The sequence below is a fragment of the Melanostigma gelatinosum genome (assembly GCF_949748355.1).
Source record: "Melanostigma gelatinosum genome assembly, chromosome: 19".
NCBI classification, from domain to species: domain Eukaryota; kingdom Metazoa; phylum Chordata; class Actinopteri; order Perciformes; family Zoarcidae; genus Melanostigma; species Melanostigma gelatinosum.
The window spans coordinates 10,423,093-10,495,181 of record NC_136652.1 but is presented as its reverse complement, the minus strand read 5'-3'; the positions used below and the strand labels follow the sequence as shown (position 1 = coordinate 10,495,181).

The 72,089-nt window shown below is 42.9% G+C and overlaps 2 protein-coding genes across 4 annotated transcripts in view; both read right to left on the bottom strand.

The window, feature by feature from the left end:
* The window catches only part of LOC306793574 (regulator of G-protein signaling 6-like), a gene marked incomplete at its 5' end in the record, with an annotated part of 55,992 nt that extends 33,322 nt beyond the window's left edge, over window positions 1-22,670 (bottom strand). Inside the window, one exon of the mRNA XM_079291230.1 lies at window positions 22,446-22,670. Coding sequence (XP_079147356.1) covers window positions 22,446-22,670 — 225 coding nt within the window. The remainder of the gene's footprint in view (window positions 1-22,445) is intronic.
* A 19,982-nt stretch (window positions 22,671-42,652) lies between these two features.
* On the bottom strand, window positions 42,653-71,795 carry sipa1l1 (signal-induced proliferation-associated 1 like 1; the record flags this gene model as incomplete). 3 transcript variants are annotated; one of them, XM_079290884.1, is made up of 22 exons in its annotated part: window positions 42,653-46,554; window positions 47,495-47,573; window positions 47,667-47,778; window positions 48,093-48,263; window positions 48,654-48,888; window positions 49,311-49,479; window positions 50,113-50,310; window positions 51,141-51,649; window positions 51,899-51,996; window positions 54,911-55,044; window positions 55,548-55,697; window positions 55,935-56,225; window positions 56,682-56,857; window positions 57,122-57,220; window positions 59,316-59,895; window positions 64,682-64,839; window positions 65,168-65,271; window positions 66,406-66,580; window positions 67,291-67,479; window positions 69,390-69,520; window positions 69,947-70,169; window positions 70,368-71,795. In XM_079290884.1, 22 exons carry the CDS (start codon window positions 71,793-71,795, stop codon window positions 46,411-46,413), a joined length of 5,553 nt encoding a protein of 1,850 aa, XP_079147010.1. In that variant the 3' UTR covers window positions 42,653-46,410. The 3 variants fall into 3 exon arrangements, with proteins under 3 accessions (XP_079147010.1, XP_079147011.1, XP_079147012.1); XM_079290885.1 differs by having other exon boundaries at window positions 51,141-51,646; XM_079290886.1 differs by having other exon boundaries at window positions 51,141-51,646; window positions 69,947-70,166.
* Between the last annotated feature and the right edge of the window lie 294 nt (window positions 71,796-72,089).

Here is a 72,089-nt window from a genome sequence, read left to right as displayed (position 1 = left end):
ACGTGACAAAAAAGGGATCCATATAGCCTTTTAACCAAAACGGAGAGCAGACAGCTTTATCTGCCAGGGATGACAGAAAAGATGGAACGAATTACCAAAAGACAATTAATTTGTTGGTGTTAGTATTCAAGGCGCAACAACCACAGCACAGGTGTCCCCCAGCTCTGTGGAGAGACGCTGAGTGTCATCGATTGCTGTGATGGCCCCCCGGGAGCTGCTGGCCAGGAAGATAGTGGGGGAGCCATATATGGCTCTTTCAACCTCCTGTATCCTCCCAGGGCCCAGGACAGGCCTATTCATCCTGGCCCCATCTCAGAGCCAGATCCTTTTTTTCAGTCATACCTCAGAAATGAATGTTTCCATTGTGAAGATTGTCAGGTCCCGAGCTGCCACTGCTTTTATGCCATTCTTGAGAGCCCTTAGGCAGGGGAGCATACAAGTGCATGCTTTGACAAAGAATGATGGAGAAAGCCCTCTGCAAATGAACATGTGAGTGGAGCTCGGGGATGCGCAACACAGCCAGTAAGTGTATATCAGGGAGAGAAAGAGCTCATCGTGACAGTTCATTTTGACTTGAAAGCACAAGAGGACACTGACATTTTTGAAACCTCTCATGGTCCAATGAAGCAGCAGTTCAGACTGCAGTATCACTTTAGCTGAGCTTCCCTAAGGGCCAGTCAAGCCCCTGGCCACTCATAAGCAAGCTGTGCTGAAATTAACTGTGGTTAAGCGATAATGTAGTCATTATGCCACACTCAAACTGGACTAGAAAACCGGCTACACTCATCAAATTTGAAAAGTCGTTACGAAAAAGAGCTGGGAAGTTTAGGGCAGAAGGGCTGAAAAATTAAAGTCTGTGATTTACATATTTACAGAGTGAGGGTTGTCTCGTGAAATCAGCATGTACACTACCGTTTACATTTTTTGTTGCTCTCCCAAAAGAAGCCAAAATGCCATAAAAAAGTCACTCAATGACAATATAAATTGGCTGGAATGTCAAGTGTCGTAGATGAGGCTCCATTTATTTCTCCTGAATCCGGCTTGAGCAGTCAAGGAAAGCCATAATGTTGGAAAGTAATTTCTTTTCACCGCAGCGTGGAGGGAGATAGCAGCATGCCATTACCAAGCACTAGGAACTCAGGACAGTTATTCCTCAGGGCAGCCAGGAGAGAGATAACACGCACACACACACACACACTTTCAATCTCTCTGACGCGAACGTACACACACATCGTCCATTTGTTGCTGTGTAAAGCATTTTCTGACAGTGTCCAAATAAAGGCATGAATGAAAATGTACAGAAGGACTGGGAAGTGAAGTGTGGAGAAAGGAAGAATGACAAAAAAGAGAGACTTGGTAATGTTGCCAGCAAGCAGCAAAACTCCTCTTCATCTCAGTTCCAAGGATCCGGAATTGAACGCAATATTGAACTCATCTCAGCAGATGGATGAGAGTAATTTCACTCACTTGCCAAACTATCAATCCTTTACTCTTGGGTGCAAAGACTTGCGTGCTCGGGGAGAAAGCATGCATACTGCATATGCGCAGACATGCATACAGTTTCTCATACAGCTGCAGTCATCTCAATTCTGTTTCAACGCGTGTCCTGACAATATGACCGATCGTAATTCCAAAAAACATGATATTGCTAAACAAATCCGACTTTTTAAGCTCCGGTAAGTCCTTTAACCTTTCATAAGATGCATGCATGCACACAACACGTACACACTCACAGCCATCGTTTCGCAACTGAGCAGAGGGCCCATTAGTCTGTGATGATATTTAAAGGTGTTAAGTGATGAAGCAGAGCCGTGGGAGACCTCTAGTCACTTCTTATGACTGTTAAAGGCCATGATGATTCAGCTAATGTCAGAAAAGTGAACCTTTGGCCCTGTTAACGAGGTGATGAACCACATACAGGGTAGTGACATCAACATGAAATCGCACTCTGTTGAGAGCACTGCTGGTACAGCTTGTTTGGAGTCACTGAAATGCCTCGCATGGAAAGCAACGTGTTGAGGCAGAGCTTCTATGTAATGTAATGTCTGCCGACCACCCCAGTCCCAGAGTACAAAACAGCATTTCATCATGATTGATGAGGGTAAAAATGTTAAGATGTCTCACATGACTAGCTTGGGAAAATCTTTTTCTAGATAAAACTTTTCAATGTTTCATTCCCCCCAGCCGATTTTACACAAAGACCAGATCAGTGGATGTGACCCAGCCTGTTCGGCTGAAAAACGGACTTGAGTTACAGAACCCATCGATTTGCTGCCATGGTTGTTGCTGTACTGAATTGTGAGGAGTCAATTTTTGCGGTGTGTTCAAGCCTATTTAATACCCCTTAGTGGGAGCTTTGTGTTTTCTTGAATAAGCTCACAAAAACAAGCTCAATCCTTTTCCCCCTGTTACTTGACAGCATGTCATATTAGGTAGAAGACGGAGAATCCAGCCAAAGAAACTGATCTGTGACCCCTGCTATGTTTGTCCCGTCACAGTTTTCTACAGCGGTAGATTGGCTGAGCATACAAGGCCTTTCAAAAGGTGTATTTATCAATTATGCATAGAGAAGACAAGATTATTCATGCTGGACAGGACAGAGCCCAAAATGTATCCCTGCTGCCAATGGTTAGTTGCCAGCAGGAATCTTGCAGGTGTTTTACTTTTCTACTTGTTTATTAAATAGCCTGTAATGTAGCGATTTGACCGTTTGTCGATGGTGGGTGTGTGATTTACTTGCTGGCAGTTTGGCTGTGCATTTACATTGTGATGAAGTGTTTTTTTTAATGATAATCTGACTTGATATTGTATGGTGATGTGACCGTCTTTGTATATTATATGAATATAATATTTAAATAAAGACTCAGGCAATCACCAGGAAAAAGACAATTTGGCGCCTATAGCCGTCGAAGCCGTCTACCAATGCCGACAGCTATCTCTCCACCTTCATCCCGTGGGTCCATGTGAGACCATTTACAAATCCTCTGAAGGCCATGTGCATCAAAGTGTCATGCCAGTTCGGCCGATACCTTTCTAGTAATAAAAATGAGTGGCGTACTCTAAACGATTTTACCAGACCACTGATTAGTAAGCAAATATTACAGCCAGTGTGGTGTGAAGCACGACAGATCACAAGGCCGTGAAGTCTGAAGGTGTTGTTTGGTTATTTGGGTTAATTAGACCGCTGTCAACCTCAGAAGTAGCCTTTTTGAAAAATGGCCCTGTCTCTACGGATTAGGAGTCTCACACACACACACACACACACACACACACACACACACAGTGTGTATTTGCGGGGGTTGGTATTCATACAGTAAGCATTACAGCAGCATGCACACACACAAGAAGCAATTGAACTAGGATGACGGTGTCCATTAGAGGACTGATGCATCAATAGATCCAAAGGAAAGCGGAGTTCTAGATAACCACGATAACCCGATGGCAGAAATATAATTATGTTTGCACATTACAACCCTCTACACACGCTCAGCCAGGATGCTGGCTTGCTCTGTAATTTGATCCTAAACATGCCAGGAAGCATTTGACAGATGGGGAAGTGAGGGAAGAGGTCAAGTTCAGGGTGGAACATCTTCAAATGCATGCCAGTTTTGCCAGTCTGCTGAAACTGTCAGCTCATTGAGTTGGGGCTTCAAACATTACCGTTGACTGTGGCATTCCTATAAATTAGACACAACATATCTTTTTATTCTGGAACTTTTTATTTGTTTGCGTTTACTTTTATTACAACTTAGATGTATTGATTCAACTCATTTGACTCATTGTGTGCCAATTAGCATGTGCAGATACAGACTTCCTTTGGTCTTCTTGACATAATTTTAGTCCAATGTATCAGACTCATTTTAACACACTATTATGATGACTGTGCATCAATGTAAATCCAAATATATAAACCAATTACTTGCCAACATTTCAAGCATCTAAAACTTTGCTATGAACAGGGTTCACATGAGAGTGACCTCCCTTTTCTCTTCTCACATCTTCTCCGTCTTTCATTTATGCTTTGAGAAATTCACAGCATTTGAGTGTGTGCAGATTGAAGTCAAGGACTGTGGTAATGTGAGCCGCGGAGTGCAAAACCGTAACCATGCGAGACCCTGGTACCTATTGGGACCTTCTTCTTTAAGAGCCCCAAAATTCAGACGGCGGCTGGCGTTATCACAATGAGAGAATTGGCTTTCAGGTAAAAAAGAAATAACAGGAAATAGCATATTAATGCCAAAGGCTTTGTCTCGAGCCAGTCTTAGGTCCGTCAGGTCTGGGGTAATTAAAAAACCTGGCGGTTCAACACAGCGGACTCCGTGAAGAGGACCTGCTATCGATGTAGATATGAATGGCTTATTCTGAGCTGATGAAAAACACCGCTATGCTTAGCTTCAGCTGATTATACACCAATGAAAACATAGTTCTGAATATATTATTACATTTATGCTGCTAGAGTCCCCAAAATCCTCCACACTGGACATTCAAGTGAAGCTGTAACAATTTGACTATCAGGGGGTCAGGAGCATTATGCAAAAATGAATCACACCTGCAGGTGCCACATCCCTCTCTGCACACTATGTATTCTGCACACCCGCACAGTCAAGCTGTGATAAACTGCAAACCACCATTGGTTGTGGTCCAACACATAGTCTGCCATGACTCTTGGCAAGTACCTAATCGGAAGCAGTGACCCAATTAAAATATCAAAAAACAGTGTGCACTCTGATCACACATTACCATGTGTATGATTGATTATAAATTGAAAGGCATTGGGTTTATGTCTGTACATGGTTAAAAAGACATTCAGGCACTGATGATCTTTTTTGTCCTCTGAGTGATCTGAAAGATGTATAGTGAATTGTAACTATATTTACACAATCAATTAGAATTATGTGTTGAAAAGAAAGCAAAGTACATCACCATGAGTAATACTGCAATTTAAATTGTGCCCAATCAGTTCCTTTGGCCGACCGACAAGGCTTTTCAGCTTCCAGTGATGAAATATGATCTCCAGCACTGTAGGTGACTTGGCTGTGGGGAATTTTCTCCACCCTATCAACACCCTGCCAGAAAGGAATTATGGTCATTATGGGGCAATGGAAACCTTATATATTTGTACTTTAATTCGGCCTCCCATTGAAGTGCCACCTGTTTCATCATTGACTGATCTCTGCTGCTGCTTCTCACTGGGCCGACCGCAGCCAGAGGTCTTCGGTCTTGATTGATTGCCCTTAATGGCCCAGTGACACAGAACACTTTTCTCATCGTCCCCAGCACACCCACAATCTGACATAATTGCTTTGCTTTGAAAAGGACTGACGGCAGTGAAAGCCATCTGTGAAGCCTCGATAAAATAAATGACAAAACCTCGGAATGCATTAACTGAATATATCGTTTCTCACAAACCCAACCTGCTGTGCAAATAACCATCAGACTCAATGACTTCATATATTTGCTTTGAACAAAAGCCTTGCCAAACATGTAGCCTCTCGCTGCAGCAGCTTGATTTATGTCATATAAAGAGTAATGGAATGCTACATTTTCAGTTGCCAACCTACAGAAAAGAAACAATAATGCAGACTCTATCTTCACCGCTCAGAGTGGGCGAATAAGGAGCTAAAATAATCAAGACTCAAAGAGAATAGACATCAATGTCAAAGTATCATGATATATATATATATTATATATATATCATCAACAGAGGAGTGATGGTGCATCTCAGGTAGGATGCAGCTCAGGTAAGATCACCTTTCTTACTGCATAAACGCTTCTCTGCTGTTGTGGCCATGTGCTAAGAGAAGTATATGTATCACAATATGAGATTAGCCTCTCTATTACTTCATGCTGTACCAAAAGAAAAATGTGTATTGTTCACCCCCACTGAATCCTACAAATATAGAACTTATAGAGAATGAAAGACAAAGTGTTTTCTGTCCAAGTTCTAACCTTTACAGCAACTTACCTCATTAAAACAAACACAAAATAAGAATTTGTCAAATCTCACAACCGCTATTTAACTTGGAGAAAGTAAAAGCTCATCGATATATACAGTGTGAAAAACCAAAATCAAGCCCAGTGTGTGAATTGCTTTCTGACTCACGGGAATTAAATCAGCAATGATTTTCACCAAATCCAATAAAATGTACAAATATACCAAAATTGCTTGACCAAGCAATTCAGGTAATGGAGGTCGTTCTCGCAAATATCCCTCCAAGGCAGAAACACGTACAGTCTCCTACACAACTGCAATTTCCTCAGAAAGGCCAGAGCTCAGGGCTGCCTACGATGCATCGCCCCTGGAGCAGATTGAGGATAATTGCTTGAGGTCAATGGCACTTAAGCAAGGTTAGGTGGAAGTGAAGGTGTAACACCCTCCAGCAAAGCAACCAGCAGCTAAACATCATCATCATCATCAAGGTCTTGCAGTGAACATCAACCACTGTTGGTTGCATTTTTTTTCCCAAAGAGCTTCCAAACTTCCAAACTTCCAAAGAGCTTTCCATCCAAAAAAAATAACATTGAAGTCTCAAGGGAAATTCACAAGTTATTTCAGACCCAAATTCGTTTTGAACAAATTGACACCAAAATAGCTGCAAATATCCCCTCTATTAGAGTTCAAGAGCCCCATGCATTCTCGCTCCTTCCTCCTTTCATTTTTTCACGCTGTGCCTGTGAGTTTACCGTGACTCAGAGTCATTTGTGTATAAAAATAATAATAATGATGTACGTATGTAGGAGTAAGAGCTGCGATTATTTAAACAGCTCTCTGGAGCGCTTTCCAAGCCACGAGATGTGACGTAAGTGCATCTCCACCTGAGGCAATTAAAGCCAATTATCGGATGTTGTCAAATATTATGAATATCTATTTCTGCCATTTTTTCACCAGATTTGGTCTGACCATGCCTGGATCCAGATAACGCAGGACAGATTTTGATTTTGTGTGTCATTAAAACATAAATTCTGTGACATCTTTAAGTTATTAGTTTGGGGAGAATATCTGAGGACAATTGATTTGACTACAGTACAGTCTGAGTCACTTACACCCACTGTATCAGCCACATTTCTTTTTTGCAGTTCTTCTTTTTCTATATTTTGTAGGTGTTTTCAGGCTGGGTTTGAAGTTATTGGTACATAATTATGTTCATGTAAAATCAGTTCAATAAAAAAGGGTAAATTCCCTCTCAAACACCAGGGCAACTGACTGCAAGTGATTTACAACAGCTCCCTCTCTGCTCTTTAAGGCGTTGCCATCACCTCGCCTAAATGGCAACATTCATTGAATCAACTCCCCCATCTTCTGCAGAGTAAAATGTCTCATCTCCTGCTTCCAACCTATTCACCTGCCATGCGCATTGTATTCGACTCCCTCGGGCGTGTCTCCTCACCTCTCCGACAACCAGCATTTCTTCTGGACTTGAAAGAATTCTCTCTCCGAGGGAGAGGAATGACTGCGACAAGGGAGGTGGTTTTAAAAATGAGGCAGGTGGGTGGACATGAGCTTGTGGTTCTCAAATGTTATCAGTCACAATGAACCAGACCTTCTTATTGGGATGTTAATGCGTCTTTCTCTGGCGGTGGCTCGGAGCAGGATGGGAGGGCGCAACTCTGGTGGGCAACAGGGAAATGACAGTCTCACTACAGCAAGACATTCAGGCCGTGCTTAAAAGAAAATGACAAGTGTATCATTGCCACAAGAAAAGGCATTTTAAAGCATGCACACACGCACACAGTCACACTCCCATCCAAACACCTATATATGCATGCCATCTTCACAAGCATGCAACCTTTTCCCCACACGCAAGCGATGTTGGAAGGTGTAACAATCTGATACGGTTAATTTGTCAAGAACATGTGTCAATTGTGGTGAAAAGCTGAACGGATTCACCCTTTATTCACCATTGATTCTCTCCGAGCTAATTCCCCAGATGAGTCTGCTTACCGCGGACCCTGCCATGCCTTGCAGGGGTTTGAAGAGCACGAAGCCATGTCTGCAATGGTTCCTCTTTAGTTAATGTCTCAAGGAATAGACGCATGATGAATTCATCACGGGAGGAGAGATGATGAGATTGAATGTAATGAGGGCAACTCTTCCTATGGATAATAAGGTGGTGGGTGGTGGATGATGTGACATGTTAATTAAGAGCAAAGTGTACTACAGAGCTTTTTCAGACTAAGCCAAAAATGAAAAAAAATACATGACAATTCATTATGCTTTAAAGAACGCACGTTTCAGACACTTCCGCATTGGCTTCACTTTTCAGAACCGGAAGTTTCCGCGTGGGCGGGACTTAGTGTTGGTCAATTGCAGGGTGGAATATCTGCAGAGCGATAAAGCTTCCAGGTTTATAAATAAAGAGGGAACAAAAAAAGTGTCCTTGTGCTTTCCTGCTATACCTGGGATGCTTTGGTGATGTATACCTATATGCCACACTTTCCTTCGGCACTGTTCTCTGCTCCCAGCCTCGAGAGAGCCAAAGACATTGAAGCGTCTCCACTAATCACGTCCTACTGATTGCATCTATCAGCTCTCTCCACCCAACACTCTTGATTACAGCTCATCCCGGATGGATATTGATCACTCTGTATGTCAGTCTAACCATCTAAAGCCCTGCATCACCTCAACCTTATGAAATATTAACACCTACTGGCACAGGCCAATCTCCCGGATCAATGCATCCTAGAGAGCGAGCTGCTCAAAACTTTGAAGAGAGAAGATCTGGAAGCCACTGAAGGCAGGAGGAAGAAAGGCTCAGCAGGAAAGAAACAACACTGAAATGTTTCGGTTTCGGGACAAAGAGCAGGTACTCGCATTCATGTGATTGTTTTACAAAATGTTGCCTTTAAGCAGGAACTTCCTCAAAGGACGAATACAAAGCAACAGCAGTTTGCCTGAAGGCTTCGAGGGAAAGAAGACGAAGAACAAAAGATTACACAGGTGGTGAATTAAGGAAATTGTTGCGTCATCTGTGTGTGTGTATGTGATTTGTAAGGGAAAAAGAGAGAGGGATGGATCTGTAAAGAGAAAAATTATTGAAATGGAGAGAAAGAGAGAGAGAGAGAGAGAGACATAAAGAGAGACTGGGTTCATATAACTGAACAAGCGTCACGTCATAACAGATCAGCCCGATGGTCTGATAGAGCAGGAAACTTCTTTGATGGATGGCTGGATGTCTTCGTCTTAATGGGCTCTATTGATAGACGAGGCAAAGAAGCAGGGATCTATGAAATCTATACTCATCTGGATTGTGTAAACACCTCCTTCATCTTCTCTTTTTGGCATTAACGGGAATGCCATGTGGGGAAAAAAGCTGTTGTCTACTTATCCTGACAGATTTATCTGGATCCCGGTCTTTCGATTCATCATCAGACTCAGTTGTCGCTGAGCTGTTCTCCAAACGCTCCCTCGTCACGTCTGTTATTCTGGCACCATGACGTGATACCACAGCTTCTTTGTGATTGCCCATTCAGCTGACTGTGACAAATAGGTTCACACTGTCCTCTTCTCATTTCATTCATTTCTGTCAATTTATTTTGTCCCACCCTTCTCTTTCTCTTGTCCTCCATTCTAATCATTGCATTATGTTCCCAAACTACTGCAGCACACATTTTGACTGAATTTCCAGACAATTGGAAAAAATAAAATGCTAATTCATGAAACCATAGCGGAAAAAGACGGCACAACAAAATGACAAAAGAGCTCCAGTCAAACCTCAAACAGTGGAAAACAATGTATAATATAAATATTTCATGTATTGATTTGAGGAACATGACACTCTCCTCATCGCTCCACACCGGCCCCCCCATCACGCACCCTTCAACTCCCCAAAATAAATAATCAAGTACAATAGAGAGATAATAATTACGCTGATAACAGTTGCTGCATGAGTGAAAAGTAATTGAGGAAAGTTTTCACTGACCACAGTTGATTGATGCGTCGTGTCTATAAAGGCACAGCTGGTCCTGAGGAGATTCTACATGAGAAATGTCAGAGGAAGGAGGGGTGCTGAGGTTGCTGCAGCAACCTCCCCATCCACAGGTGGGTGAGCTATATATTATGTGTATTGGTCTTATTGTTTTTCTGTCAAGTTGCACCCCGCCTCTCTCGGTCTCTGTCATCCGTGATATCTTCTATTTAACTACTGCAAGCACGGCGAGCTATCCAGATGGTTTGCGATCATATTTTGTAGAGTGTCTCGTCTTCTCTGTGAACCTATTGATCTGTTATGGCACGAAGGTTTGGACTGGATTCAGACAGCCTGAACAAAGTACAGTTCAAATGCAGCTTTCAACCAACAGCAGCACTTCAAACAGTTGGTCGTGTTGTCAGTGTTTCACCTAAAGCAGTGTACATTTCTTAACAGTGCTGCTTTGAATACTCATTATTTCGCTGACAAGATGTCACATTGTGCTGCTGTCAAGATGTGATTTACAATGTTATAAAGGCATTATCAAAACATATTTTGCAACTGTAATACTCTATTATTATTATTAGCTAAATTACAAATAGAATTAAAAAGATATATGAAATAAAATGTAAATCAACAATATATATAACAATATATAAGGTTTTAAAGATGAATGAATGCTTAAAAAAGGGGGAGAAAATGAGAGGCCCGTCGAAGAAGTTTCCTCTGGCTTTGGGAAACACATCTATGATTATGATCAGTCTGTATGATAAGGTCTGTTGCATTTTATTTATACTCCAACTTTTCCATCTCAGCCAATACATCTCAAATTTCTGGCATTTCTTTTCATTTGCAAATAAAAAATGCAAATCAAACTGAATGGAAATGAGCTTACTGACAAACAAGTTGTCACATTGCAGCAGTTAGAAGATTCAGCGGGGTACATCCTCGTAGCATTCATACGCATTTGAAAACAAACAACGCATGCTGTTTAATAATTTGATACCAGACTATTGGGGGGGGGGGGGGGGGGAGGAAACTGGGGTGACCAACTTGTTAAAATTTTAAAAACAAAACAAGATGGAGAAGATTAAAAACGTGGCTTGTGGGGATGCTGTATTGAACACACCTTACAGCCCAAACAGCTGATTACATCATCTGACTCCCATCACTAAACACACTGCAATTTGACTCATCACTAAGACCCAGTGCAAGCCATTACAGACCTATGTCTGTTTTTTTTCACATTTATTGAACGATATCCCCGAAGCCAAATATTTCGTCTAAAATCATCGACCGGTTTCATCTCTTACTGACATGTGGCTGAACAGCTGCAAAGTCATTGTGAGGACATCCTCCGAAATAAGATGAATAAATGAGATCCACCCTTGCTGTATCACCCCACCGTGTCCCTGCTCTGCTGACTCACTGTGGTGGGCACGACGCAGCCTGAAGCACTAAGCTGACGTGTGGAGGCTTGAAGAGATACTGGTGCGACGACAGGAGGAGATAAAGACGAGGAGAGGAGGAGGAGAGCTCCGTTTGCATGACAGTTAAAATAATCTCACTTCCATTTAAGTACATTAAAATGTTGACTGACAGTATTATGACAAAGATAATCAACTGGGTAAAGCTTTCTCTGCACTGCGTTCTTATTCAGACAGTTTATAGTGTGTGTACATGAGGATTCTGGAGGTTCTTACTCTCACTCACCAGCTCTTTATTAGCCTCGACTTTTTTTATTCGCTTGAGGAAATTTGGAAAACTGTCAAAGGACCAATCTTTTTTCGGTGTTTTTCTGCAGAGCCAGTTCCGTTTGAGGCTACATTGAAATTCAGTTTTGTTAGAAAGGAGTTGGCCAGTTTGGATAAATGAATGGCATTAATCACTGCAAACTTTGCTGTGAGCTGCTCTGAAGTAACCTTTGACAAGCCTCAAAATATGATTTTGCACCTCAAATAAATGTTGCATGTTTTCATTTCATTGCTCATTTCAGTTTAGCATAAACAGGAAGTTGTTGCTTTACTTGCATAATGGCCTTTTCTAAATGTATGAAGTTAAAATAATACATTTTCCGCACTGTCGCATCACTGAACTGAGAGAATAATAGAATTACTCTTAACCAGAGAAGCAGGCATGCGACAGCTCGGATTGGAACATTGTTCAAATGGACCGTGAAGATAACACTTTGTTATCGTGTGTGATTATCTAATAGTGTCGAGAAAATTGTGTTGAGTAGTGTATAGTGCCAGTGCCAGTTGTGTCGAGAATAGTGTCGAGAAAAATATTAATGTGAACATTGTCAGGTGTGAATCCAGGACAATTGAATGTAGACTGGAGGACAAGGATTGAAAAAATAGTTTTTAAATTAAGCCTGCCATACAGAGAGTGATCCCCCCCCCCCCCATCTCAGGTAACGCAAGCAATCTCACCACGACTTGAGCAGAAGGTCAGCATCGCAATCCAACCGAGGGGAACGAAATGAAATGAAAGCCATCAAACACACTATAACCTTCCGTCGCTGAGTGAGAGAGGGTTGGCGTCGGTCTCTGCCAATGCGTTCATCAACCAACAGAGCTTGTGGAGAGAGGATTGTGGCAGCTTGTGTGTGTGTGTGTGTGTGTTAGGAAGTAAAACAAATAGAACAGCATGTATAAAAACTTAACCTGCACTGTTTCACATGAACTCAAATACACAGGAGCTCAGAGAGAATAACTAACATGCCTCTTCAGGCTGATGTTGGCCTTTATTTTCAACGTTATTGACAGCCAGTTCTGGTTTTCCAATTTAGGCATCATTCACATTCTTCTCTTCTGTGTTAAATCATACATATCATTTATTTAAATATCTCATACAGGCCAACAGAAAAAACTATTTTCAAAGATGGTGGACTTTTTGCAAAGCAGACTCCCAACTTGTGTGATGGACAAAGGTGATCAGAAAAGAAGTAAAGAGGCGATGTCACTCACAAGTTGCAGTACTTGCTTGTACAAACATACTTTGTTGCATACAACGACGCAGGAGTATTCGGCTTTGATGCTCTGCTACGGACGTGAGGGCTCCCAACATTAAGACAAATACTTTATGACTGGTTCACCACAAACCATGCAGCTTCTCTTATAAACCTCCTTCATCATTCGTTTTCATCAGAGAGGTCACAGGGACCTCGGCTGCTTGATTGTATCAGGTCAGGTTAGGCCAGTCAAGCTTCACAACCCGATGCCACCTCCTCTACACGCACTTCAACTGCCACGACAGGAATATTACAATGTAATGTGACTGCAGCAGGCGGCAACCTCCTGATCTGAAAAGTTAATTGAAACGTTTTGGTCGCATTTGGTAAAAAAATATTTTATCCCACGTTTTTATTTAGCTCCACCCACTCGTGTCACTTTTGGTTCCAAAAACAAGATGGTGACGGCCAAAAAAGCCTAAGTCGAGGTTTCAAAACTGTAGTCCACAAATCAATAGTAGTCACATTGACCATGTACGATTCCCATTGGAGGGACTATTTGCCATGCCCGTTGCTATTTAAGTGGATATTCTGTTTTTCCTCAGCAGGGAGCAGTAAGAACAGAATAATACCATTACCATTTGATGTAACAAGTTCATTCACACATACAGTATATCCCCTTTAACCCTCCCCGTCTTTATCTAGCTCGGTCACATTTGAGATGAGGCTAGAGATCTGTTTTAACCCCAATACCTCCACGTGCACTGAGCTGCTGAGTTTCTTTTGGCTCTGTTCCCAGTGGAGCTGAGGCAAAGTCTGGCCTACTTCTCACTTCACTGAGGTATTATTCTCTGCCAACACCGAGACACAATTGTACAATAAGAGACAAATGCAGTAGAGAGAGATGGGGGGGGGGGGATATTATGTTTCCTACACAAACTGTTCACTGCCATCGGAATATATATGACGTATCTGTAAAAATGCTCAATGTCAACATATCCCGTATCATCCATCAGTTAAGTGTGTTTCTTTTCTGTGCGTCCCTCCAAGGTCTCTAATGGACCTGGGCTACATGGGCGTGCCTAACAAAAGTTCACATTCATTAGTCATAACCTGCTTCTTGGCGCCGCAAACCTCTGCTATACCTCATCTCCTGCTGTTCCCCGAGCTCTCTCAGACACTTGAGTAAAGCCCCAATATATCTCACACACTTCACCCAACACAAAACACTGGCCTGGATCCATTCAGCGTTAGCTTCATGTTGGGTCCGTCTGCAGCAGCACACAGCCTCGTGCTGCAAGTAGCATTCTGGTAACTTGTGCGGCTGCCAATGTAGCCTACTAACCGTGGGCCACTGACTTGTGAGTATTCTGCATTAGCATTAGTTCACTTGTTCGTAAAAAAAACAGGGGGCATATTTAAGATACTATGACTCTGTTCTGGGGGTTTTGCATACAGTACAACTACTGGAGGCCAAGCAATCTGCTGACACAACTGGCACTATACACTACTCAACACAAACTTTATGTTGCAGAGAAATCCAGCAGATTTCCCTCGAAATAAGAAGTTGAAGTGTAAAAATAGGCAGGAAGAGGTTTTTATCACTATTTGTTTCGAATATTTCTAACAATGCCTCAGAATGAATGTGGGGATGATCAATTGATGTTCAGCGACTGCATGTAAAGCTTTCATCATTTATTTGAAACATATTTAATATTTCGGCGCCTCTGTCAGGACCACCCCGTCCCAGCTGGAGGACGATGAGAGAGAATAGCTTTGTGCTGCCTCTTTATTTTGGTGCTGTCTGCTTGGTGGGCTGCTTCGAATGAACAGAGCAGGTGTCACCACATTGGGCTGAAGCAGCTCTACAGTGCATTAGCACAATAATGGCTGCAGGTGTATTTATTTACTGCTGAGCTCGAACTACCATCAAAATATTAACACCTCTCTGAATATATTCGCCTCCACTTTGTAGAATTCTGCTGCTTCTCTTTCTCACGCTCCCCGTTTGGTAGTTGTGTCCGAGTGTGGGGAGGATGTGTGCGCTGTGTGTGAATGTGTGTTCAAGCTGAAATGTTCTTTGTGCAGTTGTAGTCCTTTGATGTGCAGTCCTTTTGTAATTTCTGCCACGATTTGACAAGCAGGAGGAGGTTGCACTACGTCTGATTACAACCCAGGAAACGCCAGCGTGATTGTTTCCCGAACAAAACAAATGGTAATCCCTATTACACCATGAATATCGGTGAGATTAATTAGGGATAAACAATTTGCTCTCGGGCCAAGACCACTGTGTAGAAAGCAGGAAAAAAATCATGCTGCTACAAAACAACGAAACTGCTCACTTATTCAGTTATTTTTGCACATGCGCATTATTTGCTGTGAGTCACCATCTGCATCATGAATATATCTCACATACAAGAAAACACAATCACACAGGGGGACTGTTTGAAACTGTAAATATAGCACCAATATAAAACTTAACATGACATTTTTCTGTGAAATAGTAAAAAGGGTTGGAGTTCAAATATATATGGTATCATAGTATGCAAAATGCTACTGTCACATCGTGAAAACATTGTGCCAAAGGTGTATGACATAGTAGTATTTTCGGGAGCAGTTGAATAAGTACCGAGATCTTTCCTACGCAGTACCCACTGGTGAAAAAATACATTAAAAGTCCTGCATTCAACATCCTGTTCAAGCTAAATTGTAGAAGTATTATTTACAAAATATATGTCGTGTATTGTAATCAAAAGTACTCCCTATGCAGAAACATTACCTGTGCAGATTGCTTATACTAATGCAACAATGTTTAGTTGCTTATTGATGTAGTTTGATGAACTTAAAAAAAAGGTATTTTGGACATTTCACCAATATTTGTTTTTCTGATGAAATATTCAACATTAGATGATATTCAGTAATTTGATGAGCTCAGCATTAAGGTCGTTGCCATCCATCTTGGCTTTGGACAAGACATTTTTAGGCGAGCAAAAGGGTTACAATGAACTTTCACAAACAGGAAACACTGTGAAAGGGTTAAAAAGTTGCCAGACAAAAACACAGACAACTCCTTAAACGGACAGCGCTGTGGTATCGACCTGTCAATCAAAACATAACCACGTCCTAAAGCACACCCCTGCTTTATCGGTTATATCACTCTAAATAAGACCATCATTTACTTAAATTAACATCATGCTGTGTTGAGGAAGACTTGAAACTAGTTGACCTTAACACAAAAAAACCTCTAGAGCCAGTGTTTGGTTTGTCCGTTCTGGGCTACTGTAGAAAACTGCCGATGCAACATGGCGGATTCCGTTAAGAGGACCAAGGGCTCACAGAAACATGATTCTTAGTTTAAGGATCAATGAAAATAATATCTTCCATTTCTGCTCATAGATCCCCTAAATCCTACACACTGGCCCTTTAAGTTAATGTACTCGGGTACGGTCCACCTTCATCCATCCCAGAAATATTTATCAACTTGTAGTGCATATTATCAGTGTCAATCTACAAACAGCCAAGATAATTTACCAGTCTGCTGTCAGACACACTACTGTGTGTGTGTGTGTGTGCGCGCGTGCGTGTGTGTGTGTGTTACACGCTTGCAAATTGGGAAACGCAGATTGGTTGCAGTCACTTTAGATTCATATGAACATCTGAAGTGTTGACAGAGAAGCATGGCCAGGTGGGTTCCTCTGACACCTGCTGTCTGACACAACCAGAGCATGACACATACATTGATGCCTCAATAGACCTCAAGAGACCAAGTGGCTGTTTGCTGTCAGATAGGGGTAAACAAGTGAAAGAGCTTACAAGGAACTCTGAAAACCGCTTCAGATCAGACTCAAGTGCATCTGCTTGTAAAGTTGCTCATGTTCCCTTTTGGCCTCTGGTGCTTTGATATTTGGACATAAACCGACAACAGCAGCTCTCAGCAGCTTGCATTTATCACTAAAACCACTGGTATTCTAATGCTTAGCCTCTGTCTTATTCTCTAATCCATTTCTTTAATCACTGGCAAGCAACGAAGGACCAAGTCCCATCGGTTTAAATCTGACTTTACCAAGGATTAAACAACATGCTGTGTCTTGGATTTGTTAAAACATCAAACATTGTGCCAGTTACTCATTCAGAATCAGAATTACCACATTGAATGAGTGCAGCTGTAAGGGTACACTGAGGAGGATTAGTTTGGATTAGAACCGAGTGATACGGGAACTCAGTGGGGACTCAGGATGTCATTATTTCTGCAGGCCCGGGGAATACTCCCCCAAAGAAGGACTGCTGACACTTTTTCACTGCCATCAACAAATTCTGCAGTAAACACTGGCCAGACCCTCTCTGTGTCCTTAACTCATGCATTACTTTTAATGAACTACCAAGAATTCAATCTCTGGGGATTAATTATACAAAAATGTGGTGGATTCTAATTGTCTCTGTTAAGAGAGATTCAAACTCTCTGTAAACAGAATGTTAAGGTGCTCATGAGCTCAAGAACAACCGTGTTTAAGTCCAAGTTCTCACAATGTTGCTTGCACACTGCTGCCAGGTTTGAGTTTATAACAGTCAGCATAACAGACGCAAGTCTCAGCATATGAATGCACCAGAGGACAAGCAGAAATGAATGTAAACAGCATTATTGAAGAAGCTTTGATTCATTGAACAATTCATATAGAATGCTTTATGACTGGTCACTAGAAACAAACCTCCAAATGAATCTTGATGCTCATGCTCCAAAATGTATGTGAACGTGTAAACAGGGAACTGTTGGTCCACACTTTCTACTGTCCGCATGCCGAAGTGCCCTCGAGCAAGACCGTGAACACCCAAGTTACTCCTCGGGCACTTTACAGCAGCCCATTGCTCCTTAACTGCCTCGGATGGGTTAAATGCAGAGGTGCAATTGCATGTATGTACCCGTATGTATATAGAAGATGTTTCCAATAAAGTTGACCTTTTTTAAAGGTTATGTTCACACGATGTTAAAATTATGATTTTTTTTTGCATTTAAATGCAAACAGTAAACCTATTTGGATGACTTGTTGTAACAAGTTCACTTAAAACCATCAGTTCCTAAAGCAGTCACCATTGCCCAACAATGTATGTTCATATTTCAGGAAGACATCACCAAATTTAGAGCAAAGATCTGCGTGAAAAACAGCAAGATAAAAGAGCGTGTGATCATCCTCCCCCAATTAGCGTCTCCCCATCACCTTGATTTGATTAGCCTGCTGCTCTACCTGCTCTGTTGTGATGAGCTCTCCTCAGATATCTGCAGGCGGCTGCACTGTGATTAGATTCACTTAGTCATTCACTAAGTGACAAGCAGCATCCACACCACACACACACACACACACACACATATCACATATCTTATAATATGTGTAAAAGTACAAAAAAACAACTGTCAGGGCCCGTTCACAGCAGCCTTGTTAAGTCTGCTTGAACCAAAACCCTGGAGTCTTTACCCGTGTTTAGTTTGTTTAGGTTGGTGTGAACGCCGGACTCCAACTTTGGTGCGGACCAAACCAAAAGGGTTTGCTGCAAAGTGAACTATGCAGTGGTTCATTTCTTGTATGAACACCATTCCAACCAATCACAGGAAGCCTACCATTTATGTGTCACTTCATTGGTCAAAACGACATTTGCTTTTCCCGTTTTAGTGACTTTGAACTTGTGGCCCGTTTGCTACCGCTGAATTTGATGAATTAACTTTTTTATCAGAACACAAATGAGACGATGAGCTAGCGCACCTCGTGGTACCTCCGCCTCCCTCCCTGCTGCTGTGAGACCAGTTAGGAGAGCGATCGGCAGCTCAGTCGTCTCCTACTGTCAGGGAGTGACCACTTAGACCCAGCCCGCCGCTGTTTGACTCATTTTCTGAAGCATGAAAGCATTGTGAAATTGGCAAACTGGGTAGCTGACCAGCCAGCCACTAAATGACAACTCTGCTTCATCCACACACTCTTATCACAGCGTAGATATAAGTACACCACACGGCAACAGCTGAGTCGTACAAGGAGTCAACTGTATGACCAATAATAAAACATTTCCACCTTTATTTAAGGTAATGCGCACACACTGTGCTTTATAGTTGCCACATTATAAGAGTGTGGGAGATTTCACTTCCAAGTGTCATTGAATTCATTCATGTATTTCTTTTTTATGCAGCTCCACATCATTTTTACTGAAAATCAACTGCACACCAGACATTTTTTTTGAAAGAAAAATCTCCAGCAGGCAATGAAGCAAGCTCCAAGAATGAAAATCTGTTCATCCATTTCCTGCTAAAAATAAAGATATTCCTCCGTGATCAAATTAGCAATCTTGAACCGCAGTATCTGCTTGGATACTGATGCCATCAGAGTTCAGCAGAAAGCTGTGTAGGGAGTTCAGCGAGCTATGATTCATGTTCTTGCTTGCCAATGAATATCTTTGCCACGTGAAATTGCCTAATAAATATGCGCCGGATCGCAGTGATGAGACATGACTGGAATTTTATGGTTCGTAAAGGGGATGAGAAGCTCAAAGGCATACAATAAGTCATCACCTTGTGCAGCCTGCGTTTCATGTTAACACTGAACAATACAAGTATTAAATAAAGTCTAAATTGTAACATTAAATCACACTGAATTGTTTCCAATGCTGCACAGAGCACTTACGAAATATCCTTTATACAATTTATGTTTTCTCATGTAGTTTGTCCTTTATATTGGGATTCTTATTCGCAGGTATGTTTCACATCAGAAGTTACTTTTGCTCTGAAAGGGATCCCTTCAAAGTCACTCTGTAGACTTCAGAGGACGGGCAGCGGACATGAAAAACAATATGTACCTGAAAATACGCATTCATACATAGAGCTTCCCTTTTGTTCCTTCGGACTACTTTGAAGGGTTCTTGACATTTGTCGGGGCATTTTGCAACATGAAAACGACAAAAACAAATGAGCGCACACACACACTGCACACAGCCGGTGGGAATTGAGGATCCAACAACAAGAAATATAGTACTTAAGCTCGGTTTCTCTTCAAAGATCGGTGAGAAAAGAGTATTTTTCACAGACGTTAGTTTGCTAAAAGCTCTGCTGAGAATGTTCTTTAAGGCACTCAGGTTTGTGCAGCATTGAACCCCCCCGCTGCAAGGGCAGCATCCAACAACAAGTCTCGCCGTGGTCTGAGCTCCCTTTGCGGTCACGTTCCAGCAGCTCAGAGGAATATGGGAACAGGTGTATAAACAGCTTGCTAAGTAAACAGGCCTGCAGTTCAACAGCTACTATTATCATACTGGTGAGACCAGAGGATAATGAAAAAAGATGCAATAGGGCTGTACACACACACACACACACACACACAATTTCTGAGCAGATGCTGGCTGACAGGTTTGAACACATGCTGGTGAAAAGGTTAGATTGGATGCTGACAATTAAAAATATAAACTGGTGGCGAGAGTGTGATAAACACAAACCTGTACTGTATGCAGCTCGGCTGTGTAGATGTATGACTCACTCCGAGTTCTCCCTTATCTCAGATAAACAAGATAGAATAGAACTCGACAGAATAGAATGACGAAGAATAGAATAAGACAAAATGAAAAAAAATGAATAAGACAGAGGAATAGAAACAGAATAAGATGAAAAAAATTGTAAAACAGAATAGAGTACTATATAATAGAATAGGACAAAATGATACAGAATGATACAGAGAGGAATGGAAACAGTCTATAGTCCATTATATTTTGTGTAATTCTGAGACAAAACAGACAGACATATTCATTAAAAATAATAAATGGAAGGAAGAAGAGGAGGAGGAAGAAAGGGTAAAGTTGTACATCATCTTTCCAGCAGATTGGCGGTCGGATTGCCAGAGGCATCACTTCTCATCCTAATTACTCTTCAAGCACCGACTATCAGCTCTCATGTTCCGCCTTAATGTATCCCTCAAAGCACTAAAACTGATCCTGCAGCAGCTTAAAGTTGAGCTTGAAACTTTGCGTCCCAGAGGTTCGTAAACGGGGGCACGATTTGCATTTTTCCTCCCCCCCCCCGTGCTTGTGGCTCATTGATTACTCGTCCAGAAAGACGAATGCAAATGCAGTCCAGGACATACATATTTCATCAGAAAGTAACCTTTCGTGTAATAACAAATGTTGTGAATCAGTCGGTCGGTTTACGACCAATAGTATTACATTATGTGGAGAGGCTGAATGTTTAATTATTTCATGGGAAATGCATTCGTGGAATAAGTAAAACTAAATGTTAATATGGACTCACAATGGTCTGTGTTTAAAGGCTTTATTATAAGTATAAGTGGCTAAGTGGAGAGCAGGGCCGTTCTTCAAATCAGATGATCGGCGGTTCGATCCCCGGCTCCGGCTCCACTAGACGATTTATTGACGCTGAAACCCGACACGAAGCGAAACAGATGCGATGCTTTCAACATCGTAAATCGTGACCCCACAACCGCTTTCTCCTGAGGGGACTGAACTGTAACACACGCGAGTGATATCGCATCACATCTCAGCTGCGGTTATTCTTCTGAAGTAGCCTTTCACTGCATGTAGTAGCCATGTGCTTGCAGATACGCTGAGATCTCTGCCTGTGTAATGTGGTAAAAATGTAATCTACTAGTCAGTAGACTAGATTACCGATTCAGACTTTCATCTCTCTTTACATTTTTTACACAATTCTCTTTTTTCTCTTCCTTGTTCTTCTCCGAGTTTATTGCATTTGCTCTCAACCCATTGTTTCTTTGTACACTCCTCCTTTTGCTCCATAACAACCCTTACTTTTACACAATGAGGTTCGAGGTCAGACACAAAACAGCCTCTCAGCAGGCTGGATGCTTACAAAAACAGGAACAGAATACCAGGTCCATTAGTTCTGTGTGGCATTTCTAAACACTCATTCATCATTGCCAAATTAACTGTGATGTGAAAAGAAGCCACAGATCTGGCGCGGAGGAGCTGGTGTCTTGTAGTTTTTTTTCCTTCTGGTAGGCAATAAGCCAGAAATGTTGCGTGCCTGAGCCCGGCTCAGGTCGAGTCTTGCGAACCGCTGCTATTGTTCATTATCTCTAAATAAACCCTGCTTTCCCAAAAAATGTAATACGTTGCCCTTTGCTGACCAAGAGAACATGTTAGCTTTGTTTTGAAATCTGTTTTTCACTCCATACTATATCTAGAAACCCTTTAAAAGTTTCACCTCAGTTTAATCCAGAACAACAACAACAACAAAATCAGTTTGTATTCATTGTTCTCGTTTAAGTTGTGTGTTTATCTGCAGCACCATGACACAACTGACTCAACTCAGAGTGAGAATAGATTTGTATCATCCCATTTAATATTGATATTAGTTCGCTCTTCAAAAAGGAAAACCTTGCACTCAAATGTATCATTATAGCTACCAAAGTTTGATTCACATTTGGTTCAAAAATAAAGTGAGAGTGACCGTGAACAGGTCGGTGAGGCCAAAAATATTCCAGACTCAAACTCTCAGCAGGACCACGGAATCCCAAACTATACAGATTCATCAATAAGAACAAAAAACTCTTTAAAACAAAAACAGCGTTCGTATATTTTGCTCTTACCTTTCTGTAGACGATCATGTTGGGGGAGTCGTCGTCCGGGTCCACGATGCTCATGGACCTCATGGACAGTAGAGGTCGGGTCGGGGTCTTGTGGACACTCTTCTGCGGCTCCTCAGACCCTTCATCAGTCTCGCTCGCCTCCACAGGGCTCTGTTGCTCCTCCTCCTCCTGCTCCTCTTCCTCCTCCGGCTGCTGCTGCTGCTGCTGCTGCTGTGCCTCAGCCATCACTAAAGTCTCGCTTTCAGTCTTCTGTGTCGAGTTATCCTCTCTTCTTTATCAGCGTGAGTCTTTCTCTTCCTCCTTTATGTCTTTGATGCTCTCTCAGTGTCTTGAAGCTGCTGTATGGTGAGAGAGAGAGAGAGGGAGAGAGAGAGAGAGAGAGAGAGAGAGAGAGAGAGAGAGAGAGGAATTACAACTCAACGCTGGTCTGCCATCCCTCATCTTTTTTTTCTCATCTTCTGTCAGCAGGCACAGGATGGATAATATGAGAGGCATCATATATTGTCCTGGTTTTCTGTGTTATCTGTACCCTGATACTCCTCCCGCTTTGCTGTCACATGAGATTGAAGTTACAGGACAATAGATGTCATCATGTTGAACTTTTGTTCAACATGATGACATCGTGAAGACATCATCTTGTCCCTGCGGCTTCTTTCTTGATCCTAACAATCTCTGAGACGTAAGAGGAACATGACGAGCTTATTTTCCATTATAGATAGTGACTCATGAATAACTGTGCATTTTAACTTAACTTTTACAAGTTTTCTAAATTTATACTTAAATGACAAATAATTCAATACATGATAGAGTTAAAAAAGGAGATCTCAGATACATGGATCATGGCTTGTTGAGGCGCTCGCAACGTCGAGAAACAAAACTGTGGATTTACATTTCTGATTAAGGAAGCACAAAAATGTCTATCTCACTTCATTATAACAATACAGAATAACAATCAACAGAAACACCAGTACAACAACATGGCCCCCATCCTGCGCGTGCACACGCGCGCACACACACACAACTGGCCTCCAATAACTCAGGCCTATTGGCTCTTTTCTGACGGACTGTAAGCTGTCAAAATATTGACACCTGAGGACCGATGAGCTGAGACGAAGTGAGAAAAAGAAGAGCAGGAAGAAGAGAGGAGAGTAGAATAGAGTAGTTGGTGAGAGAAATATATCAGGTTTGGCACTGAAAAGATGCCAATCCAAACGGTTTGGTTGATTGCAAACCACACAAGAAAAAACAAGCCTTAGTTTAATGCCGGAAACTTCCTTTGTGCAAACAAATGAGGAACAAAACAAGGATTTCGATTTTCTGGCAATCTGCTGTATCCCAGGAAACAGCATTTGAAGAAGTTGGATACATTTATAATCAGACGTTTATGATTAAATGAGTTGTAAAAGCTTCCTCCCTACCCTCTGGGTGGTACACAGCCTGCTCTCTTGTTTCCAGGCAGGTTGAAGTAAATCACTTTTAGATCAACACACTCCCAATGAACAGCAGCAGTGCAGGAAGGTCAACACAGTCAAACGTAGAGGAGGTAAAGCTCTGCAGGCTTCTCTGGACCTTCATCTGCAAAAGTTTGACAAAAGGAATCCCAGAGCATTTAATGACATCAACTAGACCACAGCTGCGCATTGCCGTGCAGGTGCTCATGGGAAATGCAGTTCACGGTTGTAGTTCTCACGTCCAAATACGCAGGAAATTCCAGACATATGACATGTCACAAAACCTAAGAAGGACACCTGATAATAAAGAAATAAAATACTGCACAAACAATCTGGAAAGTCACCATGAAGTGAGGTATAACCCTCAAATACAACAGTCAATTCTGTGTGTATACTGTATTCCTTACAAAATTTTGACAAAGTATTTTTTCGGTAATTAACCCGGTGGGGAACCGCAGTAGAACAAATATCAAGCCACCGGCAGCTTAGCACAAAGACTAGCAACAGGGGGGAACAGCACAGCAGCATCTGGCCTAGAATTAAAAGCAGAACTTGTTTTGCTGTTAATTAGTGAGCATTAGAGGTGCTGGTGGCAAATTACATTTGGACAGAGCTATGCCAGCTGTTTGTCCTTGTTTCCCGTCTTTATGCTACACCTACTTTAAAGACATGAGCGTGGTAATAATCCTCTCATGTAACTCTTGGAAAGAAAGCAAACAGCTAGCCTGGCTCAGTGCAAAGATCATCAGACTGCCTGAAGCTCACAAATTAACACGTTGTTCATTTAATCTGAAAACAAACATCATAAAATGACAACAATGCACGTCTGACTTTAGAGGAAGTTACAAGTTTGCCAGCTAATTCTAAGAGACAAAGTGAACACTCGTATTTCTCGTATTATTGGAGTTTACATCAGTTGCACATGACATAATCAGTATTGACCTTTTTGAAGGCTGCAAAAATAATGTGCTCTGTCTGTGTGTGTCTGTGTGTGTGTGTGTGTGTGTCCGTGATAGACAGAGAGAGAGAGAGAGAGAGAGAGAGAGAGAGAGAGAGAGAGAGAGAGAGAGAGAGAGAGAGAGTCTTTGCTATTGGCACAGGCATTTAGCTCGGTGTAAACTGGCTCTTTAGATCAATACTCTCATCAGCCAGCTGTTAGAAAACATACATACAGAGTGTGCTTGTTTGAGCCTCAGAGGGCCGTATATGTGAGCACAACAACATGCAGCAAGTGTGCGATTCTGAATCAATAGCTTTCAACATGCGTCTTCGTTATTGGTGCACCATCTGCTTAACGGGTATTCCAACTCAGAATGAAAAGAAATGCCAGATTCGTTTCCCAGTAATGCTCAAGTTCAGTGGCCCATTGCTCCAGCCTGCTCCACATGTAGACCACACGCTGGCGACTCTTGATTTTGCGTAAAAAAATGAAATGTTCAGGTTGAATAGGACCGTCTGATCAGCCTAAATCACTCAGTGACTTAGCGATTCAGAGGGGCCTCTTCAATCAGTTTGAGACGCTGTAGTCGCCCTAACTGCTAAAGAAAGGTGTGGTCCCCTTGACAGGAACACACAAACACATCTAATCCGTCTTTCTAAAAATAGATGAACGTGAGGATACATAAAGATCCCAGATGTTCACTTGGGAAGGTGAATAGGGCAAACAATGAAACAGGTTTTAACAGCCTGTGGTGTGTAAAAAGTATGAAAAAAAGGAAATTAAGTTTTAATTATAATCAACATTTTTCTATGACTCTCTTCACGCCAACTGAGTATTGACTTTAGGGCAAAATCAAAAGATTCTTGACTTGAAACTATGTGCTGTTTCTGCACTTTCAATCAGCGTGTCGAGTATTCTTCTTGAGTGTCTGTAATTGTCGTTAAACACTTGTTGCAAACACACCAGATCAACGACTGCTTGACTGGTTGGTAAGAGTAAAAAAAAAGTATTTTCACATTTGCTGTGTCGTTTTATTCTTTTGAAATGCATGAGTAACTAGCACAAACGTTTTGCCGGATGCCTTCATCATTGTGCAACTCACTGTTTTACTCTTCTGCCTTAAGAAGAAAGACACAGCTAGAGGGAACTCTAAGTGTGGTATTTTTCCTCTGAGAGCTGCAGCCAGTCTGTTGGTATGGACACGGCAGGTAAACGAGAGAGAACACGGCGATGCTTCACTATACTGCACTGATTTTACCAGAAATAATCCAATTTACGCACAATTTTAGGCAATCAAGTGACGACTGAAACAGAGACAAGTGTTTATTCTTATGAATGTCTCATTATTATTCTAAATGAACCAGATTACTCTTCGAGCTTCTTTCTCCTCACCACATGCTGTGATGACAGGAAGCAGAAGCAGATTGAGACTTCTCGCTGTTTCCCTGTGGACCCTCCACAACGCAACACACACCCGGAGTTTTTTCGAACCACCCATCCTCTACGCTGCAGGGGAGACTGGATGAGGATGTCTGGATGTTTTAGGCTGAGGGGTGGTAGTAAAATAAATGAATGAATGAATGAATGAAATTTATTTATATAGCGCTTTTCACAGACATAACATCACAGTGCTTAACAGAGCAGACATTTAAAAGCACAATGTGACCCAAGGGTCAATAAATGACATACACAGAGAAAAATAAAAAATAATAAAATAAAATAAAAGATTATTTAAAAACATTATAAAAAATAAAATAAAAATGTAAAACATATTTTAAGAGCAGGTCTAGGACATGGGTTTTACTCAAACGCCAGCCTAAAAAGGTGGGTTTTGAGCTGGTTCTTAAAAGTATTCACAGTATCTGCGAGGCGTAGAGTTGCAGGCAGAGCATTCCAGAGTGACACCATCAATCCAGCAGGCGGCCATCTTTTATGCACAAGGAGGCAACGTTCTGGTGCAACAAACAAAAAGGAACAAGCAAAAAACAATCCAAAACAGTGATGTGTGACACCAAAGAGAGCTCCATTGATTGACATTTTGTTATTCTAATGTTCACAAAATGAAATCAAGGCTTCTCACAGATCCGTTCACTCTGCTGCGCTATGGACAAACCAGACTCCCTGCACACTGCAGAGGTACAAGTGACAGTATATAAACACTACAACACCAAAAGTGTACTAACAAAGTGCTGTTTTGGTGTTGTAATGTACTGTGGTTGTTAAACATCTCATTCCAAAGCCATGCACATTGGTTGGTTGCTATGCCAGCCTCCGCTCTCCTGGTTCCACTCCCTCCAGCAGGGTTTGGAGGCTGTCTGCAGGGATTTGGTCCCCATTGAGCCAAAGAGCATTAGTGAGGTCCATCAATCACGTTGGGTGATCGCATTCTGAATTCCAGTCCCATGGAAAGGATGAAGTTCCCCCCCCCCATTAAACACAACCAGGCCACATGTTGCTATCCGATATGATCAACCAACACTGAAAAAAATAAAAATACGTAACATTTACTTGAAAAAAGCTAGGTAACAATTTGCACGCAGAAATTGTGAGTCATTTTTACTCAGATATTCTCAAGTTAAGTTGACTTACTAGTAAGAATTGTTTTTTATCCAAAATATGCAAGTAACTTTTACTTGCATATTTTGGACTTAGCCTTTTATAGTAATCTTTACTCAGGCTACCTTTGGATCTAATTACAAAACCCCAGTAAAAATCAATTAGGTGTTTCATGTATATTTAACTAGCTTTTCTTTACTTTTTCTGTTGAGAAATATTAAGTAATATTTACACAATATATCTTTTATCTACTATTTCTCTACACAACTATTCAAATATGACTGTTGCATTTTCTAAACTGCGCTACTGTTATTTAATAAAATTGTCTTAACATAAGGCTTCTACAAAACATGAAACATCTTCTTTTAAACTGCAGCAGCTTTACTTGTGAACTGTGAAAGAGGTCACTGCTGACAGACACACACCAACACCAACATATATAATCTGGTTGGCATTGCCAGACAAAACATTTCTAAATCAGTGCTGCCAAGAACAAATTTAAGGACACAAACGCTTAGTCATTTAACAAACACTTTTAATTGGAAACGATAGGTATTGCTTGACAACACTTAGATACACAGATGAAGCCCATGAGCAGAAGACAAGCCTTTGCCACACTTTGACAGTCATCAAGAACCTCTTTTCCCTCTGACATTGTCAGCAGTGAAGCCTTTCTGTGTTGCATTTCCATGGATGACAAGGATCTTCATGACATGTTGAGCATAGTCCTCTTCAATGACAATTTTGAAATTCAAATTTACTAATGTTAATTTTTATGTCTTCGAGGCTGCTGCGTTCTCAAAAAAGTACAATAGTGGGGGAAACTAACAAAAATATTTAATGTGTTCAAATGCATCATTATGTATCTATTCTCAGTGTATATGAGCCCAACATAATTTGATATAATATTAATATATGATATCTAAACTGGGCAGGGTGAATCCAGCATGGGTCTTTGGTTCCTGCAACTCCGCCCTTTGTCCCAAGTATCTCCAGAAAGTTGGTGGTGCAATTGTCCAATTTCGACAAAAAGGTTCGCTCCAGATGAACTGTGGTTATTCTTCTGAACTCCTCATTGAGCTGAAACAAAAGACAATAAAAAACAACATGATCAAGATGAGGTACCTTGCTAAAACAATTAATGCAGTAGTCCTGCCAGTATAATGTACTATTGAGCAGCAACACAAACTAAGACTTCAAATGTATGTCAAGTTAAACGATAACAGTACTAACTTAGTTGATTTTACCTTGCGTCAACTGTTGATGTCAACTTGCTGAGAGTGAACGTCCTTTAATATCCTGTGAAATATATAGAGAAATTATGTTAAAACATGAACACACAACATTAAATCTGAATTTGGCTTAAATCTTCATATCGATAGCATGTTTTATCCCCACATAAACAAGTCACCATGACGTTAATACTGAGCTACACAGCAGGCCTGGTCATGTTGATATGTGGCACTAACTCAACACAGTACTGGAACCTTGTTCCATGCCCACAGCCTTCATCATCAAGGACACCGCATTGGATAGAGACATAAGAGAAAAGTTTAAAACTGATGACAGAAATATAAGTTACTGTAAAAATATGTCAGAATATGATAGTGACAAAATAATGTTAAGTGTATTAGACTCGCTCTAAAGTCACTAATTCCACCACGTATGGGATATATTTTAGCACATGACCAGAGCTTGTTACTGCTCAGCTATGATTCCCTGTCTTGTCACATTTCCCTCATTCGACCTCGGCTGGACGTGAGGATGTCCGAGAGAAAGCGCGCTGTGTGCGTGACTCAGCACAGCACAGCACCTGTGTGGCAGAAGTGGGCTTCACAAAACCGAAGTAATTCCCCCTCCCCCTCGTCGACGGACCGCAGCTGGTCGAGCACCGTGTCCCCAGGCCAACAACTTTTGAATGAATGAATGAATGAATTTTATTTATATAGCGCTTTTCACAGACAGTACTATCACAAAGTGCTTAACAGAGCAGACATTTAAAAGCATAAAAAACACAATGTGACCCTAGGGTCAATAAATTATCTACACAGAGTGAATAAAAAATGTTAAAGAATAAAATTAAAATAAAATAAAAATGTAAAACATATTTTAAGAGCAGGTCTAGGACATGGGTTTACTTTTACACAAACGCCAGCCTAAACAGGTGGGTTTTTAGCTGGCTTTTAAAAGTATCCACAGTATCTGCGAGGCGCAGAGTTGCAGGCAGAGCATTCCAGAGCCTCGGGGCCACTGCCTCAAAGGCTCGGTCACCACGACCAAGGGAGAACCCTGTAAAGTCGCGACCAAAACCACCAAAAACATGTCCACAAAATGTAGCGCCGTGAGCCATGTCTGTAATGCTGTCCCAAGTTAGCTAGCATGATAGCCTAACTAGCTAGCACGCTAAACTGACAAGTTCGCTAGTCTTCAGTGTTCACAACTCAAACACCGACTTGACCGAAGGCTCAACAGCAACGTAGAGTATTAATTAAACATATAACCTACCCCAATGGCTCCCGTCCATGAAGTTCCTCTCCTCAGGTGAAACGCTGCCGTCCTTGTTTCTGCTGTTCCGTTGTTTCGCTGAAGAAACCCGCGCTAAATCTCCTCTGACGTCACTCCCTGAGTACGCGCTATATGTTGCCAGGTTTCACTTGTATTACCCAAGTACAATTTACTTTGTTGTGTCAAGGTAGTGCATTCAATACAGTAGTTTAGTAGATATTACTTAGTGTGAATGATTACAATGTACTTGTAAAAGTGAGGATACATAATTACAAACAAACACCAAGTAACACATGAAATAAAAGGTAATATTTTAAAGTAAAAGCACTGGAATGATAATTTCTTGTAAAATTTACAAAAATAATCGAGGTAATAATTACAGGGCCAAAAAGTCTTTTTTTTCAGTGAATAGTGGAACAAACTACTTCAGGGCATGAAGCTCAAATCTCTAACATGATATAAGTTTGGAGAGTTTGATGGATGGTGTAAGAGCATCGACATCGATCTATCTGTCTGTGGTCTCTCCATCCTCACAGGACCGATCCGCTCCCCAAACACAGCGTCAGCAGCGCTGCTGCCTAACCTCTCTCTCTCTCTCTCTCTCTCTCTCTCTTTTCTCTGCCGTCGCTTTCCATGGGTCCGATTGCAGAGTAGAATGCACGTTTTCACCAAACACCCAAATGCATATCGACCTAATTGATTTCAAACGCATGGGGTGCCCTTCGAGTGTTACTTAACTAACCAGCCAAGTGCACGCGCATTGCAATCACAGGTGGAATTAACACAATCTCTCTGGTGCACATCTCCGACATGTACAGTGTGTTACAACATCACTCTGAGATTAACATTGCAGCACTGACAGCAGTACAGCAACGTCAAGGAGCTAAAGCGCCGAGCGCAACAGTCTTCTTTCATTCTTTATTATTTTATTCTTAAGGCTACCCTCTCTCTCTATCTTAATTTCTTCATCACCTCCCTCCCTCTCTCATCTTCACACCTTCCATCCTTGCTTACTTACCTCAGCGCTGGCTTCTCTCTCGCTTGGAGCTCCGAAGCCAAGAAGCGGCTTCACCGACCCACCAGAGCGCTGCACACTGAAGAGAGAGAGAGAGAGAGTGTGGGGGGCAGAGAGAGAGGGGAGAGAGAGAGAGGGAGGTGGGGGGGGGGAGAGAAAAACGATGTGGGATCAGAAGCAGCTGCTTGTCTCTACTAATATGGAGACGTTCCTGTTTTGTGTGTGTGTGTGTGTGTGTGTGTGTGTGTGTGTGTGTGTGTGTGTGTGTGTGTGTGTGTGTGTGTGTGTGTGTGTGTGTGTGTGTGTGTGTGTGTGTGTGTGTGTGTGTGTGTGTGCTTGCATTACTAACATTGTGAGGACAAAACAATTCAAAGTTCACAAAGTCACATTATGGGGTCTTTCTATGGCCAGATTAAGTTATTAGGGGCGTCCAGGCAACTACTTACCCTGTCAACGTAGCCAACCTTTTCAAGAGTAAGTCAGCACAATATCAACAATACAGTTAGTAAAATGGATTTACTTTCTCAACATGTAAGATAACTTGATTTTGATGGTGCCTCTATAAAACAGGGTACAATAATAATATTAAGGAACAACCTTTGGTTGATGATGTACTTTAGTGGTACAAATTCCCAAACAAATGTCATCAAATGACCTAAACTAACTGCATGCAACCATGAGGGGGTGGGGGTTTGATGCTTCTGCTGCTGTCCATGGTGCTGACCAAATTACACACAGGGGGAGAATGACTTCATTCTCTGCTCAGGTGGCTTATTGTACCACATCGCGATGGATCCTTGCCTTTGAATATGTATAACGGTGCTTCTTACCACAGGTGAGGATAATGACATATTTTTTAAATCCCAATGCCTGATTTGTTTAGCAGCCCTGAGGCAAACACAGTAGGACGAATGGGAAGATGCTGTGGCAGTTTTTGCAGTTGTACGAATGAAAATGAAAATTAACACATTTTCAGCCTCATAAAAATACTACAACTCATGCAAGAACATTTAGCCGTGATGCAATTTAACTTTCAGCTAATCGATGCCACCACCAAGAACAAAGTCATATTTTTGACTCTAAATGGATGATGTCTTAGCACAAAGTGTAAAGCGACATTCCAGCCACTAGCTTGTCCAAAAGTTGTATGAGGAAACATGAAGGCACTCACAAGTTAATTGTCTCAGGATAACAAGTTCATTATTCAATTAGCTGAAGAGAAAGAGAGGTGGTTTGGTTAAGATAACAAAATGAACCCGGTATCACCTGAGATCATTGATATAATATTCTGAAATAATATGATTCTGTACTTTTGTGGTTCTGTATCTGAAATGAATAGAGAAAAGCACTTAAAATAGTTGAGACAAAGGCACTCGCTTTTATTATATGAAGGGCAAATGCTCTGGACTCTTCTGCTCATGCAACAAAGCTTGCTGTAGTCAGGAGGGGTTACACGCTGACGTGTGTGTGTGTGTGTGTGTGTGTGTGTGTGTGTGTGTGTGTGTGTGTGTGTGTGTGTGTGTGTGTGTGTGTGTGTGTGTGTGTGTGTGTCTGTGTGTGTGTGTGGATGCAACCACATCTCACATGAAAGCATGTCAACACACAGCTAGTTTACAGTGATTCGGCCAGCATGTTCTCACTGCTGGTGCTGGAGACTAAAAATATTTGGTGCCCCAATTCAACAGAACGTTACTGGGACAGAGAGAGAGAAGAGTGGCCGCGTTCTTCAAAAGACAGTTGTTTCTTTCTTTCTTTGCTTTCTCACTTTAATCTGACGTTTAGTGTGCAAATGAGAAAAGAATGGACGTCAACATGCTCACAAATCAATACATGCACTTACCAACTAACTGACGTAAAAAAAAACGTTGATACTAATGGACCACTCTGGCCTGACAGATTGACATTCATTCACACACACACACACACACACACACACACACACACACACACACACACACACACACACACACACACACACACACACACACACACACACACACACACCATGTCTTCTACTAGCCTCCACTCTGGACTGACTGAATTATTGAGCAACAGTAAACAGGAAGAGGAGATCCCACTGGGAAGTGTGTGTGTGTGTGTGTGTGTTGTGTGTGTGCGTGTGTGTGTGCGTGTGTGTGTGTGTGTTTGTGTGTGTGTGTGTGTGTGTGTGTGTGTGAGTGAGTGGTTGGGTGGGAGTTGCCCCACATTCGGTGCTCCTTTATAGCTATATACATGCAATAACACACACATTTACCCATGTTTGCCTGTGTGGATACGTCCGTTAGCACCATGGATGGATTATTCTGTCTTGGGTTGTGAGTAAAGCACAAACAGACAGAATAAAACCAAAAAGAGACACTAAAAGACCTCAAAGACACAAAAATCGAGCAAAAAGAAACAGATTACCAAAGAGATGGAAAACTGCATGCAATAACTGAGACGTAATACTGCACAAAGAGACAAAACAGAACCAAAAAGAGACACAAAAAGACCATGAAGCGATACAAAAGGGGCGTGGTCTGTGCCCAGGGCGTCTCATAACCCGCCCATGGTTAGCACCGTTTCAGAGCAAGGGCTCTAAAAGGGCAAGAGCTGTATCAAGTTGAACTCTATAAGAAAGTACTAACCGTAACATTAGTAAAAAATAAACCGGGTGAGCCCGAGAACATTTACATAAAAAGAAATATTTAGAATGAATCCACCCATTTTCTGCTGCTAATTTATAACTGGGTCGTGATGGTAGTACCGTAACAGGGCATGAAAAGTAGCCCAGATGCTCTGGCTATTCATGGCTTCTTCCTCCAGCTCCTGCTGGGGGACCCCGAGGCCAGATGGGTTATTTAATCCCTCCGTGTGCTCTGGGTCTGGCTTTAGATGGATGTGCTTTAGATTGGATGTGCGGATCAGTCATGTTTAACGGCACTACATGCCGATGGCTTACAAATATACTCTTCTGCCAGGTGTTGGTTTGTGCTGTAGAGACATTGGATGTGCTTTCACAGGCATCCGGGAGGCATCTCAATCAGACACCCAAACCATCCTATCTGGCTCCGTGCGATGCAAAGGAGCAGCACTGACTCAACTCATCTCATTAGCTTAGAACTGCTATTGGGTCGGTACAACCCAAAACGAATGAGCTAAAACGAAAGGATAGTGCAGGTGGAGGGAAGAGTGAAGGATGAATCTATTTTGCAAATGAAGCGGGTGCTAAAAGGAGTCTTCACCTCCATTTTCTACCAAATTAAAACCATTTTTGTGGCAATTGTATCCAATTAAAGGCTAACAAAATGATTTGTGTAGGTGTGAATCACTTTTACATGAGGCGGTCTTTGTTAATGAGTTAATTAGAGCTTCTCACGATGCTTCACATCTTATGAACAGCTGAAATCAATAGAAATATTCTTGAAGTAGGCTTTATAGAAATAGCTGAGATGTCAAAGATGCGTCTGTGTCACTGGGACGGTCTGCTACACTCACACACTCACAGCCATCACAGACTGACAGGTATATTGTGTAAATTGGCGGATCACCTGCGCGAAGGGACTGTTGGCATCTGGAATGACAGCCGACAACAAAGCTCATGCCTTTGAAGAACAAAACACCTTTTTATTTTCTCTGACTCTCTTCTTGAGTGTCTGATAAAGAGGCGAGAGCCGCGCAGAGACATGAAGGCGTTGTGTGGGCTGCTGGAGAGTGTGGGATAAAAGCATCAAGGGTCCACACACGGCACAAGAGGAAGGAAAAGAGATGACCACATGCTGCCGGTAAACAGAGATGCTTCATTCTTTTGTATTCCCCCCCCCCCAAGTCACATGGATAATAAATGAAATGAAGATGAAGCCATGTTAGAAGAGAAGTTGACAACCTTCTAACTGTATGTGCAGAATAGAGTTAGAAGTCTGATATAAATGTGTCAAGTGAAATTGTTCCTAACAAACAGGAATCTCCAAAGGTTTACAATAAAGTGTGTAGAGCTTTTACAGCATTTTTCAAATTGTTCTGAAGGCTGTTTGTGCATTCTGTGTGTTGCTTTAAGCCCATTCATCTCTCAGCGTTTCCAGGTCAGATACATGTTGATACTACCACAGATCAGGACACTTAACTTGGACATTTTCCACATAATGACTTGAAACCTGATAGGATTTCAGCTTTTTAATTGACAACGTATACATTATTCACAGTGGTAAACTCATTGTCTATTGTCTTTTTAGGATTAACAGCTTTGATTTGTGCCAATTTGGGTGTTTTCTAACATTGTCTTATCACTACAGGTCAACGGTTTTGTATACTACTGGCACACTGCACACAGGTATCGACGAGCTGGTGAACATAGTGGAGAATTTAGCAGCTAAAGAGACAGATATTTCTTTAAGGAGTTGGTGGAGACCAAAAACAGAGCTAGAAGTAGAGTGGATGTTGGATTTACCAGGTGGGCACACACAACTCCGAATGAACCACTATGTTCCTCTTTAGAGACATTTAAAAGTAACATTTTTCAATCAAACGAAGAGCGAAACATAAATGATTTAACATCGTAACAGGCAGATAATGTGTCTATTATTATGTGTATCACCTGAACAGGCAGGGTAATTACTTGTCAGAAAGTGAGATGCATAGATGACAAAGTTAATACTACTGAGCTAAATATGTTTAATTATATTGTGGGTAGGCGTTAAAGTGGCATTTAAAAGTTATTTGATCTGGTATAAGAAATGACGCCGTTTGCAGCTAAAGACTTGATAAATACTTCAATCTGGGCACTTTAAATTTAATACAGATGATTTGTTTATGAGTTTAAACTTGAAATCTGGCAGGAACACAAAAGAGAAACACTGCTTTTGACCAGTGGTGTATAGTAACGAAGTAGAAATACTTTGTTACTGTACTTAAGTCGTTTTTTTGGATATCTGTACTTTACTTTACTATTTATATTTCTGTTGACTTTTACTTTTACTTCACGACATTTTGCAAAGAAAACTGATACTTTTACTCCGATACATTTCCCCTGAAACCTTCGTTGATCGCTACAAAATCAAATCTATCTTTAGAAACAAAATGAATCATGAGAGCAGCGTCGGGGACTGTGGTGGAACACAGACTGCAAGCAAGCAGGTTTGGTGAATCAGTGGTCCGAGCAGCAAGTTAAATCATTGGTTAATCACGTTAATGCACAATTGCAAACAAGTGCTCTCAAAGCCGCGGTGTTTTGATTCCCAGTGATGCCCAGGATGCTACATGCTATAAGCTAGCGGGCGACAACATGAGTAGCATTCCACACAGGATGGGTGGGATGAGGAGAGGTGGATGGGTCAAACAAACACTGTGTTTCCTCCAGGAGGCCGCAGTTTGTGCCGTGTGTGAAACGAGAAGCCAATGTTGATTTATTTGTGACATGACTTCCGTACTTAAGCAACGCCACTTCCGTAGATATTTTAACGCAAACCACGATCTTTTCCTAAACCTAACTAAGTAGTTTCATCGCCGAAACCTTAGTTGTTTCCTGTGAAGATGGAAGTTTATTTTGAAAAGACAGTATGCATGTAACAAGCGAAAACAGACTCATGTTGCTGGACTTTTGCAGGAAAAACGCACGAAAAATGAGGAGTAACTTTTCGTAAGATATCAATAAAACGGGTATGAATTGATATCATTGTATAAAGAGAGTGACATGAGAAGATCAATCTCATGTCTAAGTTAAATCAGCTATAATCACTCTTTTAAAGTGATTAGTGACTCGTCTAAAACATTTAAAAAAAGGAATAACTTCAATAGAATCATTCTATACACTGTAGCTTCTTTACATTCTATTAGAATGCAAAGAAGTTATATTCTAATACAATGTAACTTCTTTCCATTCTAATACAATGTAACTTCTTTACATTCTTATTCAATGTAACTTCTTTACATTGTATTAGAATGTAAATAAGTTCCATTCTAATACAATGTAACTTCTTTACATTCTAATACAATGTAACTTCTTTACATTCTAATACAATGTAACTTCTTTACATTGTAAGGCAAGGCAAGGCAAGTTTATTTGTATAGCACATTTCAACAACAAGGTAATTCAAAGTGCTTCACATAAAACCATTAAAAGCATCAAAACACAAGGCAAAAGAAAAGGAGATTTCAAAAACAATTAAAAAACAGTGTAAGAAATAAAATGCAGTAGTAAAATGCAGAAATGCAGGAAATTGATTTGTATATTAATTGAACGTGGTTCAATTAAAGGCAGCAGCAAAGAGAAAGGTCTTCAATCTTGATTTAAATGAGCTGAGGGTCTCAGCAGACCTGCAGCTTTCTGGGACTTTGTTCCAGATATGTGGAGCAGAAAAACTGAACGCTGCTTCTTCATGTTTAGTTCTGACTCTGGGAACAGAAAGTAGACCGGTCCCAGACGACCTAAGGGGTCGGGATGGTTCATAAGGTAGCAGCAGATCGGAGATGTATTTTGGTCCCAAACCATTGAGTGCTTTGTAAACCAACAGCAGGATTTTAAAGTCAATTCTTTGTTGGACAGGAAGCCAGTGCAAAGACCTCAGAACTGGGGTGATATGATCCACCCTCCTGGTCTTAGTGAGGACTCAAGCTGCAGCGTTCTGAATCAGCTGCAGCTTTCTGACGGACTTTTTACAGAGACCTGTAAACACACCGTTACAGTAGTCCAGTCTGCTGAAGATAAATGCATGGACAAGTTTTTCCAAATCCTGTTGAGACATAAATCCTCTAATCCTTGATATGTTCTTCAGGTGATAGTAGGCTGATTTTGTAATTGTCTTGATATGGCTGTTCAGGTTGAGGTCTGAATCCATAACTACACCTAGATTTCTGTCTTGGTTTGTGGGTTTTAACATTAGTGACTGAAGCTGAGCGGTGATTTTCAATTGTTCGTCCTTGGTACCAAAAACAATTACTTCTGTTTTATCTTTGTTTAATTGAAGAAAATTCTGGCACATCCAGTTGTTGATTTGTTCAATGCAGTTACCCAGCCCTTGTATGGGATTATAGTCCCCTGGTGACATAGTTATGTAGATTTGTGTGTTGTCTGCATAATTATGATAACACACTTTGTTGTTTTCCATAATCTGAGCTAGTGGAAGCATGTAGATGTTGAACAGAGGAGGCCCCAGTATTGAACCTTGGGGAACACCACATGTCATTTTAGTCAGCTCTGATGTGTAATCAGCTACAGACACAAAGTATTCTCGGTCCTTCAAGTAGGATTCAAACCAGTTAAGTGCTGTGCCAGAGAGTCCCACCCAGATGTTTAGTCTTTCTAGGAGTATGGCATGGTCGACCGTGTCGAATGCAGCACTGAGATCTAGTAACACTAAGACTGAACTTCTGCCATTGTCTATGTTTAAGTGGATGTCGTTGAAAACCTTAACAAGAGCAGTTTCAGTGCTGTGGTGCTGTCGAAAGCCTGACTGGAAAACATCAAAGCAGTTATTTACGGCCAAGAAGTCGGTCAGCTGTTGGAAAACCGCTTTTTCAATTATTTTACTTAAAAATGGGAGGTTTGATATTGGCCGATAATTTTTCATCGTTGCGGAGTCTAAACTAACCTTCTTTAGGAGCGGTTTAATAACTGCAGTTTTTAGGGCTTGTGGGAAGACACCTGAGAGAAGGGATGTGTTTACAATTTGTAAAAGATCAGTGGTCATGCATCTTGAAATATTTTTGAAAAGTGTGTTGGTAGAATATCCAAGCAGCAGGAGGATGACTTCAGATGTTGTATGATGTCTTCTAGGCTTCTACGGTCGATTGAATGAAATTGTGTCATGATATTTGAATGGATGTTAGATCGGGACAAGACATATCCTGTGGTTGATGTGGAGGCACTGACTGCTTGTCTAATTTTCTGAATTAGAATGTATGTTAATGTATGTTACATTAGAATGTAAAGAAGTTCCATTCTAATACAATGTAACTTCTTTACATTCTAATACAATGTAACTTCTTTACATTCTAATAGAATTGTCTTTTGAAGATGAACAGGACATTTTTCAGTTTCCAGTAATGACTGGGTTGTTCCTTTCGGTGCTGCTTTAGTGTTGATCATGTTTTGATATTTGAGTCATGTTGCTCCTCCGATCAGATGGAGTTATGATGGTAGCAGTCCCCAATTGCAGATTCAGCTTGAGCAAAACCTTTGCCTATTGTACAAATCAGGCCCATAGGAGTTTACAAGGCAGGTGTCCTTTCTCTAAACACTGACCTGATGCATCAAGTGGATATTTTTTGCTGAACATAATATTGTGCATTGGTCCTCTACATCCTCTAGTCTAATGAGCATACTTATAAACGCACTGTTACAACTCCTTCATAGTGTCATATTGCTTTTCGGAGAATTATGATGATAAGTTCATAATAGATGCAAAAGTATACTTATGTACAATATATGATGTTGAACATTGTTGCTCCTGAATGGATCACAGCCAACCCAATTATTGTCAACACAGCTCATGTCCTTGGTCATGGTGCCACAGCACTTAAAGGAATAAACTTCATCATTCTCACAATTCTGACCCTTTGCTTTTTTATTAACAGCATTTACTTGTATTTTTACTTTCAATACTTAAGTACATTTAACATCAGAAATTTACTTTTGATACTTAAGTACAATAAATATCAGATACTTTAAGACTTTTACTCAAGTAGTATTCTAATAGGTGACTTTTACTTTTACTGGAGTCATTTTTGGGTACTTTATACACCATTGCTTTTGACTGAAAAACAAAAAAGATTGTCATCACCCAGTACCTCCTCCAGAAGAGCCCAAACACGTAAACACATAGGCAACACATTTGCTTCTGCAACCTGTATACGCCTGAATCCTGGCGATACTTAATTATGGCCTCATTTTAAACTCTCCCTGATGAGACGTCAATTCATGGCATGGCGCACTTCTTTCTGGAGCAAATCCTTGAAAGGAACCCCCGGTGAATCAGCCCACACATTTTCCACCTGCAGCAAAGATGACTAATCTGCAGCCTCCTCCGCATTCAACCTGTCCTCCTCTGCACCGAGACTGCAGTCACTGCTGCGCTGGCCTCAAACGGCCCGAGCCACCGCTGAAGGTGAACAGACTGAAACCATCACAGGTCAATCCACAGCAGCACAGGTGACAAACCAACAAGTCTGATCACAGTTCTCTCAGCTGCACGAATTGTTTAGTCAGACGGTTATTTGTTTTTTTCACAGTCAGATACATTCGCTAAAATACTTGAATTCCGGAAAAGCATCATTTCATTTGGTTAGGGAAATAATTTAGTCCTGTGGTATATGTGCAGGGATTTACAGACACTTCACAGAGATGACGCAGTTTTTCTTTATCAAGGCTTTAAAGCCCTGCTGGCAATCTTTGGACGAGACTAGATTATCAATGTGATGATAATGACCATGGCGACTTTGAATAGAGGCAACATTGACTCTGACTCTGTTCTGTCATAAGAATAAAGGTTCTGGAAAAAGAAAGTAAATGGACATTGAGCTTGGACAGTTTACTTTGAAGTATACCTTCATCTGCTCTGATGAAGGTCCTTAACACCGAAGGCTCAAATTAAAGTGTTCTCTGCATAGATCTAGTCTATTAAGAACCTTAATCTACAATTCCTCTTAGTTTATGTCTCGTCTTCTATTTTTATAGTCAGACCGTATTTCACAGCCCACACTTGTTTCAAGGAATTCAGTATTTTTCTTTTTAACGTATTTGTAAAAAAGCTAATTTCTCTAGATTACGCAATATTTTGCTTTATTATTTTCTTTGCAGTGCCAGCTACCAGGCGTCCTGGTCCCAGGAAGGTAATACATACTTAACACATTCTTTCCTATTAATCTTAATAAAGGTTACCCATTCATGGCATCACAAACAAACGCATGTGGTATAGAAGTCTAAAACTTTATTTGTGAATGATCATAGCTCCTGAAATCACACTCAATCTCACAAGCTGGAGATCTTGGGTAAGACTGTAATGCATCGTTGCAATTGAAGTAATTCAGGCTGACGTTTAGTTCCAGTATAGCAGGGCTCTCAAACTCATTTTCACTCCGGGCCACATCAGCATCATGGTCGCCCACAAAGGGCCGGTTGCAAATGTAACTACTCGTAACATATTGTTAGATAACTCTCTGCATTCACAGTTTAAAGTAGTCTTCAATGTACTCACAATACATTTCCATGTTAAATGTACAGTAACCAGTCAAAGAGCTGCTTCTAACTTAAGCATCTCATAATTTTGACTTTCTATTACATAATTTTGACTGTCAATCTCATAAGTTTGACTTTCTATCTCAGAATTATGACTTTCTATCATAGTTATGACTTTCTATCTAATAACTTCGACTTTCTATCTCATAATTTCGACTATGGGGATATTTTTATTGTTATTAGTCTGACTTAAAAAAAAAAAAGATTTTGTTTTTTGCTGGCCACATAAAATGACGTGGCGGGCCGGATTCGGCCCGGGAGTTTGAGACCCCTGCAGTATAGTGTAACAACACTGTTCCTTCCATAAAGTTCAGATGCAGAAAGCTCTTCTGTCATCTCCATGAAAAAAAAAACCCCAATGCTGACGTTTGTTATCATTATCTCTTTCAGCAGTGGCAGCCATCTCCTGTGTAATGAGTATAAGAAGAAGAAAACACAGGCGAGGTGAGTCCCTGCTCTCGCTGTGAGAGCAGTTAAAGTGCAATCAGATGAATCAGTGTCACGCGGGAACAACAGCAGCCCGAGGCAGACTCGGTCCAAATCCCAGACCTCTGCCCTCTCCTCACTCTCCACTCACCACTAGATGCAAGCAGACAGAAGCTCTGCCGGAGAAAGGAAACCCATGTCCACTCAGAGCGAAACCGAGCTGCTGTTATTAGTGCATTCGAGGAAAACCTTATGACACATTACATCGGCTGCTCTGTGAAGCCTGTCACATGAAATCATATATTTTATAAATTGATGTATGTATTGAAGTTTTTTGACAGAATTAGAAAAAAAATATCATGGAAATAAAAATAAAATGTGAATGAATGATTTTTGTTTGCATCATGTTTGGCTTTTAATTGCCATTTATTGATCTCAATTGGGGGTTTTACTTTTAGAAGCAAAACACATTTATTTATTGCATATATTTATTACTATTTTAAAATTATATTTTAAAGATGGAGTATTTACATATTTAAACTGTATTTATACATTTTCATGTTAAAAATATATACACACTGTAATACACATTTTTATCTACGTATTAGCTATTTTATTATAGAGTATTTCACTCCAGCACATCACTATATATTTGATTCATTTATCATGAAATCTATCAGTTAGGGCTGAGTATCGCCACTGATCTTCTAATTCAATTCGATTTGATTTAATATCGATCAGGGATATTTCAGTTTAAATACCAAGTTTGGCTGGATATTAAAGAGATTCTAATGAAGATATTATTCATAAGCTATATCGCCTTGTCTTATAAGAAGCCCTAGTGTCTGTTTTTTTTCTTTTTAACCAGCCCAAATCACTATCTCACTTTACTCATTAACATGGGAATAACTGAACTATTGGTTAAATCAGTTTTTAGACAAATATATCAATGCACATTTATGAGCACGTACTCAGGGTATTTCACTGTATACATCTTTCTTTTGTCAATGTATTATACAGGTTCTTATTCTTTACAGGTAAAAAGAATACGCGACATGGTGCAGAAACCAACAAGTAAACAGCACCACAAATAGATATGGCATTTATTTATTTCAGAAACTTTAATACTGTGATCACTGCAAATGTCTTTTTCATACCTTTACATTTTACAAAGACAATGGATCCGGGATGTAAACATTATTTTCAACTCTGTAAAACGTATGGTCCTCTTAAAATAGTGTGCTTCATCTCCAGTCAGAGCTGATCCCGAAGTAAGCCGGGACTCTGAGCTTCGTGAAACCGTCCTCCCCGGCTGCAATCACTGACCTCGCAAGTTGCGCTTGACTGAAAACCAGCATCCTGTACAGAACAAACAACATGCAGCCTGCTCTGGTCTGTTCAGTGATGCTGGGGGGGGGGGGTGTGAATAAAGTCGAGCACCTTCCTCTGTTTGGCAGGAACTGCATTGGCAGGAAAACTACAGAGTGACATCCAGACACGATAGCACAGGAATGGATCAATTCACTCGTCTTATCCAAAACCTGTCGACACAAGCATTCTATAAAACATTGTGCAAAGGTTCTTAAAAATAAAAGATATTACAAAATGGAACATTTGAACTGAGGAAAGAAACAAAACAAACTGTAAAATAACGCAACATTCACACTGAAGTAACTGGTGTGTGTGTGTGTGTCTTTGAATAAGGTGGACAGCTGTATCCAACTTGATGCACACTTTTAAAGATGCGAGCAAAACATCTGCACTGCACAGTTTTTCATTTGGCCATACTTCATATTTGGAACACAAAAAAGTAGAGCACTTTCCATGTACAATAAAATACGAAAAATTACATATTAGTAATTATTTAAGCATCGACATACTGTCGTTCTGGCAAGGAAACCAGTGCTCAAAACAATTTACAGTCAAAACCTGGATTTTGGGAACATTTCTGCAAACAAATCTCATCTTCTGTATATTTTGAGGATTTCACATTATTGGATGACTACTAGACTGCTTTTCACAACTGGCCAACGTGTTAAAACAACCAAATCATATCAAGCAAAACATTTAAGCACTTGACTGTCCACCTGGTGGTGTTCTAATCCAAGAGATTCTTAAAACAGAACCGTTTACATCGTCACTCATCTCCCTGCAAAACTGCAGAGCTGAATGTCAGTCACAGTAAACATCATACCTTTAGCCCGTTTATATATTCTCTTTACATTCAGACCGGATGCCGTTTTGTGCTTTATGCTGCAGGGTTGTAATTGCATCGATTCAAGATGCAAGTTAACTTTAGGAGATTCAAAAACTGGGAGCGGTTTTTCATCGCAGTGGGAAAGGAATTAAGGCTTACACCAGTACACACAGCTTCAACGTACATCGACGACATTTTTTTCCAATACACTCTTATTACAGGGGCCCTGAAAGATATACTGCATGCAACTGAATGCAAAGGCACACACACCGACGCATTTCGGCACACGTCACACACTCTCGTCCCTGCGTCTGGAGGCCGGCCATCCTGTGTTCAGTCAAAATATTCATACGAACAAGAGAAAGGCTAACGCCTCCCCGTACAAACTTTTATCAAGTCTACAGCTGTGAGTATGAGGCTATTTAAAACTAATGTGTGTGGGTGTGTGTGCAAGGTATGTGTGTGTTACCATGTGTGTCTATTTCTCAGGATGAAGAAGAAGAAGAGCCTTTCCCTTTCATCTGTTCCCCAGGTGCTGTTTCAAAGGCACGTCCCTGCTCTGCCTGGGAGTAAATGACCAAAATAAGTGACTGTAGGCACGGCTGAATAGACCGATGAACGTTCACACGACGACAACACACACACTGCCAAAGGAAGGTACTGCCGCTCCTTCTTATCGGGGGGCATTTAATCTAATCATAGAAGTCATTTTTACTTTCTCTAAAGATCCTCACTTTCCCCAACACGTACTGAACCTGAGGAAAACTAGACATGTTAAAAATGTAAAACACACCCACATACACCTACGTGTGCTCCCTTTATCAGACATCCACCTTTGATAGTCTCTCAAAGCTGGCTTCTGGTCTTTCTTCCTGTTCTGAGTTTGCGTGCCCCCCCTCCCCCCCCTCGGGTCGATGTCTGATTGTTGAAGAGGCGCGTGGGGAGTTTACAGAGTGACTGGCAGCACATTTAATAATCATGACATTTCCACTGGTCATCACTAGAGGGCACTGTAAGCAACACTACAGCAGGCTTGGGCACTACGAAATACAACAGAATACAGAAGTAAAAGCATATATTTCGGCTTTAGCCAGAATTAAGAAAGAAAGACATTTAAATAATATCGCAAGTGACCATTTTCTTGAGGAACTAAACACTGATGTCAGTTGTACTGTACGAATAGAACAACTTATGTATTGGAATTATAATACAAGGAAATAAATTACCCTGAAAAAAAAAAAAAAAGTCCCTTCTTACTTTTCCCTCCCAAAAATGTCTCTGTCATTGCGTTTCAGCTGGCTCTCTGTATTCCAGACAGTGGGATGGCGAGTGGAGTCCTCCCTTTCCTTTTTTTTCCTCAAAGCGCGACGTTCACTGCTTTAATGGAAGATAGAGAGAGAGAGAGAGAGAGAGAGAGAGAGAGCGAGAGAGCGAGAGAGCGAGAGAGCGAGCGAGAGAGCGAGACATGGTGTCTTTGAGGCGTCACCTTTAAAAACAGCTTTTCCCACATCAAATATCTCCCCGAGAGCAAACTCTCCCTGTTTTTGTTTTGAGAGAGACAGGAGTTCTGAATTCTTCCTATTGCTTTTTTAAGACACATACAGTTGGGATGGACCAAAGCACTCTGGATGTCAGTCATGTTTAACGGCACCACATGCCGATGGCTTATAAATATACTCCTCTGCCAGGTGTTGGTTTGTGCTGTAGAGACATACAGGATGCTGTAATCCAGATATGAGTGACACAGAGGAGAGGAAGAAAAAAGAAAACACTGTACAAATCCATGTTTCCCTCCCGGTCAGACACGCGTCAACCTGCTTCCATGTCGGTGGCTGTAAACAGCCACAATGACCCTTCAGTGGTCAGAAGCTTCGAGGACAGGAAACGCTAAAACTCTTTACACTCCATTCACATGTGAAAGGAAATGAAAACGTCTCCGGTGGTCTTGAGGCTTTAGATTCATTGTACCTGTTGTTGGTGTTACGGCGAGCTCCAAGTGGCTGGGCTGGCAGATCTGTGGCATTCCTGTCAGACTTTGCGTGGCATTTCAGAGACGTCTTCTCTGAAGTCACGTGGCTGTCTGCTACCCTCTGCTGTGGCGGCTTGGGTTTGGCACTAAAGACTCCTTTCAGAGAAGCTGGGCAAAGTTAGGAAAAAGGAACAAAGAGGAGCAAGGCCAGATATGGACTTTAGAGAAGCGCATCCACTGAGACGGCATGGCGGGGGCGGGGGGGGGGTCTGGTGACATTTTGCGAAGCCGACCTCTTCAGAAAGAGAACGGAGGGGAGGAGCTTCCTCTTTGTTTGGCAATTTTGCAAAAACGATTTTGGCACAGCGAGATGAGCGAAAGATCAATTCAGGAGATTCTTTCATCATGTGATAAACAACAGCCATTGTTCTGGAGTCTCATCCTGAGAAAGGCAAACAGAGAGGGGTCTGTGGGGACTGAGGCTGGTCGATAATATTAACCCGCTGATGTTTGAACACAATGGAAGATGGTCGGACGGCTTCGCGGCATCAGGCTGATTTTGGGACCAACAAGTCTCCCCTTCTCTTGTGCACACAGTTTCTCCCCCCCCCCCCTCTGCCTCTCCCGTCCAGACTGTTCGTGCTGATGTATGCATGTGTGTGCGTGCGTGCGCGAGTTGAAATGTGCGGGTCGGAGTCAGTTCATGTCGATGGTGTTGAAGACCCACTCGGTGAACTTCTTGAGCTTGGCGGCAGAGGTCTGCGACTCCTCCTGCAGCCTCTGGTTGTCGTCCCACAGCCTCTTGATCTGACCCTGAAGTCTCCCCTTCTCATCGCGCTCCTGTGGTCGATGGGGAGAGGTTGGGAAAAATCAATCAATCAATTAAAGCAGTGATTAAGCAGTTAACTTTGAAGAAAAAAAAATGTACTCACACTCAAGATTCAATGTAAACCGCTTACTGTCTGTACAAATATAATAAACAATAGCTGGTGTTTACATAAACCTCTCAGCTCTGCAGACTGAGTCACACTCGAGAGAACTTTTAAGGGCTTTGTGGGCAGATTTTTATCAGTTGACACTTTGAATCCGCCAACAGCACAACGAAAGTGAATCCCTAGTTGGGTGCATGAACATAAATATGGAGCCAGTTAAAGAAAACACACTGTGGGGAGGTTTGCTTCATGCTGTCAGTCAGCTGCAAGCCGATTGCTGCTGGCTTGAGGGTGGTTGAAGGAGGTGAGAGAGAAGCTTATTAGTTTCCCTGCTGTCAAACTCATCGACTGCTACTTAAAAAGAAGTGCAGACGGCATAACGCTCTCCGGTACTTCACAGACGGCAGAGAATTTACGAAGAATTGAATAAGAAACTAATTGCACAGACCACAGAAGAGGAAAACTCTTCAAAATAATTGCTGAGTGTTTTCGAGGGAGACCTGAGTCAGCCGTTAACAACAATGAGCGATCAAGCGGGAACCAAATCAACAGCAGCAGTGCTCAACAGCTGACTGTGTGTTTTATATTTAAGACCAAGTGTTAATTTACACCATCTGGAGCTGTTCAGTTGTATGCAAATCAACCAGGGCCGTTCATTTTCCATTCCTTCCGGCACTCGAATAGAGAGGGGGAGCCAGGAAATTACCTTTTAGCACAACACAGAGTGGCGGTTGTAAACATCCAGACAACAGTTCTCGATGCAGCCCAAAACAATCAACTAAAACTGTACATATGTATATGTATATAATATACATATCACATGTTTGTGTTCCCCCCCCCCCCCCCACCTTCTTCAGGTCCTCCTGCAGCATCTTCACCATGGCCTCCAGCTTGGTGACCTTCCTCTCCAGCCCTATGTGGCCCTCACTGTGGATAAGAAAGCAGCACATAGCAGGACTTTCACATACATCAATAAAGATAACAATCAAACTGGTAAAGAGCGTGCGAGTATGGCGTTACCTAGACGAGGGCCGGGACAGCGGAGCGGGCTGCAGCTCTATGTGTGGCTGTTGGGGACTGGAGGCACCGCTGCTTCTGTGGTTTGAATCTCCGAACACGTAACTCCTCTGGACTGGAAGCAGAGAGAAGCGGAAAAAGGATGAACACGAGTCATGTTAAGTTACAAATACACACAATCAGCATCAGATGCAGAATGAATTTTAAAAAAGCCTTATTATTATTATTATTCATCATGTAAAATGCATACACGAGTGGTGTAACGCTGCAATGACAGCGAGTATCATAATTACTTGATACTACCTTCAGACCAATTTGATGTTCTCTGTTCATGTATTTAGGTCAAGTGCTTATCTTAGTGCATCTTGTGCAAGGAGATAAATCACATTAAAGAAAAGACTCATTAGGCTTGTTAGTAATTGGTAATACCGTAGTGTGTGTTTCTTTCACCCTCAAAGGTATTGGCCACATCCACCAGGTGTGTCCACTCAAGGGGGCTGTCTCTGTCTTGAGACGGGAGGGGCATCAGCTCCTTAGGGAGAGGTCCGCGGTGACGCTCCACCAAATCCACCAATGATGTGTCGGATGCCGAAAGGTCGCCTGTCAACGGAAAGCAAGTTGTGGAAAGAACGGAATGTAAAATTACTCTTTTTTGTTTTTTTAGCCATTGTATAATTTCAATCAAAAGAGGGCAGCAGATACACATCTGGAGCTGAATCAGATCTATCACACGCTGCTTCAGTTTCTTACAGTTATGTTCTGTTGTAATCATAAATATAAACAAACCACCTGACTGAGTGGGGATGTATAAAGCTCCTTTCCCTGCACTGCTTTCACTCCATGTATAAAATGACCACATAACATAAAGAGCTACGATTACAAAATACAGTCTTTTACAAATCAACAGAAGCACCTTTTCAGTGTCAATAGATTCCAGCTGTTATAAATACCTCTACGGGCACCTACACTCCTCCACCTCCTCCTGCTTACCGTGGAGTTTGACTCCCAGCTTATAGGAAGGCCGTCTGAGCGGAACACCGCGGGTGGTGGGTGAGCGTGGGAGGGTGGAGCAGCTGAAGAGAACATCTGCGCTGAGCGTCGGTTCCGTTACGGAGCTGCACAAGGTAGGAAGGCGTTGGCCACGATAGATGCTCTCATCCGATAGCGTACGATGGAGCGAGCGACGGCGGCCGAGAGGCTGGCTTGGTGGTGATTTCTGGCCGTGCTTCACAGGCAGGGAGGAAGCGATGAGGATGTGTTAATTGTATTACATCACTGAGAAACAGGATCTGCACCAAAAACGACCAGTTCTACATCAATTACTCACTCGGTGTTACATTGAATTCTTGAAAAAAAACTTGTGGGTAAGTTAATGAGGTTTCCAAATGTTCCCGTCCCATCAAAGATTTCTTTGAAAGATGCACATTTAGTGGGTACTGTGTCAGGAGCAGAATTATAATGACTTGATTTAGCCTCGTCTATAGAGCAGTATTCCTTAATCAACTTTACTCACTACAGTAGAAAGACTCAGTGATATACAAGAGGTGTAAAAACCTGGCTAGCAGCAGTTCAGTAATGTTAAGACATGTTGCTGGGTGTCTGTTTACAGGTTGTTCCTGTTGGTCACAAACAAACCTGCCGACGTACCTTTTCCTTATGTCTGCGCGGTGGTGGAGGGCTGTCTGGGGCAGAGTGTCTCTTCACATCTTCCTCCATCGTAGATTTAGCATGAGGCTGGGGCGAGTGCATGTCCCGAAGAGAGGGCCTGGCTGCTGGGGTTGGAGCAACCTCCACTCCACCCTCTCCCGGAGACTTCCTAATAAAACACACACAGACGCAAGACGATTCAGCAAACATATTCAGGAGGAAAATGGTCCACGCTGCACTGTTAATGCATTGTCCTTATATAGTAATAGCATCGATATATGAAAAGAAATGTGTGGCCGTCAGTGTCCACAGTAGTGCCTTTAATTGCATTCAGTTAAGCCTCGAGTGTAATATGCTCTTCAACCACAAGGGGGTAATCGAGTAGTATGCATATTATTACTACAGGAAGACATAAATAGTAAAGTAAAGGGATTAAATGCAGACTTATGAAACATTCCTAAAATAAAAAACTGTCATTGAAAATCTCTTAATGTTCAATTTTCTCGCCCCAATATACACAAAGGGATGAAGGGATCACCTCTGACACAGTCTCATCATAAATGCAACATTATGAGCTTTATAAAGGGTGGTATTGGGATTGTGAATGAGTTGCATTACAACCCAGCATATCTCTGGTTCACTTGTTCCAAACTGTCTCAAACTACAGCAGTGATAAAAGACCAGGCATTCCCTTCTAAAGTTACACTATCATGTGTACAGTTTAAATCCACTGCTGGACTGGGGAACTACAATGAAAGACACACTTAATTGTTCCTTAATTAGTTTTCTGCTCCATACTTACTTGCGTGTGTCTCCGAAGTCGACGGAATTGATGGTGGAACCGGGTTTCCTCCAGCCAATCAGGTACTTGGACTGAGCTCCTTGGCGGGGGTAGAAGCTCTTGGGCCCAGGGGATGATGAGAACTGGGATGAAGGGGACGTGGTTGAAGAGGAGGAGGAGGACTCCTCTCTTGGGGAGCTGTGGCCTGAATGCCTGGCACTGATGGATAAAGGAGAGGAACAGGGGGGGGGGGGGGGGGGGGAAATGAGGAGTTATTGTAAAATGCATCACAAATAAAAATAAAAATAAAGCTTAGACCCTGATGAAAGATGTAGACACGTTTAATCATAATCCTGCATCTTTAGGCAGTGGCAGGTTTGTGGTATGGCTTTACTGGATCTCTATAATACAATATACATTTTTTTCTTGGGTGAAGCATGAACAAAAATCTCAATAGTTTAACATTTCAATACTCTCGGAATTTCCAGGGAGGAAATACATAGTTGAGTTATAGATGGAAGATTATATAAAGTACCACCTGCGGTCAAACTCATTTCAGAGCCCTTCTTTATTCCCCCTTTGCCACTTCGACGGAATACAAATGTGTCAAAAATGCTGGACTGATGATTTTCAGGTCATGAACTGTAACTGGATCTGAGCGGGTGAGTTAAGAGTCGCTCAAACGGGAAGAACAAATCACTGGAGATCTCTCGGCTCCAGACACCGACTGAGCGATGTAAAGGTGGACATGTGTTGCACATTTCCTGAGGCCTAATGTGGAAAGATAAGAGGGACTTAAGACTGCTCCGTGCTTGGTTTCCAGGAAACACTTAATGAGAGCGAGGTGGTCTAGTGTGTGTTCCTCTTGGGCGGAGAAATATTAGCTTGAGTAATAATGAGTTGGTAAACATTCTGCAGAGGTCACGCAAACGCTGCGATGTCACATGACAGAAGTGGAAGAGATCAAAATTGAAACTAAGACTGAAATTAGATAAAACTTTTATTGAGAGAAGTGAGAAAAGCTTCACCTCACACAAACATAAACATACCTGGAGTGTGAGCCAGCGTCACTCAGACTGAAGGTGCTGCTGTCTCTAACAAGGAGATGAGTAGGCGGGCTTCTGCCCGTCCCCTCCACACTCCTTTCCGCCGGAGGGCCCGGGGACTCGGCTGCAGCCGGCGACCTCTCCAGCATCCGGCGGCCTCCCTCTGTGGGGCTGTGCCATGGAGACGCTGACCGCTCCCTGCTCTCCCTGCTCTCTCTCGTCTCTCTGCCTCCGCTCGGGGCCAGCAGGGAGGTGGTGCTGCCATGATGAGAGTGGGGGTGCGTGTGGTGAGAGGCTCCGTACGAGCTGGTGTCTATGCCGCTGTCGGCAGACGTGCCCTGGAGGTAGCCTCCTCCGCCCAGGCCATTGGGCTCCGGCTCACCCTGGTCACCGCTGGAGCCTCCACCCGCTCCCATTTCGTACCATTTATCGCTGTCGCTGTGGCCCCCGCTAGAGGCTGTGCTGGATAGAGTGTTACTGCTGGAGTGCCCAGAATAAGGGCCGTCCGACTGCTGGAACGAGGAGAAAGTGGAAATGACAGGTGAGGGAGATTTCTATGTCAGTGATCATTAAAATAACTTCAGACTAAAGTATTATTTACGATGATTACATCATGAAATTTTCACTGTATGCTAACATAGATGCATCTGAGCCACAGAAGAAGAAATGAAAGAGGGGTTACAGATCAGGGTTCAGAACCCTGATGGTGTAAATAGTGTAAGACCTATAGTGTAAAGTATAAAAATAGTGTAAAGCCTGACCTGGCTGCTCTTCTTCGGGGACAGGTGGATGACCTGCTCCTGTCTTTGGATGCGGGGACCTCCAGAGTAGCCTGGACCAGACTTGGAGGCTGGGGCCTCTGCAATAAATAGGACAATATACACAGCTGGGTTTGGTGACGAATTCATGCACACAGCCTGCGGTACAAACAGATGACTTGTTGATGTCTGAACAGAGAAGTCGTTCTGCTCTCTGCTCACTCGTGTATATTTTGCTACTACAGCACTCATGCTTCCTGGAGGTTCATAACGATGACACCGGTTTCACTCTGACTCTGCTGTGTCCGTGGACAAAAAAAAAAAAAAAAAACCCAGATCACTTGTCTTCAAAAGGAACACACATCAAACAGAAATGACCCTGCTGGCTTTGTTTGTTCTGGGCAAGCTGTTCCACGTGAGGGAATGTGTGTGTGTGTGTGTGTGTGTGTGTGTGTGTGTGTGTGTGTGTGTCCTGACGCAAAACCCAGGGTATAAATGGGACTGATTTGTAATTCTCTACATGCTATGCAAGAAGACATGCAGAGTAGGCAGCTAATGACCATAGCACCGTGAGAGGCAGAGCTGAGGGAGGCATCATAACATCTGCTAGGATGAATCTAGTAATGTAGTGCCCCGTCCCCCCACCCACCCCTGATATTTTGCCACAAACCCAGACACAAATTACCCAGCATCTCTGGTTAATGTGTATACTCCTGTAAGCGTTGTTCAACTAAAAAAAAACACTGTTGTCACTGTAAAAATTGCTGTGCATAAGAAGGGAACACATTTTCTGCATCTCACCGCCCAACGCATGAATTAATCATAAACCTGCCACAGTATACCAAAACAAAATTGAGCAAATGCTGTGTTAAATAGATGCAACAGGACAACCTGAGGCAATAACTACTCTAACTGGTGCAGTGGCGATTTGGAGCGTTGCCGTTTGTAGCGGGCTGACTGCTTGGCTTCGGGTTTTGCCGTTTGCAGCGTTGTCAAGAATCGATCATCGATAGTTGACTCCAGGAATAAAAGTGAAGAGAGTTTGGTTGTAACGTTAGTATGTCCAGCATCCAGCAGCACAAGCGACCTGCAGTCAATGAGCCAGGGCCCGTAAAGGCCAGCTGTGGCCCACATGCTGGACTTAGTCTGCAGGGACCTGAAGCCCCGCCTCCGCTGCTGTACAGCGCGCTATCGCTTGTTTCTTCAAAGGTTATCAATATTGAACATGTGTCGTGTGTCCAAACTGCACCATATTGAACAATGGGAGTCCTTGGGTCCCCAGCAGTACACCCACCAGGTGTGAAGTAGATCAGATGGACGGCTCTCGAGATGTGCGACGACACACCCAAAGACTGAGAGACAGAGATTCCTTGCTTTGTTGTTAGATACAAAACCCTGTAGTGGCTAAATTAATGGCAAAAGTAATGTCAGTTTGTGTGACAGGAAAGCAAAAGTGAGTATTCTGCCCTCTGCATGACTTAGTTATTTCTGGACCGAGCACGGCCACATCACCATCGCTGAAGACTTAACGGGTCAAGGGGGTAAAAATGGAAGGAAGAGGAAAGGACAGAACAGAGCCTCAAACCACAGAGGCAGCTGAGCAGACTGTGCAGGGCAGGACAGTTGGCTGACGCAGTCGAAGCTGGCTCAGCCTGCATTGTTCCACCCTGACCAATAACGACATAAGTGCTTTAAAACAACCACGAAATGAGAGGCTCGGGCCTTTCTCTGAGATTGTGGCGGTCAGGAACAGGTTGAAAGTAGGCTGGTCCACAATCAACCAACGCTGGGATTCAGAGGATCGGTAGAGGAGCATGTCGTTTTTTATGGCTTTCAGTGGTGGAAAACAAGAAAGAAACTCCCAAAGAACAGTGCACGGGAGGATACTCAAAATTAAATGAGAGAATAAAAAGATGAATGAGAGGAGAACATAATCGGCCGTGGAGAATGAGGAACAGACTGGAGGAAGTGAGGGAAGGAAACGCAAAGAGAAGGTTGGCCAACTGTGTTGACAGGAAAGAGAGGAATGTCTCCCCTTTCCCTTTCTTCTGTATTAAACCTTATAGAACAGAGTGAGAAAAAGCCATATTCTTTAATGGAGATCACCGTTGATATCAATCCCCGCCCCCCTTCAATAATTATCACTTTCCTTTTTCTGTTTGTCTCATTATCTTCCCACCTTTTTGTCTGTTTGCAGAGACATCAAGACCTGCTCTGTGAAGGCAATATAATTCACAGCTTGCAGAAGAGGCGGCGGATGAGGGGGAGGAAGAAGAGAAAGATTGTAGATGCTGTCAGAGTTGCTGTCTCAGCTCCAAAAAACTGTCACTAGCAGAAGAGGAGGCACACACAAACACCATGCACACACTCTTCTGGATATACCTGTCATTCCAATGGATTTAGTAATATGAATGATTTATTTTCAGCGTTGTCCCTCCCCCCCCCCATGCTATTCAAGAGTCAAGTGCCTTCACATATCAAAACATATTACATACACAACAATCGCAGACGAATGTTTAGAAAACCGGCAGTAAGAAAACATTTAAATGATTGAAAACGTTAGAATCTAACTGCAATATTCAGCCACGGCACCTTCCACGCTTATCAAAGGGAACCTGAGTGTTTCTCAACCTGGACCATATTCCCCCATGTTTGTGTGTCTAAGTGACTCATTTTGTTGGAGTTTGTTAAATTGGAGGACAGACTCAAGATATATGGCGAAATATTAGGCTGACATGTCACCTATCGTGAGAAAATGAGTTATTTCTCTTTCCATAATGTTTTGAATCAGTAATAACAATCTGAGCTCATCAATGGAGGGAAAAAAAAGCAATTTAAGTGGACGTACATTAACGCTGCAGCGTTAATGTACGTCCATTTTGAATTTGCAAGCATCTGCAGCTAATTAAAAAACACTTAAGAGACAAAAACATGGGAAAATAGGGTTGAAAAAAGACTTGTTACCCATGAGTTTTACTGTATATTCTCCACTATTTCTCCATAACATATATTCACCTGTTGACCCTCGTTCGGCCCCGCCCCCTTCCTCCATTCTCGACCAATTGGGAGTGGACTTCCCACTGGACCCGCCCTCTCCAGCCCCCTCCCGTCTCTCTGTAGACATCGGAGAGTGGCGGCTGCCGACAAACCTGGTGAGCGAGCAAACAGGAAAAGAATCACGACGAGTTGTTTTATATTCTGCTGTTTTTACGAGCTAAATGTGTTTCCACTGATTAAAGATGCAGTGCAAGAAATAACAATGCATTTGAGTACAGGCTGCAGTGGGTGGAAATATATTTTAAAAAAAATAAACGCTCTGTCAAGAGCATGACAATGTACAAAGACACAGAAACGCTATCATCTCACTGTCCTACACCAACGTAACACACTGTTACAACTGTGGGACTGAGAGAATCAGCTGCGTAAGTGTAAAACAGGAGCAATAAGAGCTGGAGATACATTATGCTTTCTAAAAATAAAAACTGAGTCATGCGCTTTGTAACCCAACAATACACCAACTCATGACAACAATCATGACAATTTCCTCATTAGTTTCAAAAGAAAGTAGCTAAAGGCAGCAAAAAGACTTGAATAAAGAATCCCTCTGGAACAAACCCAGCCACAGACAAACACAACCCCCCCCCCCCCTTACTGCTCAGGCATGGACTTCTGTCTCCAGTGAGCAGAGCTTCCGGAGGCATCACTGGAGCCAGAGAGGTTGCTGGGAGAGCTGCGATTGTGAGGGGAGCGACCCAACGCCAGCGAGGAGGCCAGGCTGTAGCTCTCACTGCCCGGAGACATCCTGGTTTACCAACAAACACACACACACACACACACACACACAGGAACTGTAAGAATTTACAGCCACGTGGAAATGTTGGAACTAAAGTTAGGAGCAAAATGTTCTCAGTTGTGCCTTCAGGAGGAAATTCCATTGATTGCTACTTCCCATACATGCTGGATGAGTAAAATTAAATGACTATTGAATACTAAAATATAAATATTATATTCCATATCGAAAAAGCCGAGGGGCTCTAACCTCTTGGTATCCAGGGGCCGGCCATCGCTGCTGACGCTGCGTGGGATGACTGCGCCCCTCTCCAGCCTCTCAGCTGACAGGGTCTTCCCCACTGAGCTGCCCAGGCTGATGGCCCGGTTGGGCTGGTGGGGCTGCGGCGAGGCAGTGAGTGACTGCTGAGGGCTGCTGGACGTCCTCTGCCACTTGTTGTTGTTACTGCGGAAGGGGAACTTGTATTCGAAGGAGCCGCTATCGCTGCTGCTGCTGCCCTTGTATTCTGACACAGGCATCCGATAGAGCTCTGAACAGCCTCTGCACAAGACGAGGGAGGACATTTCGTTTGAGAGGCAAGTGTGTGTCAGTATGGTACATAGCGTATATACCTTGGCAGGCATTTGTGACTTTTTAAACATCTAATGACCAATAAAACAAACCATTGTATTTGTTTATATATGTTGATATATGAGCTGGGTGCTCAAATAGGCTTTTTGGTCTCTTAAAAAGGCCACCGTAGTTCTCCCACGAGCTTGGACCCGGAGTAGTAAGCGTATTCAGGTGGCTGCAATCTATAAACCCACCACTAGGTGCCACTAAATCCTACGCACCGCTCCTTTAAAGTAAAGTGATGCACTGCTGAACTTCAGATATGAGGGGACAGCAATTCTGTTCACCGTTTCGCCAGATAACTGAAATACTATATCAATGAACAAGTTCACAAAAGAACTTAAAATGAAACAATTGACGGCACCTCTCCCCTCCCCCACCTACCTGCGTGGAGTGGCGTCATCGTGTGGCGGAATGATAACGACACGCACCGTCACCGAGGTCCGCAGGAGGTCGATCATCTGCTCGTGGGTCAGCGTTGCCACGGCCACTTTGCAGATTTCCACCAATCGGCTTCCCTGTCGCAGTCCTGCCTGCCAGGCGTAACCGTACGGCTCCACCTGTTAGGGACACAGCGTGATTACATTACAGCTGCAGCGGTGAGATGATTAATAATCCAATTCGGTAACATCCAAGGCAGAGAGTCTTCACCTAGTTATGTTCAGTGAGGAAAAATAAATACATCAATTATAATCATGGCGTTAACAGAGTAAAGTAAGTAGAGTGAGGCTAATAAAGCATGTTCAGATCTTCAAGGTAAACACGTTCTACCCCAATAAACTAGATTGTTTTAGAGCACATTTGAGTAAAGGACAGACGGATACCTCGGCCACGATGCCTTCGTAGTTCACGTGGAAGCCCAGCTGCCCCAGGCCATTTCGACGAAGCGTCATCTCTGATGTCTCGCAGCCCTTCGTCAGGAACTGGACAAAGGGAGGGCAGAGAGAGGCACAAAGAACTGAACATTAAGTGACATCAATTATCAGAGGAGACTCTATGAGAAAGAGTTGAGAACAGAAGAGGGGACATAGTGAGAAAGCACCGTGAACTTTTCTCATCTTCCAAAACAACAATGTTTTTATGTGTAGAATCAGTTTGGAAACACTTTCAATAGAATACTGGGATGATAATATTTACATTTCTCAACAGTCACGATCACCTAAAGCCCATCCTCCTTCCTGGCTACTTGTTCATTGACAATGAACAAGTAGCTCTACTTCCTCCCTCTAGTGTCGCTCCCGACAGCTTCAGGGCACCTTGCATTTCTTTGTCGGAACAGGGCAGCTCTATAGTCGTCAAAGCATGCGTGAAATAAATAATGCTGCATATACTGGCACCTGATAGGAATTGTTATGATGCCCTCTGATGTTTCTGAGTGCAAGAAAAAGGGGGGGGGGGGGAACGTTAAAGAGCGGAGGAAGGGAGATAGTTCCAAAAAAGCGAGTGGCCCCGAGGCCACTTCCCTTCCTCTGGCACCGAGGTAGTCCCAACGATTAAAGATTAATGGATGCATAAAATGCAAACATGAAAGTGATGTAGTATTGGGTCCTGATAACGATGTGTGTGTTCAAATATGTTGGTGTGCAAATCAAACATGGAGGACTCAATCCAGGTTACATAAGTGCATGATAAAAACCATCACACACACACACACACACACACACACACACACACACACACACACACACACACACACACACACACAGACACAGAGTTTGAATGTCGGGAGAGGCTGAATGTTGGCTGAATGTATTCTGAAGCGCTGATGATTGCATAAGAAATCACCTTTTTTTCTATCCAGTTTCCATGGAAACAGCTAAGGAAGAGCTAGCTCCACTTTACTGTGTGTGTGAGTGTGTGTGTGTAGGTGTATGAGCCATTAGGCGCATGCTGCCCTCAATAAGACGAGACCAGTAATGAGACAGCAGCTTTGGCATGTAGACAAAGAAAATGTTATCAGTCTGGCAGATTGACAGCTGGTAAATATAGTAGAAGAGACTGAGTGGGCCAGGTACACGATCAATGGCAGCCAACAGCAATTTAGTCCATTGATTTGGTTTCTCAGTAGTGGCGTAACAGCTCGTTGTCGATCCGTACAGATCCCCCTCATGGCACGCATGTGAACCTTGGCTGAATAACAGTTTAACGTCAACCATCACAGTGTGACGTAAAGTTGTATTGATGATCTATAAAATATGCGTTCAGGACGTCTTTTTTATTAAGCCGATCTCTGATAATGTTACGTTGTAAACAACCAATCCGAGTTGAACTTGACCGGAGGAGAGCTGGTTAAGTGGCAATGGACAACGAACTGTTCGGTTACATTGCGGTGCGTTCAGGCTCTGTTCGGTGAAAATGATTATTGGGCGAAGGTAAATTATAACGTTATCATGATGTGTTTGCATGAGAGCTTGTCAAATGTAGTGTCGGTGAGAAACTTGAATAAATCCAGTTGTTTGAAGGAGATGTTTTCACAGCAACATAAATAGATGTTAGAGATGAACTATGAGCTGTTTAAAATACCTCAAAGCAGCTTCCATCCATCCATCCATCCAATGAAGATACAATATTTTACTTCCTATTCATTTGAATTGTGTGCCTTTAGGAAAAGAAACACTATAAATTACATTTACAAAGTAAAATGACAACATTTAGACTTCAGAGCGGTTAAAATGATGTTTGGGACGGTGGCCTTTTAGACCAGCTGCTATAATCAAACAGGGATCTGTATCCGCCAAAATGGATCATCAACGATCTGCAATTAGTATCGGCAGCAAAAATATCTCTAAAAGTTATATTTGTTCCCTTTTTTCTTTTGTGCTGCTCCGATCCGTGAGTGTTATGATCTGTTGCACCACTGTTTCTCAGTAATGGTCCGCTGACATGAATCAATGTGTGTCACCTCTTCCATTCTCTTGTCTTACTCAGAGTCTCCCAACAACCACGTGGGGTCTGGTTTGAGTACACAACCATCAGTGTCATCACATTATGTATGCATTGGTGTGCGTGTTTCCTAACCTCTAGACGTTTGACCACCTCTTTGAAATCCTCCGTGTTATTACCGATGCTCCTCAGAGACGCACTGTCTCCCCGCTCGTAGAAAATCCGCAAAGAGGCGGGGCTGCTCAGTGTCCAGCCAATCACGTCCTTACTGGCACAGTTAAACACCACGGCCTTGGCTTCCTGGTCCAACAGGATGAGGAAGTCGTTGGAGACGGCCAGTAGGGCCTCCAGCTCCCCTCCGGTCCCGTGATCCTCAACGTGGACCATCCACGTCACCGCCCCGAGGCTGCGCACCTCCGCCCCCACATACGGCCGGCTCTTCTCCTTTTTCTTGTGGGCCAGTGAGATAAACGGGAACTTTCCGGAGGGGTCGATGGGTGTGCTGGTGGTGTGGCGCTCGGCCAGGTCGCGCAGGTACTCCTGGCGCGTGCGAGTGGCCATGGCGCGGAACTTTTGCGACTTGTGCGCGGCGTTTTCTGCGTTGATGACCTTGGCCAGCAGGAAGTCCCGGAACACAGAGGAATTGGGAAAAGTCACGCCTTCTGGGATAGGAGGGCCGAAAGAGGGCACGTCTTTGGAACGAGTGACAGCCACACTGCAGGGAGAGGAGCAGACGAGGAAGGGAAAAGGAGGCGAGAGGAGAAAGAAGGACAAATGGAAGGAGAGATCAGAGGAGTCGTTGTTGTTTCATCAGTTGTTCCAGTATTGACCAACAAATCAGTTGTGGTTGCAGTGGGTATTTTGATCAGACATCATAAATCACGCAGATCCAGGGTTTTATAACAGTTCATCTCCTCGGGATACCACATCACATCCAAGCAAGTATTTATGTCATTAAGATTTAAAATCAAAAAGAAAATGCTGCCCGATTCTGCAACAGAGTTTATGTTTTGGTCCAAAGCTTCATGCTGTTTGCTCACTCAAGTATGGGAAGATAAAAGGCACAATCCTTGACTGCTGTATCATTAGTCAGGACAAAAACAGAAACACTGAGGCTGAATTTAAAAGTGGAAAAGGAAACAGACCTAGTTCCAGTCTCTCTGTTCTTCTTGCTTTATGGTTTCTGTATTGGTTTTATTTAAATTCGTTGTCTACTGCTATCTTTATCTGCCTAAATGCTGTACATAAGTTTTTTTGAATTAGCTATTGTGTGGAAGCTATGTAATTCTTCTACTGCATGTACTTCATTTCCACGTCCTATAGCGCTCTGTTTTCCCCGCTCTCCACCTCGCTTCTCCCCCCTTTTTCCTCTGACTAAGTCTCAGGAATGGCCATTGGAGGCTGTTTGCCCCGTCTGGTATGTCAGGAACTCAGCTGAGCAGCCATGGAGACGAAGGAGAGTCAGGGAGGAGGACGAGGGGAGAGAACTATTCCAGATCTCCTGCCCGAAGCCCCAGAAAACCCAGAGTGAGGGAAAAGGAAAACGTGGCTGTGAAAGGAGGACCGTGTGAGGAAACTCTGAAAGGATGGGGGAGGAATTGCTTACTGGAAGAAAAGTATCTTTTTCTGTTATGTGAGACAAACAGACTTACAACCATATCCGTGCCATGAAATGGCCTTTTATACGACAAAAAAAGGCACATTGTCTGTACACAGGCGACCTTTCCTGTTCTCAACCCTCTCCGTGACCACATGAGCTCAATCACAATCCTCTCTCAGGTGATAATTACTGACGAGAGTGGCACCGGAAGTCGGAGCCCTCGTCCCACTCGCCTCCCTGCCGACATGTTGCCACCGGGATTAATCGCTTTGTCTAATCAGCAACTAAAGTCAAAATGTCACCCACATATTTCTAAACATACCTCAGAGACACCCTGTCCTCACCGGAGACGCGTGGCGTTCAATTACACGAACCGTCAAATTGTCGACGCCTCAATTTCCACCTTTCCTCGTTTGTGACGGACAGAGGAAAGAGAGGAAACACCTTTTTATGGCTGAGATTGCATAGAAAAGTGACTTTTTAAAAGTACGATGTTGATACATGAATGATGGGAATACCCTCAGTACATGCTACCATGTCAGGAAGTTGCTTGCATTTCCTACATTTGTACTGAACGCTCTTCCCCAGTCCTTTTTAAGGCAACTCCCATTTAATGTGCGAAGAGCATGAAAGTACTTGATTGTTCTACTTCATAGTTTAAGTGTTCTAGTTTAAGTGGCTGTGATCAATATTTCATATTAACAATGGATCGCGTGGCCTATATGCCTGTATGAAAAGGAGTAGCTCATAGTGATTTTGCAGTTCCCCTCAACTCTATTCAATTTAACACACTTAAGCTGTACACATTATGATGATAAGCCACGCTCTGCACTCATCAACGCTGTTTCCAGCAGAAGCAGGCAGCTATTTATTGAAAAAGCTCAAAAACCCGATACCCGCCCAGCTGGAGACAAACAGAGGGTCAGCGACCCCTCTGGTGAACATCGTGGAGCATTGAGCAGCTAAAGAGCACGATGTCTTCTTCTCAGGGATTGGTGAACGTGTAAGAGCTAGTTTTCACCTCTCCACATACTCTCATATGAAGTCACATTTAAACTGACGGCCCTTATGAAGTACAAAGTGAGCAATATACTCTGGAGGCAATATCCACCTGCTTTTCTGGAGATGAACAATGAATCATGCCGGGTATTTCAGAGAGGACCAGCTGAAGTGGTTATAAGCAGGCTGAACAAATGGTTAAAATAAAACGTAACCTTTTATTCCTATTGTTCTCCATCACGACTAACATCACCCAATGCATTACACTGGAGCTCTAAAAGCACTCGGACTGATCTCAAACACCTGTGCGTCAGTCAACCAAAGACCTGTGACTCATGCAGGACAGAGACAAGCGACGGGGAGAGAAAGAGAGAGACAGAGAGAGGGGCAGAGATAGAGAGACAGAGAGAGAGAGAGACAGAGAGAGAGGAAGGTAGAGGAGTGAAAGCCAGAGAACAAGACGGAGAGAGCAAAAATAACTGAATGACAAAAGAAGAGCGATTGAATGAGAGGAAAAGGAGAACGGGACTGCTGGGCTGAGTGATCCATGTGGCAGGAGGTTTGGCTGTCGAAATGAAAGAGCACATTCCTGTGGTTTCAGTGACTTGTGGTCTTATAAATATCCAGTGCGTGGGCAGCTCCGCTCTTCCAGTATCTACGACCTGCTGCCCACTGAGGCAGAGAAAGAAAAAGAACATGTCAAAACCTATTGGAGTGGGTGGCTAAGAGGTGTACTGTGTGCATGTGTGTGTGGATGTGGGGACCGGGTACATAGAACATATTTCTGGTCTACTTGTGAAAACTAGTCCTCAAAGCAGAAACTATGTATTTACCGTTTACAGAATCTAGGTTTGCGTAGTGGCGGTTTTGGTGACGTTTAGTTCTAGAGTGAGGGAACTATATAGTGTATACTCTAACACGGCAGGGAATGGGTCACTGCCATCTACGGTTTTGAAGCCTTGAGTTTGGCCTTCGCAAAATCTTTTTTACGCAACCAGAAGTGACACGAGAGGGTGGAGCCAAGTGCAACCGAACGCCGAAGACAAAATTGATTTTACTTATTAACTTCAATGAAAAACACACCGTCAAAGACGGACAACTACCAAGCCAGACAACTTTGTAGCGACCTGTCAATCACAAGGTAGCCACGCCTAAAGCATACCCTGCTTTATGGTTTATTTTAAGCTAAATGGGACCATAACTTACTAAATTAACATCACGCTGTATTGAAGAAGACTTGGAACAAGCCATTGAGACCATAGACTTGTGTTTATAATGTTAATGAGGTAATAAATCAAGTGAGAAGTAGAGCCAGACTTCTATAGAATCTGACTTCTTTTTGCAACCAGGAGAGTCGCACACCTCCGTCCTTTAGAAGGCTTATGGCACTTCCGGATTGGATTCACTCTTCAGAACCCGAGACTCTGAAAGTGATTTCTATGGGATGCGACAGGGTCAATAACACACTTGTAATGTGCAGTGGACTGCGCAGAGAGTTGAATGTGCACCCCAAAATAACTAAAATCAACATGTGGAAGGAAGTGACACACCACTGAAGACGTGTTCACTGGGAGTCACGTTCAGTGGCACCACTGTCTCATTCTACGCGACGCTCGTTTGTCTCGTCCAGTGATAGTCTCACAACTGCGATGATGATGCATCTTTGTGAACAAAAGAGCTGAGGTTTGGGAGCAACAGCTTTCGAGGCCACAGATATACTAAGTACGACAATGATGTGTGCTGTATTTTCCTGCCGTGCGTGTATAAAAATGTTCCCTAAAAAAAGCCTTCAAAGCATTTAGGTCAGTCAATTCCCTGTGGTCACTATGAATCGAAAATTTACATCTGAAAACATGGCGGTAGTGTGCGAGTGTGCGAAATTAGTATTGACTTCAGAAAACCTAATTAACACTCGTGAATTACAGAAGGCACGTGTCGGCAGTATTTGCTCAATATTCCACTTCATTCCTGAGCTCTCCGTTCCACGTGTGCACCGTGTGCTTCTGCTCAGTAATGAAGTAGCCCCATGGGGGACAATTAAGACCTCACACAATGTGCTCACACTGCAATTAAAACAGCTATATGTGGGAGAGGGAGGGAGGCGTCAAAGAGAGCAAGATATGAGAGAATGACAGAAAGCTAGATAAAAAAGACAGAGGCAGGAATAAACGGAGAATGAAATGTCCTTCACAGCTGAACGGGCAGAAAGTTCATTCTTTCTTAAAAGTGACTCCACGGCAGAGTAGTACAGAGGGCTCTCCACACTCACAGCCTCCTATAAAATAGAGCGGTGGAACTGCAGAGGCAACCATTTGAAGCGACAGATAAGAGCATTGTTATTTCAGAGTGATGGAAAGGGACTCATGAAAAGAAAAAGGTCATGTGCATACTTTTGGTAAAACAAAGTCCAAATTATCTGATAGAGCCTTTTCTCTACATGCGTCGACTGCGCTGGCATCAATACGAGATGACACATTATAAAACAACCACCTATTACTAGTGCAACACCGGTTTTTGGATAAAAAGTTAACTTTTTTTACTGAGCTGGTTATTAAAATGCCGTGAAACTGACAATCTACAACCCAATTGTCTCACCGCCTCAAGAAAATCAGCATGAACCACTAAATTCAGCTGTTAAGTGATTTCAAAAGCCGTCAGCTGAATAATTGGTCTGGTAATAAGCATTCCTTCATTGTGTTTTTCAGTCACGCTCACGCAAGCTCGCCACGCTCAGACACCGCCTGTCAGAGAGCACATCGGACACAGCGATCTTTCGGCTTCATCAGATAACCTATTGGCAAGATTAAATGCCGCTGCGATGTTTGCGCGATAGAAAACATTGTTTGTGTTGATACAACACTCTAAATACTCAAATATATACACAGAGGTGAGTACGTCCCACCTGTAGGAGCCGTTTTCTGAACACGGGTTGTGAGCACGCACAACCACAAAGACGTGCTGGAAGTGTGAGCGAATGTTTTTGGGGGTGAAGGGGAGGGCCCCGGGTTCCTGGAACACGATCGTGACGATATCATTCCCGATATGACGCTTCCGCAGTAACTGGAAAAGGACAAAGACAGCAGGAGAAACTAGAGTTAGATATTGAGTACGGTAATATTAAATGATAATATGAGATGTCTAGAAAATGCAGAAAAACTCTAAACCAGAATTACTTAAAAATATGTCATAGAAAGTCTGCAGTGCTTTATCTCTTGCACTATCGAGACAATTGCTCCTTAAGCCATGTGCAAAATGAGTGAAATGGTCGTAGGCTCATCTGTAACATTCTGACCTAGATGACCATGTTCATACACATAAATAGCTGCAACATCCTCGTGGACATAAAGACGTCAGTGTGTTGGAACTGTGAGCCCCGTCATTCACCTACCTGCTGCTTATTGTTGGGTGTGTACGGCAGCATGGTGGACACGTGGAACATGATCTCATAGTCCTTGTAGTTGGTGTACATGGAGTGAGTGCCCGTCGAGTCAGCTGTGGAGATAGAATTACATTTTGTAACCATAAACAACTGTCGCTATCAGATATGGAGGAATGTTTGTAACATGTCCAAGGACAGAAAACATCCAACTGAAAAACTATTCAGAATATACAATATGTATTCATTCTCTCTGAAACATTTTCTTGATGAACTCCCACACTATGAACACATATGACCAAACGTTACCTTTGTGGTACCCATCTTCCTCTGCTGCTGTTCAGATGGCAATGTGTTCCCTGAACTCTTCTAATTCTCTCGCCACAAAGAGAGCCCCTGCATGTAAATAACCACCGACAGTCTATTGATGGGCTCTGTTCAGGGAACTAAAACGCCCCAAGGTGTTTAAAAGGACATACTTAAACTAGCTACATTACTTCAATTAATTACACTCCTTCTATAGGGAGTGCTTTGCATGGCTGTGTTTAATCAACGAGAGGCTACTGAAGGTTGCATTGCATGTCTCGCAAATACGGACCGGGAGTTCTGGTTCTCACAGAGCATTATGGGGGATGACTTAATTGACATAAGAATAGCATGGAGTTAAATATCAAAGCAGACATGATGGAGACATCAATCTTGTCTGTGGCAAATGTAGAGGTGGGCGGTCAAAGGAGAGAGGAAGAGAACACGGAGGCTTTCAGCTTCTCTAATAATCTGACACCAGAGGCCATCTGTCACCTGTCTGTAATGTCCGTGTATGTTTGATGTGCGCACAAGATTGGTTTACCCACAGTGGTTTCAACTACTGTCAGATGTGAGTCTGTAACACTGATTATGAGGGCGTCTTCAGAGGCTATGTGCTCTCCAAGAAGAGTGTTCCTGTGTACTCCGACCCCCTAAGGGGGACGCCCACGTCGGTGCACAGAAACGCACGTCTTTATCTTCTTTTTCTTAATTGATGAGACAGTTTGGGCCGCTAAGCTGCTACATTTGCTGCTTTCTGATATCAGTCACCGAGAATTATCCAGGCTCCTTGAAATCAATGAGAGCTTCTACGTAGTGTGCGTCGATCAATGTTCACCCTGCTGCTGTGGGTTAGGCGAGCGTTTCAGTGTCACTGTGACACCGTCTGAAGGCTTCGCCGCTGTATTTGCAGGACAACTTGAGATTTCGGAACATGTACATACTCTTGGCGTCCAGCTGGGCCCGGTACTTGGTGAAGCCTTTGAGTCGAACCCTCTCCCCCAGCAGATGAAGGAACTCCTCCAGTGCAGGACCAGCTGAGTCATTGTTGTACATCTCCTCCTCGCTGCTCTGGCCTGCCATGCAGTACATCACCCCCACTTTCCGCTGGAAACTCAACTGTTGAGAGAACATAGATTGTTGCAATGAAAAGGTGTGGAGAGGGGGGGGGGGGATATTACTGTGTAGAAATCATGTCGGAGTAACCCCGTTGACATTTCAGGGGGGGACTCATGTTGGCATTTTAAGAATAAGCACCGTGGGTTGTTCTGCAGTGATCGCGGTGCCATTTTCCAGAGAAATGATTTTCAGAGGGTCAGCTTTTGATGATTGCATCAGGGTGCATGAGTGTCAAAGAGCTTGTTTTGTATTATTCTCCTTTTTAAGGTTGAGGTGTGTGTGTGTTTCCTTTTGGGGGGGGGGCCGATTTGTGAGGTTTCTCCACTTAAATCCCACATAAATAAATAAATAAAAAAAAATAAATAAATAAAAAAAAAAATATATATATATATATATATATATATATATATATAAATTGATAATAAATAATTCTGCTTCACAATGAGACATCCCCCTGTGGGAAAAATAACACCTACACATTAAATGATTCAGAGAATGTTCTGTAAATAGTACAGGATAATGTCAAGGAAACGTGCGTCTTTAGTTAAAAAATGATCAGTTATGCTGAATGGACAGTATTTCTTTAAGAATGATGATGACAACTGAGTAATACTGTCTTTTTATTAAATGCAGAGCAGTAAAAGAAAACAGAGAATTCTTCCAATAAATTAATCAAAGTGCAAATCTGTTTCCTAACTGCGTCCACTTACCCCCTGCTCATCCAGCTTCATTAGCTGCTCGGTGACCTTTGGTGTGTTGAGTGCCAGGCGCAGGCAGTGGACGTTGAGCTCAGGCACCAGGTGCTCCAGCACCTCTTTGAGGGGCAGGCCTCGAGCTAGACCGTGCTTGGATGTGGAAGGTACTGCATCTTCCAGGATGGAGCCCCTCAGGGTATTCAGCTGGAGACAGCACAACCAGAGGGAGAGGAAAAGGAGAATTGGGAAATACAAGGATCAGGACAAGAACTGATTTCTTGAGTTATTTCAGACTGCACACTGTTGTACACTCTTTACTCATTACTGTTGCCGAATTAGTTTCCCTTACGCGTGAGTAAATCATATGTTTGGTGACCTGCATTGTCTTGGTCTGCGGTGGTCTCTACAGCAGTTGTGTGGCTCCATCATTCAAGACATTTTTCTTACACGGCTATATTGCACGTACTGCCTCCTTATCTATGTTCTCTACTGACGCCTAAAACTATCAGCAGCTACAACTTCTGGTCATTCCTTTAACCTGCACCGTTTTTGCACTTTAACCTTGGTGTGAGCTACAAATACACTTTAAACTAGAGTATATTATAATTATTGCTAATTAGTAACAGCAATTTGCTTTTTGTTTTTTAGTCTGTTGTAGTCCAAAATAAACTCAATCTACATATTTTCCTACAAAATCCAGGATAGAAATTGTTTGTGCCAGACTACGTAAAGCATGCATGTTGGTTTTGCTGCAGTAGTTTTCAATAAAAAGACGCTTGAGGCAAACTCGAGGACGAAAGCCATGAATAAATCAAGAGGACTGTTAAAAGGACCAGGACCTACATATCCATCGAGAACAAATGAAAAGAGCTGGATATCTGTCGTGGTCCCAAGGCTCTCAAGATTCACTTATGTGAATGTGTATGTGTGTCTTTATAGTGTTCAGTAGGCCCAGGGTTGGTGCAAACACCTTCAAGTTTAAACAAAGAAGAGAAGTACTCTCACTTAAGAGAGGGCACTAGCTGCCCTTATAGTGGACACTGGACATATCTCTTTAACGCATCCCACTCACTCCTACAAAAAGCACACATACTGTATATAGCTATACCTGCCCAGCACCCTTTTCTCAAAATAGTATTTCTGAAAAAAATATAGGAAAGCGCCGCACAGTAGGTTGTGCGTCATGACCGAGTGATTGGAAGGCCTATTGCTCATGGTGCTCCTCGATACAAAGAGCAATGCTTTCCCCTTCTCTACTAGAATACCCTTGGTGCTATTTTAGCCTCATTTAGCTGTGAAATGGCACAGCTCAGTCCTTCACAGATGAAGGCTGACAAAGATGGTAGGTGGGCGTTCAGCTCAGAGAATGAGGACATGCATCTCTGGCTCGAGTGTCTATAGGAGGGGATGGCAGCAAAAGCCTCGAGGGATTCACACAAGACTTCCCATCGCTGCGAACTGTATATGGAGCATCGTGAAGAAACAAAAATGTAATCAAACTCATATTATAACTTGAGGTGGCGTTAAGGAATGGAGGCGGCGGCATCTAAGGTCTTGAACCATTTCTGAAGCTTTTATAACGTCTCCCTCCATCTGTGTTTTTCAATAAGCAAGGCTATGATCTATTACGCCAACACAATTTGAACTTATAACAGCATCTCAGCAACATCACTCGGTACAGAGTGTACTACATACCGACACATTTGTGAACGTGAACATTCACGGCTGCAGAGAGAACAATATATGCTGGTGAATGGACCGTCACATTACACAACAATCAAATAATTACAGCCCAAATGAATCGTTGTGGTTTAATAATGACCTATGGGTCGCTTGCGCTTTTCTGGACCAGAAAACAAATGAATAACCAAGGGGGGGGGGGGGGGGGGGGTGTTACATCCTCCCCTAGCATGTAACATTGTGGGAACATCAACTAAACACAAGTTTTGGTAATGTAATTCTTCATCATTCTTTTGAGGCCAAAACTATTTTAAATGTAAATACATTGATGTTTGAATTACACTCTCTTTGTCTCTGTTAAAATAGTCACTATTGAAGGAAAGAAGAAGAACATCAGTATCACAGGTGACTCCAAAGTGTCCATTTCAATGTACCTCACTCATTCTGAAGATGACCCTGTAGTTGTACTGCTGGCCGTGCTCCTTGTGTTCATCCAATTTCTCCCGCCTCAGACTCACTGCTACTGGGCCCAGGTTCTCATCTACCCCCAGATAGTTCCAGTGTTCTAGGGGTGAGGAGGAATGAGATTTGAGGCAGGGATGGAGAGATGAGGAATAATGGGAACGAGAGGACGAAATCACAGAAGGGAAGATAACTTGGGAAATGAAAGGACGGCTTTATCACTCTCCTGGTCTAATGCGGGAAGGAGGTAAAACCTGACTCAAAAATGACTGCCTCCTCCACTGCTTGCCAAATACAGGATGCAGCACATGCATGAATAATAATTATTTTGCCAATTGTCTACAATACATTTAAAGCTTGGCTGTTAGCAGAAAATAATAGCGATATAGTCTTTTAAATGATCATAACATACAGTCAACAGCATTTAAGAAAGAAAACCTACACACTAGACAAAAACAGAAACAGTCATCAACAATCAAGAACTATGAGTCTAGAAAAGCCCAAACAGAAACTATCCTATTTTGCTCACCTCTGAGGTAGAAGTACTTTCGGTAGTAATAGGTGCCGAGGTCAACGTGTTCCACAATGTAACGTTTGGACCGGTCAGCATGTTGGCTCGGCCCGTCCTTGGCGACCTCCAGCACTGCCACACCAGCGTTGGTAAAATGAGTAGTGAGGGTGGCATCCAAAGGTCCTTCCTCTGTACTGCCTGAAGAATTGCTCGAGCTCCCACCACTTCCTATGCTGCCCGGCTGGGAGATGAAGGACAAGGAAAACCATATTATTCATTTAATCTTCACTGCATCTTCAAAATGCAGTCATCAACTTTTAAGTTTTCTTCCATCTTGGTGTTGAAAATGGCCAGAAAGTTCAGGAATCAATATTACAGACTGCAGTCTTAAGATCAAATATATATTTTTTTATCGATTTCATTCTTGCACTAAACATACCTGTTTAGCAGAAGAGATGTTCCTCTCACCCTCTCCACCAATCTCATTCCTGAAACAAGGGCAGCTGAGCACCAGGTCGTTGCTCTTGTCATCACCAGGGTCCAGGGCAGGGTTGGTACCGTGTCCTCCTCCCATCCCCTCCTTGCTCAGCTCCTCTTGTGAGCCACAGGGCGACCCGTACAATCCACTCTGATTGGAGGCGAGGGAGGACGTGGCCGAAGCGGCAGCAGCGGCCGAAGCGCCGGTAGTGGTGTTCTTGCGTTTGGACCCAGATTGCCGACTGTGGATCACCTCATTGAGGTCAAAGAGCAGAGACTGGATGTCAAAATGGGCAAAGCCTTTTTGACACGCCCAGGGTTTGGGAGGTGGGCCACTGTCATCCCCTTTTCCCCCGTCTTCAGCATCCGAGCCGGCTCTCGATGTGTCGCCCTCCACCTTCACACTGCGCAGCTTACGGAATATCGATTCTCCGCCCGTCTCCGACTTTGACCTCCTCTTCAAGTGCTTCTCTCGTTCCTTCAGCCGACTGGCAGGACTTCCTCTAGCTGGACCTAAAGCTCCGTCTGGCAGGTCCAGTGCAGCCTGTTTTGTTGGGGCCACGGTAAGTAGCTCTGTTAGCTTCTCTGGAGCTGGGCTTCGCTGATCAGGGGCCTCGGAGGACTGGTATCCTTTCAGCATGTCAAAGAAGCTCTCTCCTGAAACGCCATGTTTATCTATGGATGAAGTGCTGCCATACTCGCGGTGCATGGGCGTCCACCCGGAGAAGGACCAGCCCTCATTGCCGTCCACATCCAGCTCGCTGATTGTTATATCACTGTTACTGCGCTGGCGGATGCGCCTCATGCCTTTGCGAGGTGAGCCCAGATATCCATCTGGTGACAGAAAGCGGTTGTCCTTCCCCTTGCTGTGCATCTTGTTCTTTAGCGTGTTGTGGATGTTGCGCAGCATGGATGAGTCCTGTGGGCTTATCAGGTGGCCCAGCTTGGCTGACAGATTGCTGTGGGCTGTGATGGCTGACACCGCTCCTCCTCCACTGCCACCACTACCACTACTGCCACTTCCTCCTCCTCCTGGTCCCCCTCCAACAAGTCTTTCTCTATCACCACTTCCTGATCCTGAAGAGCTGGTGGTGTTGGTGGAGCTGGGCGAGTCCGTTTCCACAGTAATGTGCCAAACACCCCCTCCTCCTCCTCCTCCTCCTCCTCCATCCTTCCTCGGGGGCCAATCAGCCACACGAGCCCGAACCCCCATCTTGGGGACGCCAGGGTTGGTGCCGGTGGTGGTTGAAGAGGAGATGTGGGCGCTCTCGCTGCGTGGCGGCGGTGCCCCCCCATTGGGCAGTCGCAGGCGGCGGGTATAGAACTCATCAGAAGCCGGCACTGAGCCCCCGACCGAGCGCTCTGTCTGAGAACGCTTCAGACTGGTCATGGTGGAGATGGGAAAGGGTGTGGGGAGGGGAGATGGGAGGGAAAGGTAGGGATGAGTTGCTGATGGATTTAGATTAGGGTCAACATAATGCCCACTGAGTGAAGTAACGAGAGAGTCTCACGGATACATTTGGTGCTGCGGAAAGAGCAAAGAAAAAGAAAACATGAATAGGTCAACAAAAGATTAAAATCAATGGTCTCCAATAAAAGGAATGGTGGCACTTACAGTAAGTGTGTATCATTTCACAAACACCCTACATCTATGAGATGTTGGCTAGCTTAAATAGCTAATAGC